Source organism: Juglans microcarpa x Juglans regia, chromosome 4D (genome assembly GCF_004785595.1).
Source record: "Juglans microcarpa x Juglans regia isolate MS1-56 chromosome 4D, Jm3101_v1.0, whole genome shotgun sequence".
Classification (NCBI taxonomy): domain Eukaryota; kingdom Viridiplantae; phylum Streptophyta; class Magnoliopsida; order Fagales; family Juglandaceae; genus Juglans; species Juglans microcarpa x Juglans regia.
The window spans coordinates 13,438,764-13,510,852 of record NC_054600.1 but is presented as its reverse complement, the minus strand read 5'-3'; the positions used below and the strand labels follow the sequence as shown (position 1 = coordinate 13,510,852).

The 72,089-nt window shown below is 39.2% G+C and overlaps 1 protein-coding gene, 1 long non-coding RNA gene and 1 other non-coding gene across 3 annotated transcripts; 1 reads left to right on the top strand and 2 right to left on the bottom strand.

Moving 5' to 3' along the window:
* Positions 1–11,904: 11,904 nt before the first annotated feature.
* On the bottom strand, positions 11,905–66,892 carry LOC121259060 (ALBINO3-like protein 2, chloroplastic). The gene is made up of 14 exons (XM_041160539.1): positions 66,437–66,892; positions 65,963–66,069; positions 53,023–53,150; positions 41,162–41,233; positions 40,090–40,191; positions 25,419–25,478; positions 25,135–25,200; positions 22,591–22,638; positions 15,047–15,199; positions 14,893–14,948; positions 14,662–14,779; positions 12,611–12,697; positions 12,322–12,431; positions 11,905–12,229 (listed from the first exon to the last, which is right to left on the bottom strand). Exons 1-14 carry the CDS (start codon positions 66,853–66,855, stop codon positions 12,073–12,075), a joined length of 1,683 nt encoding a protein of 560 aa, XP_041016473.1. The 5' UTR covers positions 66,856–66,892; the 3' UTR covers positions 11,905–12,072.
* On the top strand, positions 34,557–39,422 carry LOC121259063. Its single transcript, XR_005939507.1, has 3 exons — positions 34,557–34,790; positions 37,662–37,666; positions 39,411–39,422. It is a non-coding gene; the product is annotated as an uncharacterized LOC121259063 (long non-coding RNA).
* LOC121261726 lies at positions 55,632–55,722 on the bottom strand. Its single transcript, XR_005939954.1, has one exon. It is a non-coding gene; the product is annotated as a small nucleolar RNA U61 (small nucleolar RNA).
* Positions 66,893–72,089: the final 5,197 nt, after the last annotated feature.

Here is a 72,089-nt window from a genome sequence, read left to right as displayed (position 1 = left end):
AGTCCAAGTTGAGTTTTATGTATTTGAGTTGACAGAAATTAGTTGCCCAAAAATCTAATAGTTGTGATAACCTGCTTCCATATCTAGAGTCACTACAAGAAATAAGGCCTATTGCAGAGCATTAGTCTGCTCATACATAGTTTTTTATAACCTGATTCCATGCCCATCTATTGGGTCCAAAGTTAATACCATACATTAAGTTTAACATACTAGAAGGTGCATTGGTTTTACCTATATAGAGCAAACTCAGTTTCACTTACAACATGTGCATTGCAGAAATAGGGGGATCATCTAATTGATTTACCAAGTGATCAATGGCAACACCACAGATTTGACAATGGACATGACATCTACATATAAAAGCTATGAAGATTTTGTCTCAAGTTGAATATTTGGCTGCAGATGAACTTTCTGATACTTCTGGAATAAAAAAATGGACATGTAAATGTTCTTATACATATCAAGGAAATCATAGTTATGCTGTTTATGACTGGCCAGCCGATCAGGTCTTTCAGTTAATGATACGAGCAACTAGGATTTTTTTTTTCCTTTAATCTTCTTATTCTGCCGATAATTTTTTTTAAGTATTGAACACCTTTATTTGCAGGTTGATATGATTGACAAACCTGCTCTGCTGCCAGGAAAACAAGACTTCCAAGCCTTATGGCTAGCTGTCTCACAATCTGTTTTTTAAACTTCTAGCTAGGTGTGAGTGGTGCAGAGACTGATTTGTTTAACACTTGTTTTTGGAAGCTTTGAGTTCTTTGTGACCCATTGAGAGCTCTGGCAAACATTTTATTGCATTTATCGTGATCGTGTATGTTTAGTTGCCTTATCGTTTTAAGTGACATGATATTTAAATTTTGTAAATTCATGTTTTCCATTGTTGATTAAGTGCTTCACCTGGTTTGTGGAAATCTGTGGTGTGTGCATGTGTCTTATTTGTGTGTAGCTAAAAAAGTTTGATTAATGTGTACTATAAACACATTGAATGACATAATAATTAGTTCAATAAATGGAGATATTTGGCTCACTTAATCTGTTGTAAAGTATCTTGTTTGTTTCGATTACCTTATCCCACTTCTCATCGAATATTTTATGTTTATGGGCCATGCTTGTTTAATTTTATGTAGGAGGTTACGACAAGGAAGAAAAGGCAGCAAGAGCTTATGATTTAGCAGCACTGAAATACTGGGGTACAACTACCACTACAAATTTTCCTGTAAGTTTCCACTGATGATCCTTATCTTCAGGTCATTAACTTAAAAGAACTGAATGAGTTAAGTGACCGCCAAGTCATTTTATCTACTGGCTGTATTAGAATTAATCTCCCAATGTTTACAATAATATCAACATATATACAGTACTTCAACCTTAACATAATGGGGAAATGTCAAGACTACTATATATATATATATAAAAATTGAAATGCATGCACATTATATATATATATATACAATGTGTTCGTGTAGTAGTACTCCTATATACAGAGCATCGATCCCCGGTGAACGGGGGATGTTGTCCAATATATATAACCTGCAGTGAAACGAATGGTTCTCCAATGTATTTTATAACCATTATATTAAGGGTTTTGATTTCTGACATTTTGTCTAATTTCTTCCTTCTTTAACGACAAAAATTCAGATTAGCAACTACGAGAAAGACTTGGAAGAAATGAAGCACATGACCAGGCAAGAGTATGTTGTGTCTTTGCGAAGGTAATTAATTTTAATTCATGATGAATTCAGTTTCTCTACGCTTTATGCTATATATGATAAATTTTAATTTATGAATTGACCAATCAATGTGAGTTTTTCTTGGTGCAGGAAAAGTTGTGGGTTTTGACAGGGTGCATCTATTTATAGAGGAGTGACAAAGGTAATAAGAGTTTAATGTATTTATTAATAATAATAATAATAATAATATAATATGTTGAGAAATTATAGTTTGGGTATAGGTCATCAGAATTAATTTTGTAGATTTTTTATTTTATTTTGTAAAATATCTTTTCCGGCGATTCAAATTCGTCGGAAATATTTTTTTGTACACTAAAGTTTTTTCCGGCGATCATATATCGCAGGAAATGCTTTTGCAATTTCATTAAGCCATTGGAATAGATTTCAGCATTAGCGGCGATTTATTTTATTTTTCGCGACGACTATAATTCGCCGTAATTCGTGAAATTACTAGCGATATTGTGATTGCTGCAACTGAGTTTACAAAACCAATAACTCAATTGCAGCGATTTTTAAATCGCTGGTATTGATGTATACCGGTGCATTTTTATCGCCGCAATTGTTATTTCAAAACCAATTAGTCAATTGTGGTGATTTCAAAAAATCGCTGGGAAAGTATATTTCCGGCAATTTTCTCACTTTTAGCGACAGTATTAAATCGCTGGAATTAATCTTTCCCAATGATTAACAACTAAATCGTATCTTGCAATTGCGACGATAAAATGTACTATTTGCGGCGAATAAAAATCGCCTGTAAAGAAAATCTTTCCTAGCAATTTTTGGCTTCCGTTGGAGTAGATTAAAAGTGGGACTTTAATACCGGCGAACCTCCAGCGATTTATAAATCGCTGGAAAAGGTGATAGGTAGCGATTTTATTGGTTTTCCTAGCGAATATGAATCGCTGGAAAATGTGATTCCCCTTGTAGTGAGTTCTTTGCTTCTTTTGGGACACCTTCCTTATGATAATGGGCTGATTGCTAGGCGGCCCCAAGTTGCTCCACTTCGGAAGCGTTCCTCGGACCTTCCTCTGCTGGACAAGGGGAAGAAAGTTCGTCAGGAGAGCGTACAGACCGATGATAGGGGTCTTCCCAAGGTACATTACTCTTTAATACAGGGAGAGGCTACCTTGTAGGCCAACCCTCCCATTACTGTGGCGGTTTTGGCACCAGTTGTGGCGGGCAAGCTGGCGAGTAGTTTTCTCGTGGTGCCTCTACCAGTGGTGAATGTTGAGGTGTCCGGAGGTGAGGTTGATACGGACGCCTTCCTTGAAAATATTTTCGCGTCTACCACTCCTGATGAGGGAAAACATTCTTCTTCGTGGATCTCTCATTCTTCTTCATCTCGTTCGGCTTTCGAGAGTCACTCTCTTGAGACGGCTGATGAAGGGTTGGAGGTTACTTCTAGCAACCGTGCAGAGGCAGGAGATTATATAGGAAGTATGTCCCCTCCAAACATTGCCATCCTCGAGATTTCGAAGAGTCTTATCGTGGATTCTTTTGTCCAGGCCGCATTCCCTGAGGGGGAGTCCCCTCCTGCATATTCCAGCTGACGATGGTCTGAGGAGTCCAGTCTTCGACCCACTCGTCTAGGTGGAGTTCCTTGAAGGTGGCAGCTCTATAGGTGATGCAGCCGCCAAAGGCTTGGGTGAGGAACCACTCACCCGGGCTGAGTATGTAGTGGGGGACGACTTTCTTCCAGATGTTGCAATCGGTCCTCGTCCGGGGGTTTGAGCGGAGACCCACCTGCTCCCGTTGAAGTTTTTACGGGATTGCCTGAATCTGCAGGCCTTACAGAGGCCATTCCTTCTCTGTCCCGACTGGCCATGGAGGGGCCCGAGAGGAAGCCATTGGTTGGGTTGTTGAGTACTTATTAGGCTTTTTTCAAGAGATTCGACCACTTCTTTCCCGCTTTTTACTTTCTTCTCTTTTTCTTTTTCTTAGTCTTTTCTTTATGTCGCCAGGGCACTTCTCAGCTTGCGGCCTCCATTGAATGATCAGGAGGCCGCCGTTCAGGAGAATTTAGACCGTGCCAGCATTGAAGAGGAGGAGAAGGAACAGCTAAAGCGCTCTCCTCCTCTTCACCGCAACCTCGAGAGGACGAGACTCGATCTATCAGATGAGCGCAAAAGAGTGAAGAAGCTGGAGCGTCGCCAGTGGAAGCACAAGCAAAAGTGGGAAGAGGAGAAAACTCGATTGGAGCTGCTTAACCAAAGCCTTTAGGACAACTTATCCCATGCACAGGAGGAGAAGGATCGGTTGGAGCAGCTGAACCAAAGCCTTCAGGGCGCCACCTTCTCCTTACAAGGGCAGTTGAGGTGGATCTTAAAACTTCGCGATGAGGTGTGGGGACACGGGTTCGTCGAGGGCTGCTAATCAATGCAGGCATTCCTTCTGAAGAGTCCAGAGCTACATTCAAAATCTTTCACCAAGTACCTTCAGCAGCTTGTGCTTGCCAAAATTCCCACCAATGAGGCATCCTTTCAAACCAACCGCGACCTGGGAAGGAAAGAGATGCCAGATGCTTTCCCTGACCCAGTGGCACCTGCGCCGGCATTAGTAGAGCCGACCAACCCTGCTCCTGCTGTTGAGATCGATGCTCCTGGTGCTGAGGCTTAAAGATTTTATTTATTTCATTGTATTCTCTCTACTTTTGTTTTATTTTTTTTACACATGTACCCGCTTTTTGTCGCTCAGTGGCTTGTATATATATACATACTGACTAATGCACATACCTTGCTTGTCATGTCTCACCTTTGCCCTTTTGCCTTTCTTCTTTTTGTTTTCGGGTGGCTGGCCTGGGGGTCGATGGTGAAGGGGTTCGCAGGGCTCCTACCCACCCCCTGGCCAATCATGCTGCACTTGCTTATCCTTTATGGATAGTTGTTCTCAAAATACGACCATCGTTTTAATTGTTACTTGGGCGGCCGTGCTTTTGAAGTTTCTCGGCCCACCCTGCTGGCGTTCGGTTTAACCTTTCCGACTCTGCTAGCTGTATTAGCCTTTTGTTTGTCTTTAATGTTGGTCTTCTGGTGGCGCTCAGGCCCCTGCTTGCTGTGGCAATTTGAGCGCTAGAGGGTGGAACCGTCCATCCTTTGTTGTTGGGGTCCCAGACCCTTTGTTCTCGTTCTTGCCCTTTTGCTTATTGTGTCTCACTCGTTCTTGCCCTTTTGCTTACGGGGCTCGACTTCAAAGTCATTATCCGCAACTTGCTGCCCTACCTTCACCAAACTCGCTGCCTGCTTGGTTGTAGTGGTGAATGGCCTTCGTTCGGTAAGCAGTTCTCATTGTTGAAATCATCTCCGAGATGTTCTGATTCTTGAAGCTATCTTCGTCGTTGCTTCAAGAACTGCTTATCCTGTTTCAGATGGGTTCGAGAACAGTGAGGTCTTCTGGCTCCTTTGGATTATCCTTGGCCATTTTACATTCTAGGTTTAGGGTCAGGTACTGGAACTTGTTTTGTTAAATATATAAGCTTCACGGTGTAACTTGCTCCTTGTAGTCTTGCAACTTTATGATGTAACTTGTTCCTTGTAGCTTTGCGGTTTATGATGTAATTTACTCCGTGTAGCTTTGCGGCTTTATAATGTAATTTGCTCAATGTTATCCAGCATAATTAATAAAATAATTTTGTGTATCCGTCTATATGGCTTTCGCATATTCCGCGTTGCATTTCTTTCTTGTTTTTTGTTTTTTTGCATCGTTCCACGCTTATTGCCTTTCACTACGTGCCGTTGTTGCTATTGCTTGTATCTTTTGCCTTGGTATTTGGAGAGTCTATAACCTCGCTCTATTTCTTGCTTGTTGATGGTTGTGCGACCTTTCTGCGGGACTTGGCTTCCTTGCTGGAGATTCTTCTTACTTTGGGTAGTCATAAGACTAAAACCTGCACTCCATTGAAAAGAGGTCAGGCTATCTCAAATTAGCCCATCCCTTTTGGTTCTCCAAGGAGGTAAATTCTTCGGGCTGTCATTGGGGCAGTTTGCTTTCTCCCTGTGATAGGAGTCAGGATAAGTTCTTCAGGCCGCCTTAAAGACAGGACCCGCTCTCCTCTTCTGGAGGGATAAGGCTGCCTTTAGGCCGGCCTTTCCCTGTTGAGTCTAGCAGGAAGGTAAGTCGTTCTGGCAATCTGTTACTGGACCCGATCTTGCTTGTTGACATCACAGGGAAAGGTAACATTTTGGGCCAGGTTGGTCCTAGACCCACTCTTCACTCGTGGTGGAGGTTGGGGTAAGTTTTCAAGTTGCCACAAGGGTCAATCCCACTCTCCTCCACAGGGGGACAAGGTAACCTTTTAGGCCTATATTTCCCCTTGTATCCCGTGGGGAGGTAAGTTATTCGGGCAGTTTGTCACTATACCCGCTCCCGCTTGTTGACACTTACGAGGAATGTATAGTTTCTGATTTCGGGTAGCTGAGGACTAACATGCACTCCGTCGAGGGAGGGACAAGGCAATCTTAAGGCCTACATTTCCCTGTGGTATCCCGCGAGAAGGTAAGTTCGGACATCAATTGGCTAACCACTCTTCACCATGATAGGAGTCAGGGTAAGTTCTTCAGGCCGCCTTGAAGGTAGGACCCGTTCTCTTCTGCAGGAGGGAAAAAGGCCGCCTTTAGACTGACCTTTCCCTGTTGAGTCTCATAGAGAGGTAAGTTGTTTAGGTAGTCTGTTAATGGACCCACTCTCACTCGTTGATATCACAAGAAAGGTAAGTGTTGGGTCAGGCTGGTGCTGATCTCACTTTTTGTTGCGGCTAAGGTCGGAGTAATTTATTCAAGGGGCTGTGAGGCCGATCTCGCTCTCCTCTACGGGAGGGATAAGGCCACCCTTAGGCCGACCTTTCCCTATAGTGTCCTGCGGGGAGGTAATTTCGGGCAGTTTGCAATTGGACCCACACCCGCCTGTTGACGTCTGCAAGGAAGGTAAATTTTCATTTTCGGGCCGCCAAAGACTGACTCGCACTCCGCCGCAGGAGGGATAAAACAACCTTTAGACCTACCTTTTCCTATGGTGCCCTGTGGGGAGGTAATCTGTTGATGCTCTTGTTGCTATAGATTTTGTTAGCCGCACTTTTTATTGTTGGCGTCTTTTTAGTAATATGAAAGTGTGAAGTGTATGTTTTGCATTATTCTGAAAAGTCACATTTTTATCAAGTAAAAAAGGAAAGTACAAGCTAGATGAAGAGGTGTTACAGAATTAAGGGACATGGAATCCCACTCTAGGGAGGTCATCGTCCATCTTTCTTTTCAGAGCCATGCACCATTCCCTCCTCCCTCGAAACTAGCAGGGCGAGTTGTAGACGAAGGACTGCCGCAGTTTCTTCGGTGGTGTCTGACCTATTCTATACTGTTGGTGTCATCCGAGGTGGGCCCTTCATCTTTCTGCTTTAGCTCCTGTATGTAGCATTCCCTCGCCAATACCTGCTCGCCTTGGACTTCTCCCACTCTCTCAAGAGTTGGAAACTTCATTTTGAGGTGGTAGGTCGATGTGACGACCCTTGAGCTGTTGAGGGCGGGCCTTCCAATGATGGCGTTGAATGCCGACAGGGTTTTCACCACCAGGAATTCAACAATAACACGGGCTATGCAGGGGCCATTCCCTACAAGGACAGATAGCGTGATGGTTCCCACCTGCTGGACAATACTTTTCGAGAAACCTTTTAAGGGCATGGGGGCGGGCAGCAGCCGGGAGGCCTCAATACCCATCTTGGCGAATGCACCCCAGAACAGGATGTCTGCAGAACTCCCATTGTCGATGAGGATTCTGTGAGTGGTGAAGTTGGCGATGAGCATAGTGATCACTAAAGCGTCATCGTGGGGGTACAGGACCCCTTATTCATCAGCCTTCATGAACGAGATCATCGGAGTAGGGTCACCCCTTCATTGCTTGGTGGGATGATACTCAACCGAGTATACCTCGTGGTATCAGACCTACCTGGCGTGTGTGCTTTCTACTCGAAGAGGTAACACCTTCGTCTGCAAATCCTCCAGCTATGGCTCAAATTTCCCCAATGGGGGTTCCTGCCTTGGTGACCGTGGTGGTGAACGAGGGTGACCTGGTGGTGCTGGCTCTCTTATTGCCAATTGTTGTTGAGGGCTGTTCGCCCGTCTATTCCGGTCGCCTGGGTCCCGACTCCTTTCCCTCGATCTTCCCCTCCTTTCTCGCTTCTGCCTCTTGTCTGAGGAGTGGCGTCTCTTCTATTGTTCTGCATATTCCTTCCTCTCTCCCGAAGAGAAACAATCATCGGTATTGTGTGAGTTGGACCGATGGTATGTGCAGTAATGGCGCATTGTTCCCTGGTCATCGTCCTTTTTTATGGCAAACGTGGGCCGGTCGTACCGTGGTCCAGATCCCTTTGCCAAGACTTCCTCTCTCTGCTTCTCTTGGGAGCTCTTCTCCCTTTTTTCATAAGGCTTGGCCTTGGTTGGGGCCTTCTCCTTCCTTTCTGTGCGCTCCACTTCTTTCCTTCATGGCTCTGTCAATGCCCAGAGAGTGTCTTCCGTGTTGATGAAGTTGTCGACCTGGTCCATGAATTCGCAATGTCACGGGAGTCCATATAGCTAGCTCGGCCATAAACTGGAAGCGTGGCTAGACACCTCCCAAGAGTGTCACCAAAGTTATCTTCTGGTCTTGGTCGTCGGTGGTCATGTGCTCTTTGTTGAACCTGGCTAAGTAGGACTTTAGGTTTTCGTCCTTCATTTGTTTGATAGTGAGGAGGTACGCAGCCGGACGCCACCTCCTTCAACTGGACATGAATTGGGTCAGGAACAACCTAGCTAGCTCACCAAAGCTGTCCACCTATCTAGGTGCTAGTGACCCAAACCATACACGTGCTAACCCCTTCAGGGTCAGCAAAAACACCTTGCAAGCTATTTCGCTGGGGAAGCCATGCAGCATCATGTGAGCCTTAAAGGTTTCAAGGTGCTTGAGGGGGTCCCTTCCTCCATCATACATCTCCATAGCAGGGACTTTAAACTTCGGTGACAATGGAACCACCATTACTTCTTTAGTATAGAGCAAACCCGTGCTTGTGAGCAATTGGTCTACCATTGATGACATACCCACTTTCCTCGCTATTTCTTCGTATTTCCCTTTGAGACTGCAAAGCTCGTCCTGCATGTTTTTCTGCTCCTCGTCCTTGTTTAGTCTTGCATGCAATCCCACATTCTCGGTGTCACTGGATCCTACCCCGCCGTCTTGCTCCCTTTGAGGTTTTTTGAGTTCCTCGTTCTCTTTGCAGAGTGTCTCCACTTCACCAGTTAGTTTTGTCACCCATTTCTCTATAATTTTCAACCTTACTTTTATGGCGTCTCCCATATCTCTCCTGAGTTGTTCAGAACGGGTTGTCGTAGACATGAGAAGGACACGCAAGGTCTATTACGATCCCATAGACAACGCCACTATTAACGTCGTGTTTCGCACATCTTTGGGCCAAGTTCCGACAACTCAGGTCTTCAAAAATTGGCCATTCGCAAGGAAGAAAATATTGCGGCTGTGAGAGGTTGGCTTTGGGGTCTGGTAACCTTCGATGCCAAAGTTAGTAAATATTCTTGGAGTGTAGCAAATAAGTAAGAGTCAAGGGATCAGAGAGATATTCTCATACTTGGAATCTGCTATTTATACTACAAGCTTAAGGAGCAAACAATGTCTACTACCATGTCGTCTGTGTTCCCTGTACTGTTCATTGTGTTAGAGTTTTTAAGTGCAGCATGGCTCTGCGACGACGTCATTAATATGACGTGGCTCTGCGATTGCATCATTTAATGTGGCGTGTAGTCTGGGTGGTGAGCTAGTAATGCGACGTGGTTATCCGACTTCCTTCTCTCAGTCTATCTCCCCTCTTGTCCGTTCATGCCTTCTCTGTCAGTAGATCAACGGTTCCCCGTATATCATGCCTACTGTGTGGACAGGCACTCGAGGACTGGACACTACCCGAGGGGTCCTTAGATCGATGAGTCTCATCTTCTGCAACACCATCCCTCCTACAGGTCATGTACAAAGGAGCCTCCTAGTGGGCCGAGTTAATGGCTTTCTGCTCCAGGGTCGGGCTTAATTGGACCTCTTGGGCCTTGAGGGAAAAATCCCCTTACACAAACCATATCAAAGATCAAAATTGTGTGGTAATGGTCAAAGAAGATTAAGATTGAGTTTTTTTTTCCCAAAGTAATCCCTACAAGAAAATAAAAACGTGTAAAAATAAATGTTCATAGCAAATTTTAAAAACCTTGAATTAGTTAATCATGAGCACTTACAACTTTCATCCTCCTTGTAAATCTCCACAAAGTTCACTATATCACGAACCTCAAGGGGTTTGTCTTGTATCCAATTTTGAGCATGAATCAAAACCTCCTTTATTTTAAGAGAATGAATTCTTGAATAGATCCAACATGTGTCTCTTGATTTTAAAGTCAAATTTGAGGCTACTATGGAAATAGGGATGACTAAAATATTATGGGCTACCTCTCAAGAGAGAATACTTGACGTGGTTTATCTTTCACCAAGTTAAAATTTCAAAATTCTCCATAATGACACTTTGCCAATTCGTACCTATCCAACTCTGACCGACCATCTGAATTCCACTCTTCTTTGCTCGAGTATCGCCAAACCTTGTACTCCACTTGTGCTTTCTCTTTGAGGTGTCTTCAGTTGGAGGAGAAGCAATGGATAATGGAAACTTGGTATTACCTGCATTGAATGATCTATAGTCCACATACAACCGATTAAGGGTATCCTTAACCCTTTCTACCATTTGCATCACTCATACCTTTCCATTGGTTTGTCGTAACTCGTACACCATTCCCTCAAGTTTATACTATGGGTTAAGGGCAATAGTAATGTATATTTAAATGTTGATCTTACTCAAATCTCCCAAATATATCTCGTACTTAATTCTCATACTCAATGCCATTATATTTAATCCTAACACAACACAACATCACAAATTCAGCCATACAAAGTCACAAACCAAACAACACAAAGTCAATATCACACAAATCAATCAATTTAAGGAGATTAAATCGCTAAATGATATCTTAATCTAGTTTAGGAATTTGATAAATTATCCTAATCTAATTTAGGGATTCAATTTGAAAGCTTGATCTAATTTGGAGATTGGATTGAAGCCCTAATCTATTTAAGGATTCAATCCGAATTAGGGTTATGGATTCAAACCATAAATTTGATTAGGGTTTCAATCCGAAAGCCCAAATATGATTGAAGCCTTGAAACCCCAAACAATCTCAAATCCCAATCTCAAACCCAAAGCCCTAAAAATTAGAGTTCTTGCTTGCCTATGTGAGGGCTAACAGATGGCCTAAGGACCCACCCAATTTGCCTACCTAAACAATCTCACACGCAGGGATAGTGGTGCGCGAACGAACCACTAGAAGTAGCATCACACGGTGGTCGTGGTGGAAAAGAGTGGTTGATATGAGTATGCTTGAAGGTTGTTGACAAAATACAGGAGATCAAGCTTCCTACAACGATGAAAAAAGACAACAAAATACATAACAATCAAGCACATAACAAGCAAACAAAACAACAGAAATCACCTACAATCCAATGCCCAAGTGGAGTAGTGAATGTTCGGGGCGATGGGAGAGAATCTGTGGCAAACGTCATCGACAAATACACCGCTGGGTGACTGACTACGAGGGGGTGTTTAGAGAGGCAATAAAAAGGGGAATTGGTTGCATAATCGCATTATGGTTGTTTAGGAGCATAAGGTCCTGCATGTGGTTTTTGGAGGACTATAGCACAAGACCTACGTGCACTAGTGATAGCACTTATGGATCGTGCAGATCATCTAGAGGCATAGTCGATCTCCTTGGAAAGAGAACAGAGGGAGGAAGGTTTATGGCTAATGTATGGTGGCATATGATGGTCGATAGGCAACAGACGAGGGCATCAAAGATCATCCTACAAAGCTATATCAAACCTAAATAGGCAAGAACAGGAAAGGGTGGCCAGAAGTGCCAAAGCTCCTCTCTTTGCCTCGGAGGTGCTCTCTAGCAAAGACAGAGTGAGGATATGGATAGTTTAGTGGGGGAGCTTTTCTTCCCAAGGAGCAGACTTCCGTCTCTATGTCATATACCCACTCGAATAATGGTCCATGAGCCACAACTTAGCGTCTAAATTTTCAGTACGGCATTTGTGACCTTACTGTTTATACTTTATAGTCAATTGATTTTTGAGACCTTACTGTTTCAAAAGACATTATTACAGTGAATCGCAGTAGAAGCTTATGCTTATTCGCATATACAATTTAATCAGAATCAAACTAATAACAATAAACAAATGTTTTCGTTGCGCCATAAAAATTAAAAAAAAAAAATTGTGATCAATAATCTCCCCTCCTGCTGCTGACGAGATCACTAACAAAATTGTCCTCGTCATTTTCACACTGTTCCAAGTATTCATTGTACGCAGGATTATAAGCAGCAGCCAAGCGCAGATACTTTGCAGCTTCAGTTTTCCGACCTTCGTTATATAATGCACTGGAAAGCCAAGTACTTGCTTAAATTCAACATTTCATTGAGCAAGCAATTAAGAAATGGAAACTAATGCAATTAACTGCTCCAATCCATACCTTGCAAGCAATACCAAAGCATCAAAATAATGAGCTTTGCACGTTGGTTCCTCGGGCTCTTTCATACTTGCAACTCTCTCCAGGTGTACGATTCCTTCTGCTTTCTTCCCCTGTCAAATTATAGAAGAAAGTGGAAATTGGATAAAATAAAATAAAAAAGCATTAAAGCATTATGTCCTTAAGCATGCCCTAAACACAAAAACTAGAAGATGAAGAAAAAATATAAATCTTTTTGTATGGCATTTTATAAATGTATTTGTATGGCATTTTTCCTTAACGTCATATGTACCTGCCGCGTACAAGCAACACCAGCCCACTGAGATGAAAGAATTAAAAGATCAACATCCTCCACACTTGGATCACCAGCAAGGATGAGCTGACAAGGAATAAGACAACAGCTCTGATTATGGGATGAAAAAGGTAACTTCCCAGAAGCACAAGAGATCTATTTTAACAATTTTTTTCAGCAGATCATTTTTTTATATTCATCAAACCTACCAAAAGAAGCTAAAGCTACCCAACATTGGCAGTGCTTGGACAGGTGAGAACATGAATGAAGAAAAACCAACTATCAATTTGAGCACTAAAAGAAAGAAGGAAGCTATTCATGAGCGCAAAGGAAGCAACCAAAAAATTTCTTCGTCTGGAATGCTAAAGCTTTATCACAGGCTGTTGCACAATTTTGATCAATTCGGTTGCAAATGCTTTGTCTTCCTACATCAAGTTGTTATCCATCATTCCAAAACCTTAAAACAAAAGAAGTATCTCGTGGGAATTCAATGATAAGAAAATATTCCAATCAGTTCTTGAGGTTTGACAATCCATTTGCACACCAAGATCATTGAGCAGACTAGGGTTAAGGAAAACTCATGAAATGAATATAGCCCTAGTAGCCAAATAGGATTGGAGTAAAACCAAATTAAAATTACATATGGGCCCATTGTCTGAGGAATAAATATCTTAAAATATTTCCAACTGATAAAATCAGTCTTTCGACTCTTGGATACAGAAAGATTGGAGATCTCTTAGCTAGAGGATCCTACTATCAAATCCACGGTTCCACCAAATGCATATGGGAACATCCATGGATTACCATTGTTCAAACCAAGGCCAGAATGTTGAAATAGCACAGCATGAAGATCAAATGGTATCTGGCCCAATTCTCAAAACTCAATGCCATGGACTGAACCTTTAATACATGAAACTTACAATCATGCTAGTGCTCAAAACAAGCTACAAATTCTTCTTTCTCAACATGATAGCAATGCCATGTACGATACATTCTGATCAATCCAAGATAGCAAAGGTTTCTCAATTAAACCAACACATGTTAACTCCGCAAGCACCATGAGTTCCAATCCTCTTGATAAATTAGATTAGAAAAACCTTGGAAGCAGTTCACTTAGCAAGCACTATCGAGTTCTAATCCCCTTAATAAATCAGACTGGAAAAAAAACTGTAAACTCAAATTGAAAGACAGATTAAAATTGCCTCTCTGGAAAATTGCATGAAATGCTCTGCTGACAACCTCAAACCTATAACCAGTGCAGAAATTGAGCCTAGACCAGACCAAGGTGCACCATTCAGCCTAGACCAGAAATTCAGCTTAGACCAGACCAAGGTGCACCATTCAGCCTAGACCAGACCAAAGTGCACCATTCAGCCTTCGCAGTAGTCAATATAACTTAGATGGTCCACATTCGGGTGATTCACAACCAGTCCCTTAACATATTGCATGTGACGCAGCAATCTATAAAATGAGCAGAGAGTACTTCTTGGCTTGTGCTTGGGGCTCTATTTCCCTTGAATTTGATACCTCCATCCCAAGCGCAAATAGTTTCAATTTCAATGTTGTAGTTTGTGATTGTTTCCTGAATGACGGAAGCCAAATTCAATTCCTCTCGAGAAATCTTTCCTAATTCCACCATAAAAACAAACAACACTTGCCCAAAACTAGAAGCATACGCAGGTTTCCAAGTAGAGAAAGAATCAAAAGAACTGCTGCTTCCTAAGTTTAAAATCAAGGGTGACTCACTTGTGGACATCACCACAGCCATGCTCCACCCACAATCCATGGGTTAATGGCAAATAGGGCCGATCATACAAGGCATCCACCATCCTCTGCATACTTTGAATTCTGGCAAACATAAAAAATCATCGATCCTCAAATCAACGTGCACATGCTTCCGCACAATGGGCCACCTCCACACTTCTTGTAGAGAGAAGTCACGACATCAAGATCCCCACAACTATTCTTGAAATTCATAGTGAAAATGATCCATTTTTTATAACTTCACACATTAAGGTATCTTACCAAGAAAAAAAAGAATTAATTTAAACCTTGGAAATGGCACCCTCTAAGTATCCAGTAGCCTCTACAAGCTGTCCATTTTGCAATAGCGTCTGCCCCATAACAATCATAGCTCTCGTGTATTCAGGATCCTTGTCAAGTGCCATCCTATAATCAAAAGTTGTTAATGCAACTCAACAGCCAAGGACAAAGCTGTCACATAGCATTGAAACATAAAAAGTTGAATGGACAAAGCAGAAAGGCAACGAGGAGGAAATTACTGTAGCAAAGGAATCGCGCTTTCTTTTTGCCCTTTTGCTAAGAGCTTAACTGAGAGCTGTCAAAAATAGGAGCCATGAACATTGAAAATACATGTAGCATCTTAATGTTAATATAATGTACCAAGAGGCAAGAATCATGCTTTTAGCCACTCACAGCAAGCAGTTCTTTAGGGGATAAGCTCTGTACAGAAACTTTTCCCTGCTTTATTGGAGAATCTATGGGTGTTATTCCAGGATCAACAGTTGGAGCACCCTTGTCTGGTAACCCCAATTTTGCACGTACAGCCGGATGGCTGAGAGATAATTGCTGCAAAATTGAGAGTTTGTCAGATGACTTTGAAAACTCATTTACTAAAGCTTGTTTAAAGAATACTAATGAATTTCAAAACTTTCCGAGCACCAAGTATGGAAGGATAAAAATCTCAGAATACACACCCCTAAATACTTGCAAGTACTTTATTTTGTTGATAAGTAAGTTAAACTTTATGATAATAAAAAAGGGTGCTACCCAAGTACACATTAACATACTTGAAAGCTAGAAATAGAAAAACCATATTGAGCAACCATCCAATGATAGAAGGATCTAAAGAAGTGATCCTCGATTACTTCCGCCATCATCTCGCAATCCCCAAAAGTCCCATCATATTTTCCCCAACATTAAATAAGAAAAGATCATTTTCCATATAGTTCCCCTTTGAGGGCAAGCAAATGCTTATCCAATCCTTGTTGGAATCTTGTTCCTCCCTTTTTCTCTCTGCAGCAAGAAGCTCCCCTGCAGAAAACCTCAAGCTACTAATCACCAGCATAGAAATCCAGAGGAAGGGAGATGCTCCGGTTTCTCCCAGCTCTCCTTCCTCCGTTCCCAAATCCAAATCCAGCCATCTCTATTTTTTTTTTTTTAATAAGTAAGAAAGACTTTTATTCATCGAATGAAATAGGTGCAGCCCATGCATATAGGAAGTATACAAAATAAAACACCTAATTACATTCTATAAAGAAGGAAACAAAAACAGAAAAGCATGAGCTGAATCTCCATTAAGCATTATAGCTGAAAACCATTGAAATAAAGTAAACACAAAGCATTTCCAGATTTCCTCCATAGTGCGCTCCCTATTATTAAAACATCTCTGGTTCCTTTCCCACCAAATACACCATATCCTTGGTCTAACACTCGTGAACTCCCATCCTGGTCGAAAATTGATAGATTTTTGCTAACTCCAGAATGGGAGTTACATTTTCCGGAGGTAATTCAGAGAATATTACCTAGGGTATGCTCAAACCACTTCCCCATCCTTTTAGACTATGGAGGCATCCAAGGAGGCAGAAGGTATTTTAAATTTGAAAATATGTGGCTTAAGACTAAAGGTTTTGTAGACAGGATACGACAATGATTGTAACGCCCTGATTGAAGACCCAAACCACATGGCCTATACTCCAAAATGACTAGTCAATGATACAATTGGAGCCACATTGGAACCTTATAAAGAGCAAGAACTTTTCCTTCCCAAGCAATGTGGGACCTCATTCACCACCTACCCTTATCCTTATTATATGGGGTATCACAATCTACCCCTCTTAAATTCTCGACGTCCCCATCGAGCCTATCCGTTGTAGGTGGCACAACTCAAGTCCCACATTTCTGATTGAGATAGGCTCTGATACCATTTGTAACGCCTCAATTGAAGACCCAAACCACATGGTCTAAACTCCAAAAGAACTAGTGAATGACACAATTGGAGCCCCATTAGAACCTTATAAAGAGCAAGAACTTTTCCTTCCCGAGCAATGTGGGATCCCATTCACCACCTACCATTATCTTTATCATATGGGGTATCACAATGATGGTCTTCTTATAATTTTCAAGGCTCTCCAAGCTTCATAATGGCGAAAAAGCTGAAAGCGCTGAAACAAGATTTGAAACAACAGAATGAACAAGTCTTTGGCAATGTAGGTCTACAACGACACTCCTTTCTAGAAAAGCTACAGAGTTTGGAGGGTGAAGAGGAGGCTAGAACTCTTTCTGAATCCGAAACAACTCACAAGAGGCAAATAATTACAGAATTGGAAAGAGTCATATTAATGGAAGAGATATCTTGGAGACAGAAGTCAAGGGCACTATGGCTCAAAGAAGGAGACAAGTGCACAAAGTTCTTCCATAGGGTAGCTAATTCGCACCGGAGGAACAACACCATTGATATGTTGATGATAGGCAGAGCAGTATCTTCCAACCAGTCAATCATCAAGAACCACATTGCACAATATTATGAACATCTACTAGCTGAACAACCACCATGGAGACCGACAGTAGGTGGTTTGAATTTTTCTGTACTAGACCCACTGAGTGCAGGGTGGCTTGAGAGGCCCTTTGAAGAAGAAGTATGCAAAGTCGTTCGAGGTATGGGCCCTGATTGTTTCACAATGGGCTTTTTCCAAACCTGTTAGGAAGTGATAAAGGGCGACCTTATGCAAGTATTCCAAGAATTCCAAAAAGGCCGGATCAATGAATGTTCGAGACTATCTTCCCATAAGCCTCGTGAATGGGGTTTACAAGATTCTATCCAAGGTACTAGGCTACTAGCAAACCGATTGAATACGGTGATGGAAAAGTTAATCTCGAAGCCGCAAAATGCATTTGTCAAAGACGACTCAAATCTCGAGAACCGGGGTTACTTTGCAAACTAGATATGGAAAAAGCCTACAATCATGTAAATTGGAAGTTCATACTTTATCTACTTACAAGATGCGGTTTTGGTGAGAAATGGTTGAATTGGGTAGAATTTTGCATCTCAACAGTTCGCTTTTCTGTATTGGTGAATGGTTCACTAGTGGGTTTTTTTGACTCTTCACATGGCTTGAGACAGGGGGATCCACTCTCTCCCTTACTCTTTTTATTTGTCATGAAAGCTCTCAGTCAAATGATCGTGGGCCTCGTGGAAGGTGGTTTTCTTTATGGTTTTTCGGTGGGGAATGGTAATTATGGCTCTGTTAATATTTCTCATTTATTGTTTGCAGATGATACTCTCATATTTTACGAAGAAAAATCTCGGGCATATCCAATCTGTGAGGGCTTTACTTCTCTGCTTCAAAGTTGTCTTAGGTTTGAAAGTTAATCTCTCAAAGCCTGAACTGATACCAATGGGGACTGTTCCCGAAGCGCCAGCCTCCCTCTTGGGATATAAGGTATCTTCTCTATCCCTGAAGTATCTTAGCTTACCTTCGGGTGCTCCCTTTAAATCTGAGCAGATTTGGAATATAGTGATTGAGAAAGTGGAATGCAGACTGGCATCTTGGAAGAGGTTGTATTTGGCTAAAGGTGGTAGGCTCACCTTAATTAAAAGCACCCTTTCCAACTTACCCGCCTATTTTTTGTCCTTTCTCCCGCCACCAGCAAAGGTTGCCAACTGTATTGAGAAGCTACAATGCGACTTTTTGTGGAGCGGTTTGGGGGATGTGTTCAATTTCCATTTGGTTAACTAGTCAATGGTTTGTACTCCAATTTCTAAGGGTGGACTAGGGATTCACAACTTGATGAAGTTCAACCAACCTCTATTGGGTAAATGGATGTGGTGGTATCAACAAGAAAGCGGGGCCTTGTGGAATACTGTTATAGATGCATAGTTTGGGGAGGAATGGGGTGGTTGGTGTTCGAATGAGGTATGTGGCCCATATGGGGTGGGTCTATGGAAATACATAAGGAAAATTTGGGAGTTCTTCCAGAGACATACACATATTGTAGTGGGTGACAGCTCTCGTGTCAGATTTTGGTATGACAACTGGTGTGGTGAAAGAAGTCTTCAAGACACTTTCCCTACCGTATTTGGGCTTGAACGAGTGAAGGATGCAGCGATAGCGGACCACATGCTTTTTTCTAGTGGCTCCCCTGAATGGAATGTTGATTTTATTAGGACAGCTCAAGATTGGGAGTTAGAGGAGATCACAAAGTTCTATGCGGCATTGTATTCTATACGTATGACTGAGGGTACCATGGATCGGAGGATTTGGAGCCCTTCCACGAAAGGTAAATTCACTACCAGATCACTCCATAGAGTTTTAACAAGTCCAGGCATACATTCATTTCCATGGAAGAGCATTTGGCAGACGAAAGCTCCTTCCAAAGCAGCCTTTTTCATTTTGACAGCAGCATTGGGCAAAATTCTCACCATAGATAATTTAAGGAAATGCCGGTTAATGTTGTTGGACTGGTGTTACATGTGTAAGAAAGAGGGTGAATCAATAGACCATCTATTTCTACACTGCGAGGTGGCAAAGACCTTGTGGGACTATTTTTTTACAGGACTTGGCGTATTGTGGGTCATGCCTTTTAGATTGGTGGATTTTCTAGCTAGTTGGAGAGGTCTCCGAGAGAATTCACAAGTCGCAGCAATCTGGAAAATGGTTCCTATTTGCATGTGTTGGTGTATATGACGGGAACAAAATGATAGAAGCTTCAAAAACTACGAGAAGACAATGGAGGAGCTGAAAGTCTTTCTTTAAAACATTGTTTTCATGGGTGGGGGCCATTTGTTTGTAACAGACTAAGTGTCCATGACTTTTTACTATCGTTTGTAAAATCTAGTTAGGTATTTCTCATGTATACTCCCTGTATACTTGGGTTTTGCGTACTTTTATAAATAAAATACTTTGATTACCGATCAAAAAAAGTTATAAGTCACAGGAGCTTCACTACCTCAAGAACAAGTAAGTTCTCTAACTTGGAAGTTTTGTTAATATGATGTTTAGATATTTAATCCTTCAAAAACAATAAGCATGAGTTATAGACAATTTCAAAAATCGGATGATAAGGGGTCAATGTAGTCTTGGGTTTGGTATATTTTGTTTGGTAAACGTTATATGTTTTTAGATTATGCATATATGTTAGAACTAAGGTTCATTTTAGAGATAAATGTCATGTTTGAGCATCGTTTTGTGTTATAAAGTTTGAGGTTCCATAAAATGACAACTATTAGTGAGAGAAGGCCATAAAAGTTTTGGATTTGGATGATCTAAACAAAAACCAAATTTGAATTCCATAGATGAGTGATCTAAGAAATATAATTATGGAAAAATGAACCATTTTATGATTGAGTGTTTTGAGTCTTTTGACCATGCTTAGCTCCTTTAAAAAGTAAGTCTTTTTGACCATTCAAAGCCATTTACAGGTGTCGTTAACTCTAAAAAGGAAAAATAAAGATAAAACACAATAAAATGAAGAAAAGTTACAAAGATGGAGGTTTGGCCACATCATAGTAAGTTAGCGTTTTTTAATTTTATGCTGAATTGAAGTGAAATCTTTGAGAAAGAGATACTTAAAGTTTCGGCCTATAGATTTATAAGCTTGGAAATACATGAGTAAAATCGAATAGTAAGGGTCTTGGTCTTGGTGGTATGCTCCCCAAGCCTAAAGTTCAAATCCTCTTGGATGCAAACAAATTCTAGGGGTCATTGGGGACTGGGGGAGTTTCCTCTTGAATTATCCAAGGTGCACTTACAAGAAACTCCTTGCCAAGGGCCTGTGCACCCACAGGATTAGTCAGGACTTTGTTCTCAAACATCTGGTGCCAATCAAAAAAAAAATTTGAATGAAAGTAAAGCAGACTGAAACATATAAATTAGGGTTGGTGTAAAAAGGTTGTAAACAATGGTTGAGAGCATAATTATTAAAAATACATACACATATATGTCTTGGCCATTAAGGGTTAGGTGAGTTTTTTTTTTTTTATTATTATTATTATTGGCACCGGGTGTTAGGAGAGTTTTTTATAAATTTATAGTTGGTTAAGTGTACAAAAATAGGACTTAAGGTGTTAAGGAAAAAATTACCAAGAAATAAGTCGAAACTATACAAACTTGGGGTTTATACCATTCAGCCGCTAGGGGATTTTAGCACTTAAGAATATCTTTAAATAAAAATAGGCATAAAAATGAAAGAAAGAGGAGTATAAGAAAAGGTAGAAATCAGGGTCAAAATACAAAGTTTATAAAGTTTAGGGGTCCAAATGCAAATAATAAAAGTTAAGGGTTAAAACAGTAAATAATAAAGAAACACGAACAGATTCTGTAAATAATGAAACATTAGGGGTTTAACTGTCAAAAGCTTAAGTTTATACTCTATACTAATGCATAACCGAAAACTAGGTAAAAAACGAGGAAACCCCAACGACCACAAGAAAATTAATAATCATGGACTAACTTCTCATAGCCGATTTTATATAGCGTGTTTTATTGACATGATGATTTTCTTAATGTTTTATGAAGTGTTAAAAAAATATTTTGTAAAATATCATTGTCATGATTGGATGAATGTCATGGAATGAGTCATGATCCGACGACTGGGAATGAAAGAATCCCAGTGAAACTCCTCTGGCCATGTTTGGAGTGAGTAAAGTTGGGCATAGCAACCTAGGGCTAGATAGGGAAGAATTCTGGCAGAAATCCTTTGGCCACCTCTGGAGTGAGTAAAGTTGGACAGAAAGAATCCTAGCCAGACTCCTTTGGCCACTTCTGGAATGAGTAAAGCTGGACAAGACAAATCTACGGTTGGGAAGGAAGAATCCCAGTGGAATTCCTGCAGCCACCTCTAGAGTGAGTAAAGTTGGGCATGGCAAACCTACGGCCAAAAAGGGAAGAATCCTGACAAAAAGATAGATGAAGAAAACGGGTTCATGGAAAATGAATGACAATGTGAATGTCAATGATTATCTGTTTTATTACTGTTTTATATTGTTTATTTCTGTATATGTAGTTCCCTCGATATCTGCTTTGGCATATGAACCACCACCTTGTTTCATGAAAACCTGGGAAGTACAATAAAACCTATATGCAATTACTCATTCTTTTCCTAGAATATGCTTACGAGATTATATCCCACGTGGCCACCTGCAGTTTCACCCACTGGGATCACAGATAATTTTTGCAGAGGAAGTGGACCCCCTGGAAGGAGGAAAGGAGCAGACCACTATCCAACCAAATAACAAGACTACTACTACCCCTAAGGTTGAGTTTTATCAGTTTCAATTTCTATTAAGTTAAGAACAAGTTATTTATCTTCAGTTGTTAACTAAGTGGACTGATGTGGCCCAACGTTTTTGACAATTGCAATATTTTAACTTGTGGTTTGCAAAATTGTCTACGGGTTGCAATTTCTTTAACCAGTACGTCATTAATTATCAATCACAAATTCCGCTGCGATCAAACTGAACCTAGAAACATGCTAGGTTGATAATGAAACTTAATAGAACGTAAGGACATGAGACCCAAATTTGTATGTCTGACACCTCAATTACCCTATCTCTATAACGGGGAGCTGGAGGCATTACAATTAAGCATAAAGGAACCATCCTCCAAACTTGTAATTAAATCAAGCTCTCACTTGGTGTAGTTATATGATCCTTACATAGAGGACTGGCCAAAAAAAGAGTTGGTCAACGAAGAATCCATTAGCCAACCACAAATTTGGAGAAAAATTCAATGAATTGCCAATTTATTTTCTCTGCTCCAGTTCTCAGGAAATTAAAAAAAGAAAAAAAAAATAGGGCAATACAGAGTATATTCCAAATTTTACAATTCCAAATTTATTAAAACTGATTCTTGAGCCTTCAAAAATATTGCCGAGAATATTGGCACGTAAAAAAATAAAGAATTCTTGAATGCAAAGCAACACTCTCTTAGTGTAATCATGGAAAGGTGGCAGTCACTCACCTGAATGACACTTAATGAACTATTGGTAACCCAATAGACTAGACTCCCCTGCAAAAAGAACGTAGAGATATTAATTATTATCTGCTTCAAGAAAGATGAAAGGGGAGATGAGAACTGGACTTTACTGTCAAATAAAGGAATTGCCGCAAGAAAGTAGGTAACAGGGGATGTTTTAACCAATTGAGTGTAGGTGGCCTGAACAGAAGTGGCTTTAGTTCTAAGCATAATACACAAAAGGTCAATTGACACCATTTCTTGGCATATTTCTATGGAGCGATAAAGACTGCACAGTTTCCAGATAGCAATGATACAAACTGCCATGTGTAACACCATCATAAAGATGTTTAGATGTTACACCATCATAAAGATGTCTAGTAACATCATATGTCTTATCACATTCGCGAGATATATGCCATAGAGCATTTTAACGCTCCAAGATAGTAGCAAGACAGCTTTAAGCGATTATAATTTAATTACCAGTGCAAAGGCTCATACCTTTTAAATCAGGTCAACCAAGTTACCAACAAATTTTGGCAGGATTAATTTTAAAGGACAAGAGTACTGCATAAAGATGTCAACACATCGGTTTTAAGTTGGTCTAGATTTAGATTAAAGGTCGACATCCAAACCCTACCAGCTCCACCTTTGATACCATTTCACAGGAACGAAAAGCATATAAGATGTCACACCAGCTCACATATTAGGCAATGAATTTAACGATATTAAAAGGTCCAAAAAGACCAAGGTGGAACAATCTTGTTTCAGTTAATGCTGCCAGTCTCATGTAATGTGCCCCAACAGGGAGTGGAAGAATTTCATCTCTTTCTTCATCTTATATAAGTCCCCAACTTCTCAAGACATTGCATATTTACTTCAAGATGGTGTCATTATTGACTATCAATCCAGATACCATTCGATATAAGAAAATTTAACAATGTTGAATCAAACAAACTTATATTTGTTCCTTACTGTCAGACTAGGAAGCATGGATACATCATATACCATGATTTCCAAAGATGCAGCATGAAAACAGTGAGATGCATCATGTTATCGAATGAATACAACTCGGTTATGGAACACATATATTTCCAAGGTAAAAGTTGAATTTTCTTAAGGAAAAAGAAGGCACTAATTGTTAAATACAAGATCTAGAGCTTTAAAAGGCTAGAAACCATCAAATTATAAATCCTACGAATATCAAATATGGATCATGCACTCTCTTCTTCTCCTATATGTAACTTTTAAAACAGTCCCATATTCACTTATTTTATGCCTTTTGATGCTATTTGTACTTTATTATAAATATATAATTTAACTAATTTTTTTTATCATTTAATGTAAGCATCCCTCATGTATCCTAGATTTTTAAGCATTGACATATCACCCTATCCTTATGATTATCCATATCACATATCCATATCTGTGCTTCATAATTGTTTATCAGACGGGTTGGTATTCTATAGCTATTCAAATCCGGGCCTTGAACAGGGTAGATTCTCAATCGCCTAACTCTGAATTTACAGATGCACTCAATATAAATAGAGCCCATGACCTCGATGTCCACCTAATTCTTATAATGGAAGAAAGTGTCACTTATTAATTTCATGCAACACTCTAATGCAACTATGAGATTAGTACTTGATGAAATGGGATGGCATTTAAATGTCATTATGACCTCAACAAAGCTTTCCCTTACATGTATTACCTACACTTGAGATTTTACACCAGGTTTGGTGTACATACTATGAAAGAAACAAATAAGAGAACAAGAAAAAGGAAACATAATTGGAAAGTCATATTTTCTTCTTGTCTCAACATACAGAAAACGTCGGGCATAAGGAGAACAACATGACCTTAAGTTTAGTTCTTACAACTTTCGCCAAATATCACCTATTTTAGAGAAAAAAAATTGGCAGGCCTAAATATATAAAAAAGGTTGTTCTCCTGTCCTTATTTCTTTTTTCTTCTCATATACTAGCCAAACAATGGAAAAGAAAAAAGAGTAAACCTTTATCTACTTTTCTTTTCTCTAATGGTAAACCAACACACTGTTAATATAAAAGATGTGGGTGGGAACTACATTTATGGTATTTGCCAATCTTGCCTAGCCATTGCCTTCATGATTTTTCTTAAAAACCCTATTAATTACCTTGTCATTGATTCATCATTGAAACCACAGAAACCGATAGGTACTTTAAGGAAAGGTAATAAATCCTATAGATGTTGGATACAATTTTATTAGGGGCAATATTTTATCTACTTGCATTTTATTTCCCAGATTGACAACAGAATAGAGCTCTCCACATTCTGACACAGAAAACTTACGAAAGAAAGCTATACCTTATGGCTAACCAATGTTTGCTAATGTTTAAATAAAGCTTAACTTAAAACATAAAATTTGTGTCATAGGTGAGAAGTAAGTTTGTTGCAACTCAAATCTGACCTAATAACTAGGGAATTTCTTTGAATGCCTAGACAATACACATTTTATCTAACGCAGTACAATTAACTTTACAAAGTTTGAAAAAATAACATAGCTTTTACCTGAGGGATACAGTAACCAATAAAAAATATAGGCAGAGTTAAAAAGTCCAAGCAGAGTTTGTAGAACTGCAATAAAAAAAAGAAGCCCAATCAGTTATGGCACATTAAAAATATATACATCAAAATAGTTACATGACAATAAATGTATATATAACCTGTTAAAAGAAATAAACAAACAATGTCCATGAAGTTTTTAGTATCTATTCACTTTAGAAAAATCAATATACGAAACATTATAAAATAACAATGCCACTGGAATTTGTCCACAAATTGTATCCACTCACGTTTGCCATCAAGCCAAACAAGTCATTTCCTTTTCCAACTGAAGATGTCCCCAAAGAAACCTGGTAAAATTGATTGAAAAAAAGTTAGTAACTGTTCATTAATACTACCAATATTGACTTATCCAAAAATAATCTGCAAGAATATCATCCGACTCAAGTCATTCCAATCAGCCTTGTCAGATCTGCAAACTGTGAGGTCATAGTGCTTTATAGTGTTCTCAAGGTTCAACCAAAATATTCAAGAAGATGTCGCTAGAAATTTGGAACATTTTGAGAGGATTTGACAAGAGTATCAAACACACCTATCTAAGGAACACCCTTGTATGGTGTAAGCAAATTATGTCATCCACAAATTTATAAATTTGTTACATAAAACTTGTATTCTATTTAGCATCAGTGGCAGTTGTAATGATGTTATAACGAGGGCTATGAATAGGAGTACAACCGACTACCTATCAAGAAAAAATAGGAGTACAAGCAACTACTTGTGCATATAGCGATTGAAACTTTGATGAGCTTAGATGGGAAAGCTATGACCAGGCAAACTGTAACATCCAGCCTCACATTGGGAAAAGTAATAACTAGCATAGAGTGGATAAGTTACAAAGGTGTCATGGACGCTAAGTCTCACATTGGCTACTTACTAGGTGAAACTAGGTTTTATAAGTGATTCTAGGGAAGCTTCAAATCGACTAGTCTTTGTGGAGTTATAGTCCAGATGTGGCTTGCCCTTTCCCCAGGCCATTCATATGGTATCAACCCTGTGATATTTGGCACTGCATGGCATTACCGTAGCAAGGAAACCAAGAATTTAAGAGGGAAAGTTTGAAACACCTAAATCCCATATTGAGAAAAAAAAAATGGCACATAGAGTGGGTAAGTTATGAAGGTGTTCGTAGAAGAAAAATCTTACACTGACTACTTACTATGTGAAACTAGGCTTTATAAGCGATTCTAGGGAAACTCGGTGTTATTAAAAGCGTGCTTAAGAGCAAAGCGCCAAGGCCAAAGCTTCTCGCGTAACAAAAGCGAATTGCATTTACAAAAGTGAGCTTTAAGCTCTCTTGCGGATCTTTGTAATTATAAACATAAATAATATCATTTCAAGAGCCAAAATGATCTAATAAATATTCTCATGTACTTGGTTGATATTGAAGGTCATTTATCTGTCAGCGGGAATGTAGTTATCACTGTACAGATTTTAGTCATACCTTCCTTATTCAGACCATATTTTATATTCATTATTTAGACAATATTTTGTAGCTGTAAATAGCTTGATCACAGCCTTGATTCTGTAAATTCGTAGGACTTTTATAGCTTCCTTATTTAGTTAGAGTTGATTGCCGTAATGGCTGATTTCCAGCCTTGTAATTAGTGATATTGTTCTATATAATGAGAAGAACCCTCACAAAGAGGTCATTGAATCCAATTTGACATGGTTTCAGAGCCATCACTTACACATAGTTTCGGTTCCTTCTAGTGAGGAAAAAAAAAATCAGTTGGTAGGTGACAATTTTCCTACTGTCGACACCTTCTGTGAATTCTTTGAGGGCTGCGACAACTTTTTGTCTTGGTGGGTGATAGTTTTCTAATACTATTGGCACTGTCTGGGAGTTTTTGGTGATTATTGGGCTGCGATAGTTCTTGGAGATCAGACTAGGATCTCAGTACTCTTGTTTGTGGGCTGTCGGCGAGTTCTGTGCAGAGTTTTGGGGTTGTCGGCAATTTCTGAGAAGTCCTTTTTTGGCTGTTGGCACTCTTGTCTGGGTGTGGTTCTGTCGGCACTTTTTGTGCAATTTGGGCTTGGTGTGCAGGTGCAGGAGATTCTGCCGGCACAGTCTGTGGGGAGTGGGCAGGTATTTTGTTTTTTGGCTGGACTTGTATTTTTTTTCTTACGGGCATCATGTCTTCCGATTCATTTGCTATGAAATTCACGGGTAAGAACTACTCTGCCTGGGAATTTCAATTTCGTTTATTTGTTATGGCAAAAGAGTTATGGGGTCATATAGATGGGAGTGATCCCGCTCCTACTAAGATTCCTAAGTTGGCTCAGTGGAAGATCAAAGATGCTAGGGTGATGACATGGATTTTAGGATCTATTGATCCTCTTATTGTTCTTAATCTAAGGCCATATAAGACTGCTAAATCTATGTGGGAGTACTTATAATCAGGACAATATTGCCTGGCGTTTTCAATTGGAGTACGAGATCGCCAGTTACACTCGGGGCGATCTCTCCATTCAAGATTATTTTTCTGGGTTTAATAATCTTTGGGGAGAATTTACTGACATGATTTATGCCAAGGTACCGGAAGAATCTCTCTCTGTTGTGCAGGAAGTTCATGAACAAAGCAAGCGGGATCAATTTCTAATGAAGTTACGACCTGAATTTGAGGCCACTCGTTCCAATTTAATGAACCGTGATCCATCGCCTTCTTTGGATGTTTGTTTTGGAGAGTTACTTCGTGAGGAGCAGCATCTTGCCACCCAAGCAACTTACCAACACAACAAAATGATACCAAATGCCGTGGCTTATGCGGCTCACAGGAAAGGCAAGGGACGTGACATGCGGAAAGTTCAATGTTTCGGATGCAAGGACTACAAACATATTGCTGCCCACTGTGCAAGGAAATCTTGCAACTACTATAAGAAGCCGGGGCATATTATCAAAGAATGTCCTATACGTCCCCAGAATCGTTAGGCTAATGCTTATCAGGCCACCGTGAGTCCATCTACTTCCGCTATCTCTGCTATTGTTGGTGATTCATCTACTCTTACTCCTGAGATGGTTCAACAAATGATTATTTTAGCATTTTCAGCCTTAGGGCTGCAAGGTAAAGGTTCACTACCATCCTTATCTTGGGTTGTTAATTCTGGTGCGTCTAATCACATGACTAGTTCTTCTGACACTCTTAGCAATGTTCGGACTTATAATGGATCGTCGCATATTCAAATTGCTAATGGTAGTCAGTTACCTATTCATGTTGTTGGTGATGTTAATTCCACAGTTCGAGATGTTTTTGTATCTTCTAAGCTTTCTATTAGTCTTATATCAGTAGGTCACTTGGTTGATAACAACCGTTCGTTTCTCGTGATGATTGTCTTGTGCATGATCAGGTGTCAGAGAAGATACTCGCGAAGGGGCCTAAAGTTGGACAATCGTTTCCTCTGCATTTTTCCATTCCTGCTATTATTTCTTTAACTTGTACCACTGTAAACAATAAGGGTGAAGTATGGCACAAATGGTTGGGTCATCCTAACTCTGTTGTTTTATCTCATTTAATAAACTCTGGTTTGTTGGGCAAAAAAGATCAATTTTCATCTCATCTCATCTTTCCTTTGATTGCTCCACATGTAAATTAGGTAAAAGTAAGTCCTTTTCATTTCCCTCTCATGGTAGTCATGTTGAACGATGTTTTGATGTGATTCAGAGTAATGTGTGGGGAATTTCTCCTGTTATTTCACATGTGAATTATAAATACTTTGTTACTTTCATTGATGATTATACCAAGTATACCTAGATTTATTTTCTACGTTCTAAATCTGAGGTTTTCTCTGTCTTTCAACAATTCATCGCCTATGTTGAGACTCAATTCTCGTTAGGGATCAAAACTTTAAGGTTTCATTCAGGTGGTGAATAAATGTCTCGTGAGTTTCATGAGTTTCTCCAATAAAAAGGCATTGTTTCTCATAGCTCTTATCCTATACACTTCAGCAAAATTGTGTTGCTGAACGGAAAAATAGACATTTGTTGGATGTTGTTCGTACGTTATTGCTTCAATCCTCTGTTCCACCTAAATTCTGGGTCGAAGCCTTGTCTACGATAGTTTATTTAATTAATAGATTGCCTTCCAGTGTCTTGAATTTTGACACTCCTTACTTTCGTCTTTATCATCAGCATCCTTGTTATCTTGATATGCATACTTTTGGTTGTGTTTGTTTTGTTCATGTGCCATCCCATGAATGTCATAAATTATCTGCTCAATCTGTTAGGTGCACTTTTATGGTTTATAGTATTTCACACAAACGCTATGTTTGCTATGATCCATGCTCTAACAAATTTTGTATTTCTCGTCATGTTGAGTATTTACCTGAGATGCATGTTTTGCCGCATTTTGATGACTTGACTACTTCTCCTGACCGATTCAAACCTGGACTTGTGTATGAGCGACGACGACCAACTTTGCCCCTTCCTGAGCCTGATCCACCATCTGACTCTGCTCAGACTACCTCTTCTACGAGTGATCCAGACTTCCACACAGTTCCTCAACATTCGACCAGAGTATCTTGTCCGCTTGATCGGTATGGTTTTTCACATACCTCTCTCCATGTTACTTTGTCTTTCATTCCCATTCCATCAGATTATTCCGAGGCAGTTAAACATGAATGTTGGCGTGAGGCAATGGCTGAAGAACTTCGGGCTCTCCAGGACAATCACACATGGGATGTTGTTCCTTGTCTTGCTACTATTAAGGCCATCAGGTGCAAGTGGGTTTACTCGATTAAGCTACGTTCTAATGGGACTCTGGATCGGTATAAGGCACAGTTGGTTGCACTTGGCAATAGACAAGAGTATGGGGTGGACTATGAGGAGGCTTTTGCTCTGGTTGCCAAGATGACTACAGTGCGGACTATTCTGTCTATTGCTGCCTCCCAAAGTTGGCCCCTTTATCAAATGGATGTCAAAAATGTCTTTCTTCACGGTGATCTCAAAGAAAATGTCTACATGACCCTTCCACCTGGATTGTCATCTTCTTCTTCCTTGGATGTCTATATGTTGAAACACTCGTTATATGGGCTGAAACAAGCTCCCCGAGCATGATTTGATAAATTCAAATCCACCTTGCTTCAGCTTTCCTTTAAGCAGAGTCAATATGACTCCTCTTTGTTTCTCTGCAATACATCCACTGGGATTTTTTTTTTTTTTTTATAAGTAAAAATCCACTAGTAATGTTCTTCTTTTGGTTTATGTTGATGATATTGTTATTACGGGGATAGATTCCACTTTGATAACTCAACTACAGCAGCATCTTCAGGCCTCATTTCATATGAAGGATCTTGGTCCTCTTACGCTTCTTGGGGTTGGAAGTTCATACTGATTCCTCCGGCATTTTTCATAATCAACATAAATACACTCAAGATTTGATTACTTTGGCAGGCCTTCAGGATACTTCTTCTGTGGATACTCCTCTGGAAGTAAAGACGAAGTATTGTCCTGAGGAGGGAGATCTCCTTTCCAACCTGACAGTGTTTCGACAGTTAGTGGGTAGCCTGAACTATTTGACTATTACTCGACCTGATATTTCTTTTGTTGTTCATCAGGTTAGTCAGTTCATGCAAGCTCCACATCATCTACATTTAGCTGTTGTTCGTCGCATTATTAGATATATTCGAGGGTCCCCCGCTAGGACTCCTCTTCACCTTGTTGCTTATAGTGATGCTGATTGGGCCAGATGTCCTGATACACGACGATCTGTCACGGATTGGTGCATGTTTCTTGGTGACTCTTTGATCTCTTGGAAGAGTAAAAAACAAGATCGTGCCTCTAAATCTTCTACTGAATCCAAATACCATGCGATGTCGGCTGCTTGTTCGGAGATTCTCTGGCTTCGTGGCCTCCTAGCTGAGCTTGGTTGTGCTCAGTCGGATCCTACTCCTCTCCATGCTAACAAAACTAGTGCCATTCAGATTGTTGCTAATCCCGTCTTTCATAAGCGTACAAAACACATTGAGGTGGACTGTCATTCAATTTGGGAAGTCTTAGAATCTCGGATTATTTCTCTTCCTCATATTTCCACTGACCTCCAGATAGCTGATGTGTTTACCAAGGCCATGACATGACAAAGTCATAAGTTTCTTGTAGGCAAATTGATGCTTCTTGACCGACTAGCATCAATTTGAGGGGGGATGTTACTGTACAGATTTTAGTCATACCATCCTTATTATACCTTCCTTATTCAGACCTTATTTTATATTCCTTATTTAGACAATATTTTGTAGCTGTAAATAACTTGATCACAGCCTTGATTCTGTAAATTCGTAGGACTTTTATAGCTTCCTCATTTAGCTAGAGTTGATTTTTGTAATGACTGATTTTCAGCCTTGTAATTAGTGATATTGTTCTATATAATGAGAAGCCCTCACATTATGTACCATGACACCACATGTTTTCATTTGTGTTATATATGCTTTGACCTCGATATAATATTCCAAGTTGGCTTTCTAGATGGATTGGTGTTTGATTACTTAGAAATTCTCGAGGAACCCGGAGTGCGACTACTAAATCTCATTTAAAAATATGAAAAATTCTATTTGCAAACCCCACTTGGGAATTGTATGTGCAGACCCTTTATTAAATGAGAAAAAGCATCATTTTAATAGGGATATTTTTGTAATTTTAAAAATTTTAAAGATAAAATTGACTAGGCTTACATTGCAGTCCCCATTTGGGGACTTTACATAGCATTGCTCTGAAATTGTTTTTTTTTTTTTTTTAAAGGAAGCACCAAGTACAAAGATTCCTTATAATAAATAGAGTAGTTTTGAATTAAAATATTGAAATCGTAAATGAGTGTGCGGAAGCATTTATTAAAATCTTTCAAAGTCCGAATCATAAAGAAATCATAACTTAAAATCTTTGTACATGATTTACGCCACTATCACGCCTCCCTAGACTAAGTCTCGTCCTGCAGCTCTACCTTCATAAATATTCTGATCTGGAGTGGTTTAAAAATATAAAACAAACTAAAATGAGTCGATGACTCAGTAAGAAACCCATCATAACGTAAACATATTTAACATAAGATTTTTCATAAAATATTTCATGCTGAGAACTTAAAATCATGATTGTTCATACGTATGCTATGACGTGCATAACTTATCTTGGCTTATCTAATTTATCTTACTTATCATACTGGCCTACACACTTAACCATGCGTATAAGATTGTGCACCAACCCCACATCCCGCGGCCGCAAGGGGAGCCACTAATAGTATTCTAGCATACTATGGTGAACAACGCTTGGCTCCGTGACTTGCACATCCACCCATAAATGGCATTGCTACCATGCATCTAAATGGTCATCTTATCAAACTGTTCTGATCTTACACTTGATCTTATGAAAGCTTATGTATCTTATGCAATGTGAAATGCATGAGATGCATAATACATACATAACTATAATATGCAGAATAAAACATGATGAATGACGTACTTGTAAATATCATGACATGCATGGTACATAAACACTGGCTTTCAAAGAATTAGCTTTAATAATAATATATATAACTAGCTAACGTACGTTAATCTTAATTTATGATCAAGCTACTTACCTTGTAGTGTTACTCCATAAAATTTCCAAAACAAAATCGATCACGGTGCTGGATTCAGTATCTTGGGCTCGGCCGCTCCACTTATGGAAGGTTATGGTTTTTTTCAAATAACACACGGAATTGAAGATATTTATAGAGAGATTTGAGAGGGTGTGCCGACGAGTTCAAGTTCGAGTTCAAGTTCGACTCGGTTGCGACTATTCAAGAAGAGAGTTTGAATTTAAAAACATGATCTAGTAGTTCATTCAATGTAAGATTGGCAATAATTGAGACTGCGTATGGGACTTTAATCAGTGATGATTTAAAATTGAAATAAATTTCTAATGACCGATCTTTGAATTGTAAAAGGAGTCTAACTCGTTCAATAAATAATAAGTGGGATTTAACCTAGTTATTGAGCCTAATTAAAACTCTTAATCAACCTCAATAATTTATCGCTCATAGGCTTATCCAATATGGCTCATTAAATATAATTTAGGCCCAATAAAAATTATCAATATTCCGACCTTAAAATTATTGGGCCGGGTCGTTACACTACAATTCTTGAGCTTTTTTGGTCATGGCCATTTTGGTACATTGTGATTTAACCATGTACTTCAATTTGATTATGGCTATCAATATTTCTTTCGACGTGTGGCTATCAAGTATCATGAATGTGCATATCAAGGAAAACACAAGAGAACTATATAAACTGTTATGTTTATGTAAAGCTTGGCCAACACATGGGTGGCCAAAATGGCCATTTCTTTCTCTCTCTTTTTTCCTTTTTTTTAGTTTGATATTTTAAAATGTAATATGTTTTTATTATATAAATTCTATTTATACAAAAAATTTATTCATTATTATCTTTCTATACAAGTTAATTTAATTATTCAAGACAAAATAAAAGTTGATACGTGGCAATCTATGAGGTTCCTGTGTGTTTTCGATTAACATTGATGTACAATAAAATTAACAAAGGATCATTTTTCTAATTAACTCATCACGGGGTTATTTCTCAAAAAAAATTTACAAGATCTTTCTGTTTTTTCTTAATCGGTAATCAAGGTTTTTTTTTTTTATATAAGTAAATAAATATCGGTAATCAAGGTATTTATTCAAAAGAGTAGGCAAAGCCCAAGTATACAGGGAGAATACATGAGAAATACCTAGCTAGAGTTTACAGCTGATCGTAAAAAGTCATGGACATTTAGTCCGTTACATACAATAGCCCCCACCCATGAGAACAATGTTTTAAAGAAAAAAACTTTCAGCTCCTCCATTGTCTTCTCACGGTTTTCAAAGCTTCTATCATTTCATTCCCACCATATACACCAACACATGCAAATAAGGACCATTTTCCAGATTGCTGGGACTTGTGAATTACCACGGAGACCTCTCCACCTAGCTAGAAAATCCACCAAACTCAAAGGCATGACCCATGATAAACTGAGTCCTGAGAAGAAGTAATCCCACATGTTCCTTGCCACCTCACAATGTAGAAACAGATTATCTGCCGATTCTCCATCTTTTTTGCACATACAACATCAATCCAACACCATTATCCGATGTTTCCTCAAGTTATTTGTGGTGAGAATTTTGCCCAATGCTGTTGTCTAGACAAAAAAAAAAAAAAGCTTTTGAATGAGCTTTTGTCTGCCAAATGCTCTTCCATGGAAATGTGAGCATGCCTAGGCTCGTTAAAACTTAGTAAAAAGATCTGACAGTGAACTTGCCTTTCTTAGATGGACTCCAAATCGTCCTATCCACGGTGCCCTCAGTCATACATATAGAATACAGTGCCGCATAAAACTCTGTAATCATCTCCAACTCCCAGTCTTGGGCTGCTCTAATGAAATCAACATTTCATTGAGGGGAGCCACCAGAAAACACCAAGAGGTCCGTTATCGCTGCATCCTTCTCTCGTGCGAGCTCAAATATGGCAGGAAAAGTATCTTTGAGGCTTCATTCACCACACCAGTTGTCATACCAAAATCTGGCACGAGAGCCATCACCCACTACTAAATGTGTATGTCTCCTAAACATCTCCCAACCCTTCCTATTGTATTTCCACAGACCCACCCCATATGGGCCACGTACCTCATTCAAACATCAACCACCCCATGTCTCCCCAACATGCACATCAATAACAAACTTCCACAGGGCCCCCTTTCATGTTGATACCGCCACAACCATTTACCCAATAGAGCTTGGTTGAACTTCATCAAGTTACGAATTCCCAGTCCACCCCTTGAAGTTTGGAGTACAAACCATTGATTAACCAAATGGAATTTGAACTCGTCCCCCAAACCACTCCACAAAAAGTCGCGTGACGGTTTGCCACCTTTGCTAGTAACGGGAGCCAGGACAGAAAATAAGTTGGTAAGTTGGATACAGTACTTTTAAGTGAGGTTTGGATCTTGAGTTGGGATGAGATGAGTTGAGATGAAAGATAAAAATTGAATAAAACATTGTTAGAATATCATTTTTTAATATCATTATTGTTTTGAAATTTGAAAAAATTGAATTATTTATTATATTTTGTGTGAAAATTTGAAAAAGTTGTAATGATTAGATGAGATGAGTTGAAATCATCTTTGTATCCAAACCCAGCCTTAATCAAGGTGAGCCTACCACCTTTAGACAAATACAACCTCTTTCAAGATGCTAATATGCGTTCCAACTTCTCAATCACTACATTCCAAATCTGCTCTAATTTAAAAGAAACGCTCAAGGGTAAGCCAAAATACTTCAGGGGAAAAGTAGATACCTTACATCCCAAGAGAGAGGCTAAAGTCGCCACATCGGGAACAGTCCCCACCGGTACCAATTCAAACTTTGATAGGTTAACTCTCAAACCTGAGACAGCTTCGAAATAGAGAAGTAGAGACCTCAAAAATTGTATATGCCAGGCATTAGGTCCACAGAAAATGAGAGTATCATCCGCAAACAAGTGAGAAATAACGATAGAGCCATAATTACTATTCCCCACCGAGAAGCCATAGAGAAAACCACCCTCCACAAGGCCTACAATCATTTTACTAAGAGCTTCCATGGCAAATACAAAGAGTAGTGGCAAGAGCGGATCCCCCTGTCTCAAGCCACGGGATGAGTTGAAAAAACCCACTGGTGAACCATTCACCAAGACAGAAAAGCGAACAGTTGAGATGCAGAATTCTACCCAATTCAACCATCTCTCAACCACAACTTTCAAGTAGATAAAGCAAGAACTTCCCATTTACATGATCATAGGCTTTTTCCATATCTAGTTTGCATCATAACCCCGGTTCTCGAGATTTGAGTCGTCCATCCAACACTTCATTAGCAATTAAAACGGAATCCATAATCTGTCTACCTTTAACAAATGCGTTTTGCGGCTTCAAGATTAGCTTGTCCATCACCGTACTCAATCGGTTCACAAGTACCTTGGAGAGAATCTTGTAGACCCTATTCACAAGGCTAATGGGCCGGTAATCTCGAACATCCACTGACACCACTTTTTTGGGAATTGAGTGCTAAAAAGGTAACATTTAGGCTTTTTTCGAATTTAGCATTATTATGGAAATCTTGAAATACCTGCATAAGGTCACCCTTTATCACTTCCCAACAAGTTTGGAAAATGCCCATTGTAAATCCATCAGGACCTAGGGCCTTGTCGCTAGCCATACCTCGGGCAACTTTACTTCATCTTCAAAGGGCCTCTCAAGCCACCCTGCATTGATGATCTAATGCTGAAAAGTCAGTCCATCTACTGTCGATCTCCAAGGATGTTATTCAGCTAGGAGATGTTCATAATACTATGCGATGTGGTTCTTGATGATTGACTGATTTGAAGAAACTGCTCGATCTATCATCAACGTATCAATAGCATTGTTCCTCTGATGCGAATTTGTCAACTTATGGAAAAACTTTGTGCACTTATCTCCCTCCTTGAGCCAAAGTGTCCTTGATTTCTGTCTCTAAGAGATCTCTTCCATCAACATTACTCTTTCAAGTTCGGCGACTACCTGACTCTTGCGAGTTTTCTCAGGTTCAGAGAGAGTTCTAGCCTCCTCCTTGCCCTCTAGACCTTGTAGCTCCTCTAGAAGGGAACGACGTTTTAGAAGCACATTGCCAAATACATGTTTATTTCATTGCTTCAAATCATGTTTCAACGCTTTTAGCTTTCTTGCCATTATGAAACTTGGAGAGCCTTGGAAATCATAGGAAGACCACCATTGTTGAATTCTATCTACAAAACCATCAAATTTAAGCCACATATTTTCGAATTTAAAATACATTTTTCCTCGTTGGATGCCCCCGCAGTCTAGGAGGATGGGAAATGATCTGAGCATACCCTAGGTAGCCTTCGCTAAGTGACATCCGGAAAATGTAACTCTCAATCTGGAGTTAGCAAAAATCTATCAATTCTCGACCAGGATGGGAGTTCACGAGTGCTAGACTAAGTGTACGTGCATCCCGTTAATGGAATATCCATGAGCGCCTGTTCTGTGATGAAATCAGAAAAACCCCTCATAGCTGGTGTGATGTGGGTCATACCTGATCTCTCACTCAAGAAACGAGAGACATTGAAGTCCCCTCCTATACAACTTGGTAACTCCCACCAACTAAGGCCTCGTTTGTTTTCACAACTCATCTCATTTCATATCATCTAATTATTACAACTTTCCCAAATTCTCACACAAAATAAAATGAACTATTCAACTTTTTCAAATCCCAAAACAAAAATAATATTAAAAAAATATATTCTAACAATATTTTATTCAGCTTTTAACTTTAATCTCAACTTATCTCATATCATCTACGAAAACAAATGAGGCCTAAGAAGTACCGCCAATTCTTCCCATAATGCCCTTCTTTCCACATCAATATTAGGCCCGTATACTCCTGCAATAGCCCATTGGAACCCATCTTCCAAATTCTCAAAGGAGCAAGCCACAGTGTATTCGCCCACACATTCCTCTAAACTTTCCACCACCCTTTTATCAAGCATAATAAGAACACCACCGGATGCTCCTTTAGAAGGCAAGTGCAACCACCCAACATGATGTCCTCCCCACGAGTACGTATTATGTTAAACGTGTACCTTATAGCACAGTGGAGTTTGACTAAGATTACCTAAATTCTATATAATTAGTTGATTACTTGATTTTCATATTGCATAATACTCTAATAAATTGAGTTAATTGGCCAAATATATTATCATTTGCCTTTTAACCCTTTTGTTAATCCATTTTGTGGATTTTATGTCATTATACCTTTTTGTCAGTCTATTTAAAAATAAATTGAGTTAATTGGCCAAATATATTATCATCTTGCCTTTTAACCCTTCTTGCCTCTGATAGATGCACACAGAGGTTTTAGAACTGAACAAGAAGCTATTTTGTAGCGCTGTATGATTGTTGTTGATAATAAGCCACTGATTGAGCTTCTTGTGAAGTGGAGAGGAGCACCTGAAGAAGATTCCTCTTGGGTTCCTATAGATCAATTGAGGAGCCAATACGCTGACCTTGTGGGCATGGTTTTTTGATGGGGAAGGGAATGTTATGAGCTGCGGGGCAGTGGAGGTCAATGGAGTGAACCAAGGGGGCAGTGGAGGTGCATTGCATGATTGAAGGAAGGAGTAGAAGAGGTATAAGGAAGAAGCAGGCGCCGGGCACGTTATTACTTAATGTGGTGAATTACATAATTACCCTTTTCAATTTTTTTTTTATCGGTAATTACACTTTCCAATTGTAACGATAATAACGGTAGCTTTGTGGGAGATGTATAAAAAAACATAGATTGAGAGTTGTATCAATTCGTTGAAGTAAAAACATGATTCATACTTGGAGGTGCTGATTCATCGAAAATCAGAAACTTTCTTCATCTTTCTTTCTCTTTAACATTGTTGTTCTTTTCAACTGGGATGAAGTAGCAGAATTGGCAGGTTCGTAACAGTAGAAATCAGCCCCACTTATGACTCCTAAATGGATCCAAAGAATAGGAAACATATTTACCCTATAATTCCTAGCCATTAGGGTTCTTAGAAGCCCCTTTTCAAAACAAACTATGAGGTAAAATTCGTACAGCTTTATCATTAGGTTTTTCAGGTCTCATTAAAAGGACTGTATGGCCTGAAAACTGGAAAAACAGAGGCTGCTGCGAGTCTAAAAAGTTTTATAGCAATCCCATGTGATGTTCTTCAAAAAACAATCCATAACCCTAGATAACTGCTGCAAATACCAAGGAAGACCTCAGCTTTGTTTTCTTGGGGTCCTTGCTTGATCTTTTTAAAGAAAACCCTAGGAAAGTTGCTGCAATTTCAAGAGATTGAAACAACCCAGTCTCACCTTATCAAGTCCAACCCTTTTACAGCAACTTCAAGTGGGTGATTATTGACACGTTTGATATTGATAGAAGTTAAGAGGTAAGTAGCATGATCATACCCTTACATATATTGTAACAATGTTTTTAAAGTATTATGTATGTATGGTCCTTTATTGAAAGCCCCTTTTATGTACCAAGTTACAATATGATGAAAGTGAGTTTCAATGTCATCTTATTATGTGTTTTACATGCATCATGATATGTTTTCATTTATGATTACGATGAGCTATATTGTTATTATGTGTTTTAAGCCATTCCTGTTGTGCCACAGGCAATGGAACCGGTGCGTGCATAACCCTATACACAGGCGTTAAGGTGTGCTAGCCATTAAAGAAAGGGAAAGACAAGTTCAATGAGTTATGCATAGTACATGTTACGTGTTTATGTTAGTATGAGTATTAACCATGCATGTTTTTCAAGAAAATCCTATATTTATTATGTTTGCTGTATGATGTACTACTTATTGAGTATTCAACTCATTTTGGCTCTTTATTTGTTTGTTGTGTTATTAAAATGTCTAGGTAAAGAAGATAGTGTTGACGAGCAATCGGCCAGCATAGATCATGTTTCAAGGGATTTTCAGACTTAGTTATTAAGCGTTTTTACACAAAAAGAACAGTTTTAAAATTTCTTGCTATGAGAATTTTTAATTAAGTATTTTATGAGAGACAGTTTTTATGTATATTTTCCGGTTTATTGTTTCAACAAGTGAGACATTTTTTATTAAGTTGGGTCTCTTTACCAGGCACATTTATGAAAGCACATAACACTCCTAACCTGCGGGGAGGGGTTGTTACAGTTCAAAACTACTCTGTGGTCCTATCAAGAGAAGACAAAGAACTCAAGTCTCAAGTTCACACTGATCCCCATAAGCGGCCCAATTAAATTCCATTTGTTTCATAGGATTGAGTGTTTGTTATCATAACTTTTCCTTCCTTCAAAAAAACCTTGATCAAGTTATGATCATCGGTGCAAAGAGACGAGAGTCATATACCTGAATATTAATATAGTGCAAGCCAGCAATTAACAGAGGAAAGATGGGGCCTGAAACACCATGAGGGAATTCAGTCAAGTTCTGAAACCATAAAGCACCACCCTGTAATGGATGTAAGATAATTTTAACGTGCATCTGAGATTGGAAAAATCTACATATATAAAATTTCCAACAATAGTTCAAAATTGCAACATATTGTGAAACAATCTCTAAACATCTCAAGACATGTTTGGTTCAAGGAATGAGCATTCCAATTCCTAAAGGAATGATTTAATGGAATTAAAGTGATTCCAAAATATCCAGACTTCATGATTTTTTTACAAAAATGCCATTATTCTTGTTTTTTAAGTTTAAATTAAAAATTAAAAAGAAGAAAGTTTAAAATTAAAAAAATAAATAGATGATGGCTGACCACCCACAAAATTTTAAAAAATAATAATATTTTTTTTTTTTTAATTTTATATCAATGCCCCTGGAATTCCTATTCCTCTCATATTTTGGAGGAATTGCTATTCCTCATGTTGGAGAATGGCCATTCCTCACGTTGGAGAATGGTTATTCCCATATTGCTTCTCCAGAAAAGGTAACCAAACAAAAGAATAGCCATTCCATGGAAATAGCTATTTCTTTCCAGCCCTCTATTCCGCCAACCAAACACATCCTAATTTCCAGAATACAAAGATGGCAAAGATTAGCATTACTTCTACCAAGAAATGAAAGTTACCATACTTTCTAGAAGTGTAAATTGTAATTATAAGGATAAATTCTGTATAGAGTTCCAGCAGTAGTTGCATTTAAAGTTCAATTTAACTTTATATAGGACCCCACCCCCCTTTTATCATCATAGGAATAAGTGATGCTTCCACATTTAAAGAAGCACGACATGCCCCAGAGCATATAACTATGAAATGTAAAAATTGAAGAAAGTTAGTAGCTTATTCTGCCTTTCATAAGAGGAATTCATAATTCATTCATGAAAATAAGGAATTGTATATTTGTATATCTCTGATTATCACACCACTATTATGAAAAACAACTTTGAATACATCTATCTCCTACTTAAGTGCCTTACACAATCAAAACCAGGATGATGATCCAGTGACATTCTCCGAATAGTAGTCATCCACAAGAGAAAGCATGGTATCTGCAGAAGATTTGAAAGAAAGAAAACATAAATTATTAGAAAATGTCTGCAACTACATATTCTGTCTGTAAGGTTTTCAAACCTACACAAAACTTCTTTTAATTTTAGGTCTTCTCTTTCATTCAATTAGATCTACCCATTTCGGTAGCCCTTAATAACTGATGATGTAAAAGTAGTTAATGAACAAAATATAGATGATAAAATCAAATCTCAGGCGAACCCACCAGCATTCCTACAAGCTACCATCATTGAGTAAATTTTCATTCATATTTTAAATTTTTTTCCAAGCAAAAGAAGGGCAGGAGACCAGTGGTTGGTGCACTCTCTACCGTATCTTTATTTGTTGATGAAGTTTACAGATGCCAATAAAATTACTTCACATGACATTAACTCCAGCACGTTTTTACACATAACTGATCATTCAGCTAGCTCATATACAAGCATACAATGCCAATACAGAAAATTAGCAACAGTAATGGTAATGCAGTCAATTTGACTTGGGATATTAGAACATTGGACTTTTTCCATACAAATTGGGCTCTTGAAGTCAACAAATTGTTGGGAATGAAAGATATAGAAGTCTTCCAGCTTTGATGAATAGAACCAGTTCCAACCAGTATATTCAACACCTTGATCTAGTTGAGATCCCTTATAAACTGATCCTGCTCAAACAGCCACAATATACAAATTTTTATCATAGAAGTCTAGTGTCTACTCAAACATGATTCTGCCATTTCTATGGTCCAATGAATACTAGCTACAAATCAAGAGTAAATCTCCCCTTGTGTTAACCACCCCACTGATGGTGTGCATTGGAGTCAAATTCAATCCCAAGTCTCTCTCTGGTAAGAACCAAAGGGACTTTACAAGAAAGGCTAGCTGGTATCCACATGGTTATTTATGTTATCCCTTAGCTCAACCCAACCAAGACTCTATCTAACATCCAACAACAAGATAAGCAGCACAATTCATGTGGGCCTTTTTGGTCTCTTCAATCTATTCAGATTTAGTAAATAAACACACACTTGGTTTAGCTAATACAATTGTGGACTTGAGGGGAAAAAAAAAAAGTGCTTGTTCTAGTCTCAATATAGGGACTAACTTCCAAGGGCACCCTGATAGATAATCTTGACCTTTGGTGTAATGGTTTCCAGCCTACTGCTGACTCCATCCAGAGTGCCTTGCCATGACATAAGGCACTCGCGTACTAGATAGATTGTGCCTCACTTCAACGTAATGGTTTCAGGGATTTCAGTGGTGGTGGTGGTGGCGGTGTTATCTTTTCTTTCTTTCAAGTTCTTTTTTCCCCTTTTTTGGGTCTATCTCCATTCTAGTTTATTGACTAGGACAGCTTTGACAGAAACTAAAGAGCTGCCACAATGGATTTAGATTATATGAAACTATCCCATTGAAAAAGAACAAATATTCATTACGTAAATATTTCTTCTTCCTATTATATGTTCCCTTTGCATACGTTCTGCAAACTTGTGATATGCTTACCCTTACATTAATAAAGAAACTAAAATTCAGAGTCAGATAAAAATGAGACGAATGCTATAAGAAATGTTCATCCATGTAGCCAAAAGTGAAAAGTTCCCAAGGCATTAGGACCTTAGATCACATCACACTAGGCATTACAATCCGCACCAATATATGAAAGCAGTCAATGAATACATTGAACACTTATGGTGCATCAATATAAAACGAATTCAACCAATATGAGCATCATTATATCATCATAACAACGGAGATGAAAAGCAACCTGATATCTCATTTAAGAGAGAAATGAGAATTTTAGTGAGAGGTGAACGAAAAATGAAAAAACATAGAAAAAAGGCTTGCTAATTGAGAGAGATAGAGAACAAGAAAAACCGCATGGCATGATACCTGCTATTCTCATATGCCTTGTATTTATAAATTTAATCTTGGTAGCGTTAATGTTAGCAAGGTAAAAGCTGAATTCATTGGAAATATAAATGAGAAGATTCCCTAAATTCTGGCTTGTGTCAATAGATCTATCTAACAATTGAGCCATTAGCTGTATTGGGTTCTTGCGCCTTTTTCCTTTTTCCTATGCCAGAATCCTCGACTAGATACAAACTGAAGTGTTATCTAGCACCTTGCCTAGCCTAAGCATCTAGGTGAGCATCAAGCTTGCCATTGACTACATAACCCCTTTATTCTCAACATCTGATCTACCAACTTTTTGCACTACTAATAGGATGTGGTGTAAAATTGAGTTTTACACCCTCCAATCTCAAATCACCACGTAAGGATTCTACTGCTTTTATAAAAAGCTGCACCACAAGGATTATTTTCGCATTCTACTTAATCATAACCCTAAAATCTAAACCCCAACCCCTAAGATCTAACCCTAAACTCTAAAATATTTTTAAGACAGCCTCCCGCCTCCACTCCAGCCCCGCACAAGATGGCTACACCCCAAAAATGGGGTGGCCGGCCACCCATCAGCTCCTCTTAAGGGTGGGGACCACCCCTGTGTTTGTTTTAATATAATTTCTTTTTTTTTTTTTTTTTGGTATAATTTTATAGACTTTTGATACCATTTGGGTGAATCTATATTTGTTGTGACGCCCCCAACTTTCGCTTGAGATATAACGGAGACTTGGAGCGACAGGAAATGCAACAAAATGTTACATAACCCCGTTCATGACAGTTAATATGCAATGCATCCTAATATGCAACTAGCAGTATGCAATAATCGCAGCAGAAATAAGGGTGATAAAAATAATTAATGCCAGAATGAACTAAACATCCCACATATATATTTAACCATAAATAAGTACTTCCTCACTTAACAGGTTCTCCTAAGTTCAATATAACGTGGGAGATAGAATCCCATAAAACTAAAACTACATAATCAGACTAACTCTCACGAAGCTTTAAAATCCGTTCCGTTCCGGCCGGAATGGCCGGAATTTTCCGTGCCGAAATAGTAACCGGTACAGGATAGGGTACTGCTCCGTATCGGCTCAAATTTCGGGCCGGTTTCAGTCCATTCCGGCCGAATTTCGGTATTTCGGCCGGAATGGTAATTTCAGACCGAAATTGAGGTAAATGGAATTCTTGAGAATAAATTAAAAATGGAGGGACAGAAACGCACTTCACCCTCTTGGTCTACTTCTCCAGTATTCTCCCCCATTCCTTGCAAAATAAAATCCGAAACCCTACCTCATTACTTTTCTCTCCGTCTGTCTATCTCCACTCCAGTCGCCAGTGCTTGCCACACTCCGGCAATCGGAACCTGCGAAAATCAACGGCATCGCAGATTCGCAGCTTGAAGCTTTGTCCGCTCCAGTCACATTTTCATTTCGATTTAACTTCAAATAGAAAAAAAAAAAACGAAGGAATTGAAAAATAGAACATTGAAATTCTCCTATGTATATTTTCTTAAATCAGAGAACACATGTTTGTGATTTTTTGGGGGGACTGGGCAGTGCTATAAATTTATCAGAAGATCATGACCGTTCCAAGTTCAAATGATGCGTGAAGTATATCCTACGGTCAATGCAATTTTTTTCCCCTTATAAGGGTTGGTGTTTTGAGTTTACTTATTTTTCCTAATATGTAACATAACATCCACTTTACTTATTTTTCCCAATTTGTATATATATATATATAATTTATCCATTTAATGTCTATCCCGAAACAGTACACTGAAACGTACCGGTACCCAAATATTCTGTTCGAGTGCCTCAACCGGAACGGATTTCTAAACTTTAATATAGAGTCATCGCTACGAAAGTTAAAATCAATTCTAGCCTCCTTTCCAAATCGGGCTCACCCTCGACCATCTGAAGCCAGCGATTCATCTTGCTCATCATATGTTGGGCCTGATACAACTACCATTCCGGGGGGAATGTTAAGGGGTCCACAAGGGTAAGATTTACTTAAAATTTCAGTAAGTTAAACAGCCAACTTGCATGGAGATAAGATATGCATAGTAATGATAAACATGAAATGCATGCATGATATGCATAAAATCCGTATTTGTCTCCCATCCAAATTCCTCAACATTTTTCAGAAAAACTTTTATGCATATTTTCTTTCAGAGAACATTTTTCACTTCATCTGTTAAAAAAAAACATAACATTTCATCCTTACTAAAGTCATCATTAACAATAACATAATATATATATATCATCACAGCTCCCCATTATGCACAGTGAGTACCTACAGGTGACCGTAGTACAACTCATGTTGAAACTACATTCTCTGCAGACTCATTCTCAATGCATTAGTAACATAACATTTCATCATAACATAACATCATCATACTTATATACTCAGGCCGTCCAAATTAACCATAGCAAGAGTATACATTCATAGCGGTACCCACTAGCATTACGCACAATATTCATACGACAACACCCTGGCATCCTTTAAAGAGGACTCATTCGATGTTCGTTGACTGTTCTTCGTCAATCCAGGGATTACCACTATTTTTACTCACTACAGAGTGGACAGAGGAGTTCTACTAGAATAATTCATCATCCTAGCCTCTGGGGTCGTGACAAAAATTTATTTTCATGCAATACTTTGAAAAATGTATTTCATGACATGTGCATAGGTAGTAAGCTTCATGTGAAAATGATCTTTATATGCAATATGCTAAATTGGTGAGAATTTCACATGTCATGTAAGTAAGTAATCAAATGTTCAATGATGTATCATATGATTTTTCATGCTTAAAATGACATTTACAATATGAATGTGACGCTTATACAAGAATTATAAATAATCTACGAGTAAGTTAGAACCTAACTTACAAACTTTTCGGATGCTTAGAAAACTGGTGCAGCTATAATTGAAAGTTAATCTAAGTTAGGAATTGCATATCTAAGGAAGATATTCATAATCAAAAGGTTCAACCAATATTTACGAAATTGCCCCTACAATTTTCCAAAATTGCCACTAAGGCCATAAACTTTCACTATTTGCAATTTGAACCCAAAATTCACTGAATTTCACAAACTTCATATTTTCTATGTTCTACATCCATATATGACCTTAGAATTCCAAAAATCCAACAACTACTATGTGAAAACTATCTAACCCGTGGCATGCAATTTGGTGACCATTTTTGTGATTTCAAACCTATAGCTTCTTTGCATGCGGCCATAAACTTTCACTATTTGCAATTTGAACCCAAAATTCACTGAATTTCACAAACTTCATGCATGCATGTGTGATCAAATTCTATCATATATAAATCCATAAATATGATCTTGGAACATGTTTACAACTTAGAATAATGTCACACGAGATAATCCCAACACTTAGGCATTGCATATCACCAAATCATCCAAAAACTTCAAACCGTGTGTATGCATGATGTTTCTAACTTCTCTTTGTCAAAGCAAGTTTTAAAGCCCAAATGAATCATGCATTTTAATGCCTAACATGATGATAATTGGTTTCTAAAGATTCATAAGGCCATCCTAGAGGAAATAGAACATGACATACCAAGATCATTCTCATACAAGTGCAAACCGAATGCTTAGATGATCAACACAAGATATTGGATTATAAACCTATCATGACATGTTTTTTACCTCAAATTTAAACCTTCAATAAATCTTTCAAGATATTAATAAAACATATAAGATCATATCAAGACATGTCATGGCTAAAATTTCATCCCAAAACAATTTATTCAATCAAAACTCCAAATCTGAACCGAAATGCATCTCTTCAAGTTAAGCCTCATATAACTCAATCAAAACTTCATGCGCATGCCATAAATCAAAGACTAACATAATAATCTAACACCCAACAAGAGATAAGGCAAGATCACTTACCAAAAGTCGTGGCCCTTGAGCTCTCAAAACTCAACTCACTCCAAGAACCTCACTCAAGCTACTCGGTTTCAACTCTTCCTCACAATTTGAATGCTTTGCTCTCAAGAACGCCAAATGAAAGGTAGAGAGAGTTGTGTGAGCAAATGAGGAGTGAAGGGGAGTATTTATAGGACTCAATGGAGGGTGAGAGGTAAGGAGGGGCATTGGTCTCGGCTGAAGGAAAGTGTTGTGAGCGGTGGAGGTGTTGAATGGATTTTCAGTTGTGTCATGCCATGGTTCAGATGAATAGTGCCCTAAACCATGGAAAAGAGTTAGAAGAAGACCATAGGTGCAGTGGGCTGCATTGGTGTAGAAAATAAAACAAGACAAAAAAAATCAAATGAGAAATACACAATGGAGGCCAACGGTTTTGAATCAAAACTGTCCAAATTTTGATTTCCTTCTTGTCTCTTCTCCTTGGTCTGAATTGGGGGCATTAAGACCATCATTTTAAGGCTTTTTCAAGTCAGGAAGAGAGGCATGAGTGGCTGCCAAGTGATCATGCTTAAATTGAAAAAGAAAAAGATGAAAAGGGGTGATGGCTCAACCGAGTGGTTCATGTGTGCCCCTCTTTGCGCCAATCGGTTGGGCTGCCTTAGGGAGGTAATTGGACAAGCAAGCACTTGAGTGCTTTAAAGCACTTCCAAGGGACAAAATGACAAGGGTGGTGGCGTGGGGAGGTAAGTAAAACAGATGCAGAAAATTTTTGAAGAGCCAAGGGTACTCGGTTGGAATTCAACTCCACTTCTTAGGTGAATAATTAGGTTTTTGGCTTGATCTTTGGGACTGTTTTTAGCTCCTTTTTTAGGTCTGATTTTTGAGGATGTAATGATGGTTGATAGGTGCAGAAAACCCTTTGAAATATTGTGGAAGAGGCGTGGGTTTGGGGCTGGTTTGATGAAGGGTACATGTTTGCTTCAAGTGAGCCGATTGGTGGTAATGTTGGCCTTGACATGCCTTTGGTTCATGCGACATGGGTTGGGTTAAATCTAACCTTCAAGAGTTGTCTAAGAGTGATGCAAAACAAGTGCAAAAGACAAGAATTTCAGATTTAAAAATTATGAAGAAAGGGTTTCAAGAAAACTATGCAATTTCATGATGCTTGAGTTACTATTCATGGGTGAGATGAATATTGATCTTAAGTCAAGTTAAAAACTTAACCAAAGTTGAATTAGGAACCCTAGGGGCGTGTGGATGATTTGTGGAAGAAGGGAAACCAATGGTATGGTGTATGTGGATCCCATTTGGAAGAATGAAATGAAATAAAAGGCTTGGGCCTCGTGTGGGCTTGGAAGTGAACCGCTTTATGGGCCTCATGTCTAGATTTATTGGGCTTTTCCTTGGCCTCAAAAGTCCACTAGGTTGGGTCCCAACTTTTGGTCTTTCTTCAATTGGGCCAAATCCTTGAATCTTACTAAGTTGGGCCTAATAACCTTATGCTTACTAAGTTGGGTCTAATAAGTTAGGCCCATAGTTTTGTGTCCAATAAGTGAGGCCTAAATCTTAGTGTCTCTCCTAGCCTTTATACCCAAAAAGCTTGGGCCTTATTCAAACCACTCATGGGCCTTCACAAATCCATCTAGCATTTAACCCAAATTACTAAGCCCACCAATATGCCATGTGTCCTTCTCCTATTGGCATCTTGGCTTCATATCCTCAAAATAAATACTATTGCACTAAAAAATCTTCTAACAATTGTACTAAACCCAAAGTATACAGCCATTTTGCCAACTCAAGTATCCAAAAATATTCTTATTCTCAAATAGCCCAACTCCTAATTAACTAGGATTATGGCGACTAAAGTCAAGGCCTAAGGGGTTTTTTTAAGTGGGGTGTTACATTTGTAATGACCCAGTCTAATATTTCAAATATCAGAATATGAATAATTTTATTGGGCCATCAATTGGACAAAAGCCATTTAATATTTATGGACCAAGTGGGCCCTATTTAATTGGTAATAAGCTCAAGAATTATTTTAAAAGCCCAAAAATATTTATTGGATGAGTTTGGCTTATTTTAGACTCAAGACCAAGCCTGTTAGAATTTACTGAATATTAGGCCTAGGAAAATATGGGCAAGCTTGAGATTATTTGGATCATTTAAATTGGCCCAACCCAATTGTGAAGCCCTTACATTGCCTAGGAAAACCCTAGGACCCATGAGCAATGACCCAACCCATGTGTATGTGTAAAAATCAAGACCCAAGACCCATGAAAAGGCCCAAGCCCGATTACCCAACACCTCAGACTTGATTGGTTATATACATAGCAGACCCATATAGTATAACCATACGTTACGTGACAGCCTACTCCCTAGGTTTTGTGCCACATCATCCATTTGCCCATGCCTCCATCACTCAACTTCTCCGTGTAACAGCAACCATTAACAAGGCAAACCACACAATAGCCTTCGTGAGCAGCCGAGATTAAAGCCAACAGAAACATCACGACATCAGAGCAACATGGACATACGCGAGTAACGATCTGATCAAGGCATCTTCTTGTGCACCACCCAGCTCCACTCCTTTCCGTTGTCCCTACCAGTAGCACCATAAACCTCATTAGGGCAACCCGAGAGCAACCTAGCATATACCACCCAAGGATCATTACGTTCCTACCCTCTTTTACATTCACAGAAACAGATCAAGCCCTTTAGACACCGAAACCACTGTGAGACAACCAAGCACTCCATGACATTGCAAGTCTGCAAGGCCAGACCACCATGAAAGCCACACGTCCAACAAAGAACCCAACACACCCAACACCTTCCCATGACCTCCATTGTAAGCCACGAAACACCTATGTTTCTCCACCCCAAAAGAGAGTTGCATTAGAGCCACACCTTGCAACAGTTGATGCCATGACGCCACCACCACCAGCAACAAAAGACGTCAGAGAGAAAGTCTCAACCGTCAAACACCATTGTGCCCCATCATGGCCAACCACCCAGACGCTGCCCTAGCACTGCCACACCGCAAGGCCAACAGTCTCCCTTTCTCTCTCTATGCCTCTTCCCTTTCCCCACCGTCACTCCTTGTCGAAAAATACAACCACAACCCACGTCGTACGACTACCCACATAAGACCACTCCTTTCCTCTCCAATGGTTAAAACATGTCTAGAATTAAGCCCCTTAGAAAATAAATAACATAAATTTCCATGCACAGTGAGTGGTCCAAAGCGTGTATTGCCATATTCTTGTAATAAAACTAAGGCCCGGTTTGGATACAAAAGTCTCCCAACTCATCTCATCTAATCATTACAACTTTCTCAAATTCTCACACATAATATAATAAACAATTCAACTTTTTCAAATCTCAAAACAATCATAATATTAAAAAAATAATATTTTATCAATATTTTATTCAACTTTCAACTTTCATCTCATCTCAACTCACTATCCAAACCTACCCTAAGCAAAATTAGATGTTTAGAGGTGGAAATTACTTTAGAGTTTTAAGTGGTTATCAATTACTTAGGAAGTAACAATATTTTAGGGTTAAGAGAATTTTAGAATTTTTATGAAACGTAGGTTATCTAAGTATTTCAAGTTTTAAATACAAGGTATGTGTTTACTTAGACGTTTAATTACATATTGACGTAAATTACATGCCTATTTTATAGGTAATCAGCTTCACTCCGAAAATATTGGATTAGCACTACGAGATAAGGAGCATAATCATATCCTTCCACGTATGTACAGTAAATGACATGTCATTTTATAAAAAGTATTATGTATGTATGCCCTTTATTGGAAGTCTCATTTTACGTACCAAGTTATGATATGATGAAAGTGAGTTTCAATGTCATGTTGAGATATGTTTTATAGCATCATGATATGTTTTCATTTATGATTATGAATTGTTACAACAATGGTTCTTAAAACCCATTAGCCGTCACAACCAAAAACACCCAAACTCAAAATAGGGATTTGTAATTTCTTAAAGGACTATGTGTACTAATCAAAGTTTTCAAGTCTCTCATCTGTGGCAACGAAGAGGAATGGAGCTTAGGAAGCCTATGCATTTGAAATTTTGATTGAGATTATTATGGATCAATTTGTGCCTTTTTTGGGTGGAATCGAAGGCTTTTGAGTTTTCACTAGAAACATGGAGGTCCTCAATAAAAATTGTGGAGAAGAGCATAAGGGTTTGGAGGTCTATAGTTATGGGTCGTAGTGGTATAGGGTGGCTGGTGGCTACAATGGAAGCAATGTTACAGGCAAAGAGAAATTCAAAATTTATAAAACACTTGCACGAAGGAAGCAGTGCCTTCGTGGCACAATGATGCTCCAACATACACGGTAGATATCTAACTGTTACCGAATACGGTGGAGGAGTCCAGCGGGATGTTCTAGTCATTCCGAAAGGGTATGAAGGTCTGGGTTGGGAGAAATTTGCTAGTTCATCATCGGATTGGGTTTTGCAAAAGGTTAACAAGATACAACAATGTGTGGGGATTACATATGGAGGATTTGATGACTAATTCACAACACTTCTCACTGCAATTGAAGCGGGTCACTTACTTGAAACAAAATCAAGATCTAAGAAGAGCAGGAAGTTAAAGCATCTTAGTTGGACAATCAACTACAACGCTAAGGGAGGGCAGGATCAATTATATTATGAAGCCTTCCAACGTTCTGATAGGATCATTCGGATTACGTAGAATGGTCCTATTTAGCTTCTAAGGGAGTTTCAGGTAGAGTATTAGTTAAGTGGGAAACAATGGTTTGGGGTATTTATGACATACTTTGCTTTGGGGAGGTGCTTTTTGTCCCAATCGGGCTTGGTGTAGATTGGATAGGTTTCTAATTTCTCCCTCTAGGGCGTTGTTCCCTATTATGAGCTTATTGTTCATTAGGGGCTACTATTATGGACTAGGTATTTTCACTTATATACATCCAATGTACTTGGTTATGTCTATTGATATTAATAAATTTTTACTTATAAAAAAAATTTATGATTACAATAAGCTATGTCATTATGTGTTCTAGACACATCCTGGTAAGAAAGATAAAAGACAAGTTATGAGAGCAGCCTTAAGAATGGCCATAAGAGATGCATGGTACCAATACAGTTATGGGTGGATGTGCAAGCCACATACCTAAGCGTTGTCCACCATAGTATGTTATGATACGATTAGCAATTCCCCTTATGGTCATAGAATGTGGAATTAGTGCACAACCCGAATTAGTGCACAACCCTACACACAAGGGTTAAGGTGTGCTGGCCATTAAAGAAAGAAAGATACAAGTTTAATGAGTTATGCTTAGTACATGTTACATATTTATGTTAGTATAAGTATTAAATACACATGCATTTCAAGAAAATTCTATGTTTATTATGTTTACTGTATGATGTACTACTTATTGAGTATTCGACTCATTTTTGTATGTTTTTCTTGTTTTAACCACCCCAACTGAGGATCTTTATAATGATGGAGCTGCAGAATATGACTTGGCCCAGGGATAGGCTTAGATCATATACAAAGTTTTTAAATTATGATCTTTATAATACAAAAAATTGAGAAACTTTAATACGTGCTTCCGCGTACTCTCTTTTAAATTTTAATGAGATATGTTTTATTTTAAATTTAGAATCTTTTATACCTGGTGCTTCCATAAGAAAAGAGAATTTTTAAAGTCAACGTTAGTAGCACTCTGGTCCCTCTATTTCCTAAAAAAATGATGTTGTTCTTAACTCTAAGGGAATGGGGTGTTACAATTTGTCATCAGTTAAAAGTTCATGTGTCAGCTTTTAATGAAGGGTGTAACCATCTACACAACTAATATACACTACATCCTATTTGAAGATAAATTCTCATAAAAAAAACCAAAGATATTGCATCATAAAAGATGTGGCGTGTGGTGTGAAAAAAATGGCATTCCAAAATGTACAAGATTATTCCTACAATCAAGATCGAAGTATCACCTGGAAGCAGGAGTATGCAAGGAACCACAAAAATGAAGGGCATCCACTTGCTCTTTTTTCCTTACGAAAGAGTGAAAATTGATCAATATAACTCCTTCCGGAGAGAGGTGGTGGCAATGGAGGAGGCACTTTGAGAATTTCAAGAGTCAAAAAAAAAATATTTGTAAGTAAAATGATAAAAAACACTGAAAAGGATGGCAATTCCATCATAAGACCACCATAGAAATGATATATAACAAACCCTCTTCATAATCTTGGGTCAATATTTTTGGCCAAGTAATCATGTCTTAATGAGTTCATGCCTTAGTATTTCGTTAGTGTGGATAATTGTGCAACAGGCCAAAAAATGTCGCAAGAGATGACATGAGTTGATGCAGTCAAGGTAAAAAAACAAAAACAAAAATTAAAAATTGCCAAAGTCAGAAAAAATAAGTAAAAATCCAACCAATAAAAAAAGGCAATAGACAAGTCAAGATAATTAAAATTAAGGTCATTCATGGAGGTATCTAATCGCCCGAGTAACTTCTACTTGGCACACCCATTAAAAATAATGGAACATAAAAATATAGGCAAGGCCAAGAATTCTGTTAAGACCCATTAAGTAGCCAACCCATGGTTCAGCCCAAAAGGATTTCTTAAAAACCCACAATTAGGCCCACGGAACGAACCCATTTATTGTACCCGATCCCCATCTTGTAGCCACACTAACATGCATGTAACTTACCCCTACTCAAAGTACAAGTCTTCTTCTCCATACACAACACACACTTGGGTTCCTGCAACCAAAGCCTCTCTTTACATCTCTATTTTGCGATCCCCCAACACCCCCCCCCCCCCCCCCCCCCCCCGCCCCGGCGCCCAAGCAGAAACTCAACCCTCCTTATCCCCCTGTTTTTTGGCAAGCCATAGTAAGTAATATGATGGCGCCCTTTATTATCACGCATGTTTTTAAGTTATGTTAGTCAAATCCATTATAGGCAAAGCCTATTCATTGATAGCCTCATTTTACGTATCCTATAATTATGAAAGTATGTGAAAGGATTTGACTACACAAATAATATTACAATTATTCTTGAAAGACTGAATGATTGACTGATGACTGATGGCGAATAAATAATAAATGATGATGGATTATGGTACCAAAGGTTAAGGAGCGGAAGGCAATGCCAACAATGGCTTATTAGCGGTGCACCGAATGACAACCATCTCTTTTAACGGTTTAGCTGGATCTCACTCGAGGCTTACGGGCGGAATCATGATCATTGAGATTGCAAACCCTAACACAAGGGAGTAGTTGTGTGTGATGATGGATAACAGTTATGACAGATATGATGTGATGGATCAAATGTGAACCATGTTAACGTTTATGTTTTATGCATGGTGGTTTAAAGAGAAAAACCGTTGAGTATATTTTTACTGTGTGATGTATTGCTAGAATATCCAACTCATTTTTGTTTTAAATGATCCAGGCAATGACTTATGTGAGAATAAAGCTGAAAGATAGGACTTGGCTTAAAGAAACGAGGCAAAGGCCTAGATTGTCATGATGATTTTAGTTTTATGGTTTAATTTATTTACAAGTTATTTTGTGAAGCACAAGACTTTTGAGTTACTTTAATAAGAGTTTCCGTGGACTCTCTTTTAGTTTTTAGTATTTAATAAAGTTTGATTTTGTTTTATTTTAAAACTATGGGATCTTTTACCCTCAACTACTAAGCTATTTTAAAATGGTAGTAGCATTCCTGACCTGAAAAGGGGCAAGGCGTTTGGACTGCTTATATACATATATAGTATTATACCATATTAAATGATGAAAGATAAAGAAAGAAAATGCTTAATGAAAGAAACGAAGTAGACAAATAGTGAATGAATGGCTAAGGTAAATTATTAAAAGGGGCCAAGACAATGAAGCGATAGTAGAGGTTAAAGGACAAATTGCAATGCTGGAATGCATAACTGGCGATGCACCTAGTGATGTCCATTCTTGGGGAGCACTAGGTTCTTTACCTGTTAGTCCCAAGAAGAGCACTAGGTTCTTTATCAACATTCTAATGCTTTTGAGCGTTATATAGAATTAACAAATTACGGTGGTAGTGGACATCGAGGTCTTCTAGTGATCCCGGAAGGAATGAAAGGAAGAGGGTGGAAAAGTCTCTCTCTGGAGATAAAGCATGCTCTAACCATGCATACTATCCCGACAGAAAAGGATCAAGCTTTGTCTTTACGCCTGGACAGGCAGTAGCCAAGGGGAAGGAGAAAGGGAAGCAAGTCGTGGCGTAGGGAAACTAGTGGTGGTGCCGCATGCTATGGTCCACTCATCGTTGCAACAACTAAGTGATAAGGGCAAAAAGGAAGTGCAGCAGGGGAGAGTACTATTGTTGCAGAGAAGCATGGTTTGAGGTGATCTGATGTACCAGAAGCTAACCCCAGACTTTTCACAAAAGAGTATGATGGTGGCTTGTCCAACGTCGACTCAGCAAAAAGAGAGGAGCAGGGGGTCCTGATTCGACTGAAAGAGGACATGGGGTTTTTGAAGAAGGCAATAGAAGATCTCATATATATATATATATATATATATATTTTGATAAGTACTATAACTATGAAAGGGAAAGCTCAAAACTTTTTAGGGGGTTGTGTTGCCTTCAACGACGGAATCGTTAGAGACCGTCTCCGATAACAGCTAGATCTTCATCACAACTTCACCTTTCAAAGAAAAAGAAAATTAGAGAGAGAGATTTATAAGGGAAGTATGTTGGGCGAGGCGGAATCAGATCTCATATATAAAGTGGATATGGGTCTGGGTCTGGGTCTGAGTCTAGGGCTGGGGCTGGGCCCAGGCCACGGCTGACGCACTAAAGGTTTGGAGAGTAAAGATGCAGGGCTGGTTAGTAATGGGCCGAAACCCATCAGGCCTGATAAAGGCAAATCTAAAATTGGAGTGGGTCGAGTGCGTTCAACCTGTTTACCCAAGATGAAATGAATACTCAAACGGGTCGGGCACTCTTCCTTCAAACAGGGCTCCTCATCAGCAACTATATGACACCGGCACAACTCCAACCAAGGATGACACAGAACCGTGCGCCTGCAACATCTGGGCCTATATCAGATAATATTACACTGTTACCAACAATGGAAACTAAGAAGGTTGTTCAAAAGCGGACATCGACACAGGACATCAACTATCGGGGGATTAGTGTATTGTGGGGTGGCACAGAAACTTCCACGAAGTTCTTTGGGTCAACTTTCGTTACTGTTGTTGCGAAGGTAACACTCACGACATCGGAAACTGAGTCTCTAATGCGATCTATCGATGAGAGGGTGGAAATTTCACCGGGAGGGTTAGAGCACTACGGGGTGGCACAAATCCTTGTGCCAGAAACACCTGGATTGACAACCGATCTCCCTGCAGTGAAGTCGACTATACCAACACCGGAAAATGACAGTTTAGCCAAGAAACACTTGTCTGTTGACTTTGAGAGTGCAAAAATAGTGGGGGAAACTCTACATACGGTGGGGGAGGTCGAAATGGAAGCAGCTCTGGTCTTATTTGAGTCCAATAAAGGAGGGACGAAGTAACAGTTGCCGAAATGATGGCTGAAGGGAGGGAGGATGAAGGAGGGTGAAGAAGACAACAGACGAAGTGGAAGAAGCTATTCCTTTAAACTTGTTTCACCCTAAAGTGTCAGATTGGGTAATTCAAAAAGCTATGGAGATTAAGCATTGTGTAGGTATCACATGTGAGGGTTTCAAAGATGAATTCATGGCATTACTCATAGCTATAGAGACCGCATATGCACACTCCAGATTTGATCCGTCTCTCAATTCAACTAAAAAAGAAAAAGAAAGAGAACTAAATAGGCTAACTTGGGCAATGAATGATTATGTAGGGGAGAAGAGCTCTAACCGGGGAGTTTTAAGCGAAGAGCAAAGATGGTCACTTTATGAAACCAAAAAGTATATCATGGAATGTAAGGGGGGCTGAATGAGAGTAACAAGCGGCTCCAAATCATAAACTCACTTCATCAATGGAAGGGTGATATTATCCGTTTATAGGAGACCAAGCTGGAACTTATTACAAGAGAACTAGTTCAAAGCTTATGGAGATGTCAACATATTGGCTGTCATACTTGCCTTCTAAAGGGGCATCCAGTGGTGTTTTAGTTAGGTATTATAAAAGGATGGTGGAGAGGTTGGAGGAATGTGTGGAGAATTTAGGCCTAGTTTGGATAGTGAGATGAGATAAGATGATCTGTGAATAATAGAGAAATGGTTTGTGAATAGTAGCGAAATGGTTTGAGTTGAGATATTTTATGAGATTTTGAGAAATGAGAGAAAAAGTTGAATAAAAATATTATGAAGTTAAAATATTCTTAGAATACAATTTTTTAATATTATTTATTTTGGGATTTGAAAAGGTTGAGTTGTTTTTTGTTTGGAAGTTTGGGAAAGGTGTAATGATTAAATGAAAAAATTAAAAATTTGAAATTGAAAGTGTTTGTGTTTGTGTTTATAGTGTTTGGATATTGAGATGAGATGGAATGAGATGTGAGGCTTTCAACATCCAAACCAGGCCATATTGTGCTTTGCTCATTTAAGAATTTAGAAGACGGATTCCGGTGGGCATTTGCATGAGTCCATAGCCCTAATATTGACTCAGAAAAGAGGTTATTATGGGAAGAGTTGGCGGAGACTTCATTTTCGACATGACCTTATGGATATTCCATTAATTGGAGGTACGTTCACATGGTCCAACAGCCGAAAACACCCTTCCTGGTCGAGGATTGATAGGTTTCTGATAACCTCATATTAGAAGTTACATTTTTTTTAGAGAAATTCCTATGGTGGGGAGACCTCGTGTACGACTTGACATGGAGGAGGCCACATAAGGCGAAGAAACGACTTGTTTTATTAAAATTGAGGGACCCAGCCAAGTAGAAGGAAATGAAAACTGAGGAACCAAGCGTTGAGCAATGAAATAGTGCTTAGAGGAGATGAGCTTGAGGAGATGTTTGTGGAGCCCTAACTATCAAACCATAGCAGAGGAGATGCTATGTTGAGGATGGTCTAAGTTGTCGTGCCCTTCCATTGTTGAGCTTCCATTGAAGCGCTGGAGACTGATTCTCCTGATTTTCCACCTTTTTTGCAGCTTCCTTTCTCTATTTAAGTTGGGTTTTTTCCAACATTTCGTTCTTGTACTTGATCTTCAAATCCATCATCCTCTCCATCTCAAAAAGATTGCCACTTTTCTATTACCCAACTCTCTCACACTCTAGCTCTCTGAATCTATGATCAGATCGAGCAATTGCTTCTTCACTGACTACGGTTAGGGTCGGGATGATTTTTACGTATACATCTCCTTCTTGTTCCCTCTATCTTTCATCCACCTTCTTGCTTCTCATTTCTCACTCGATTTTCATTTTTCCTAAAATTCCTAAGATGGGTCTTTGTTAACTAGATCTGGGAACTTCTTTGTTCTTTCTTTTTCAGATTAGTATTATTTTTCTAACTAGAGGATCAGAGTTGAACTTAACGTCGGTTTACACGTTGGCTCTTGTTTTGTCAGTGAATTTGTAAAATTCTATGTCAATATTGGTGAATTCCGGTATTTGAAGCGAGCACTTAAGGATTATCTTGGCGTTTCCTATTGTCTTTATTTTTTAAAACTTTTTACAATATTTTCCGCTTCAAATTTATCCAGTTGTTTTGGATTGAGTGAGTTTTCTAGTGTTCTGGGGGTTTGAAAATTATCAATGACTAATGCCAATCATTTGAGCTCTGCAACTCCAGCAGCCTTCAATAATTCAGGTAAAGAAAAATGGCCAATGGTGGTGGAGGAGCTGAACAGGTCAACGCCGGTTGACAGAGCTGCAATGGGAACTCGAATGGTAGAGAGAAATGAGATATGGCACGGGCTAGGCAAAAATCTGAGAGAATGGGGTTTTGGGTCATTGACTTAAGCTAATATGGACGGACACGCAAAGGAGTACACAGGGACTATGTTTAGAGTACTGTACGTAGCAAAATTTTTATTTATTGGTAGATTGGGAGTTACATTTCGGATGTAATTCAAAAAAGATTACCTAGATTTTGCTCTGATCATTTCCCTATCATCCTAGATTGTGAAGGTATCCAAGGGGGCAGAACATATTTTAAATTTGAGAATATATAGCTTAAATCTGACGGTTTTGTAGGCAGGATCTGACAATGGTGGTCTTCTTACTATTTCCAAGTCTCCCCAAGTTTCATAATGGCAAGAAAGTTATAACCACTGAAAAATTATATGAATTGACGAAATGAAGAAGTTTTTGGAAACATAGTACAACAGAGGTGCTCTCTCTTGTAGGAGCTATAGTGTCTGGAGGGCAAGGAGGAGGTAAGAACTCTCTTTGACTCCAATAGAACTCACAAAACTCAGGTAGTCACGAAACACGAAAGAACAACATTGATGGACATCTTTTGGAGACAAAAATCAAGGGCACGATCTCTTGAGGGAGACAAATTGTGTAGGCGGATGGGACTTTACTTGCAACAGGATCTTATGATGGGCAAGCAAGAATATGGAGTGGAGATGGGATTTCCGAAACAAGTAGTAATCAAATCAAAAGCTTTGAGTTAACAAGGGATGGAAGATATTTGCACATTACCAAGAGGAGTTTGAGAGTCGTGAAAGTAATGAACTGGGGATGTCCATGGTGCTATGGTTTACCAAAGCATTGGAGGACTATTTGAAGGATGAAAGAAGAGAGTTGTATGCTACTCATTGAGAGGGAGATAGAGGCTTCGTTGTGCAGAGATGCTCTAATTCCCGAGGCCGTTACATGCACTAGTCGAGTATAGAGGCAGTGGTAGACGAAACTTAATTTTCATTCCAGAGGAGAGGTATGGCAAGGGATGGAGGAAGTTGACGGATGTACTAAGGGCTAGAAGAGAGGGTGGACACATGGGCCGCAACAGAGGAGGGGCATTCAAGCGTCAGCGGTGGCAATGGTGGCGGTGAACCAACCGCACGCGTTCATACAAGAATGTCCTCCAACAGCCAAGGGCACCGATTACCTCACATGAACAAAACAAGCAAGGAAGACGATCTGACATGTCAACTAGTCTGAGCAGAGCCATGGGTCCAGGGAGGGCTGGTTGTGTCATTCGTACAGTAGGTGTTCAGAGGCAAGGTGGTGGAGGCAAGTGTGTTGTTGGCTTGACAGAGGAAAGCATGAATCGTACTCTTTTGGACATGAAAAAGAAGTTGGACGCATTGCAGGAGAGAATGGAGAGCCTTATACGGTGCGATGAGGAGAATCAGGTGGTGTGCTTGGGCTTGGGCCACATAGATTGTGGACTAGGTAAAGAAAAGCCTAAGGGTGGTCTGGGCACAGACAGGCCAGTCAGCATGGATCAAAGTGGTGTGGGCCACTTTAGTGGGATTCAGTCCGTGAGCCAAAACAGAGGGAAGGCTAAGCTAGATTTGGGCCAATTCAATAGGCCTCAGCCTATGGGCCAACTAAAAAACATGAGACAGGCTTGCCCCAATATATGCGTATGGAAGAGACATGAAGCCTGTGATGCAGGGCCATCGACCGGCGAGAACCAGCCAACGTCACCGGAGGTGGTCCCGGTGGTCTTGCGGCAGGCAAAGGAACCATCGGTGGTTTGGGAATTAGAAATAGGAGGGTGTTCAATCAGGCTTTACTTGGAAAATGGTTCTGGCCTTATAATACGGAGCAGGAAGCTTTATGGAAGTCGGTGATTGATTTCAAGTATGGAGGCTTGTGGGGGGATGGTGCTCTAGGAAGGTAAGTGGGGTCTATGGTGTGGCAATATGGAAGCACATTAGACGAGTGTGGGGCGTGTTTGCTCGTCATACTAGAATGTGATGGAGACGGCTCGAACTAAGTTCTGGCATGACTTATGGTGTGGAGATAGAGCCCTCAAGGATTCATTCCCTACAATGTTCGGGCTTGCAAGTGAGAAAGAAGCTTCAGTGGGGGACCTCATGGAGATGGCTGGTGACTTAGTCCAATGGAATGTGAGCTTCACTAAGGCGGCCCAAGATTGGGAAGTCACCAGCTTTGCAAATTTTTTCCGACTCTTATACTCCATGTGACCGAGTACTCAAGGAGCTAAGACTTTGTGGTGGGTACCTACCAAAAAATGTATATTTTCAGTTCGTTCTTTCTATAAGGCCCTCATTCAACAGCAAAATAATCACTTTCCATGGAGAAAGGATTTGGAGAAATAAGGCGCCTCCTAGAGCAGCAATTTTTGCTTGGACAGCATCTCTGAGAAAGATTATGGCGATGGATAACTTACGGAAACGTAGGGTGATAGTAGTGGACTGTTGCTATGTGTGAAAATAAAATAGTGAGACTATGGACCATCTTCTACTACGTTGCAAGGTTGCTAGAGCGTTATAGGATGGTGTATTTAGACGGGTTGAGCTAGCCTGGGTTATGCTTGCAACAGTGGTCGAACTTCTAGCATGTTGGACGAACCTGGGCGGTATTCTACAAATCTCAAATGTGTGGAAGATGATTCTTATATGTATTCTTTGGTGCATTTAGCAAGAACGAAATGAGCAGACATTCGAAGACGGGGAACGTTCATTGGAGGAGATTAGATTACCTTTTTATTAGAATTTTGTTTTTCTGGGCCAAAGCTATATAGATTTCAATGGCCTCGATTTTCATGATTTTCTTATTTCTATTTCTTATTCCTAAATAGGTGTTACCTCTTATATACCCCATTGTGTACTTATGCCTATTCGTATTAATATTAATATAATCGTTTACTTACCAAAAAAAAAAAAAATGAAGGAGACAAGTGCGCGAAATTCTTCCATCAAGTGGCCAATTCACATAGGAGGACAATGCTATTGAGATGTTAATGGTAGACAGAGCAGTTTCCTTGGATCAGGTAGCCATAAAGAACGACATCGTATAATACCACGAGCATCACCTCTCAGAACAGTACACATGGAGACCTTACTTTTGAGTGATTTTGAAAGGTTGGTAGCATTCTGACCTTACTAGGGATGGGGTGTTACAGTGGAGCTATGGAAGCAAATAAGAAGAGAATGGGCTACTTCTCTAGATATACTTGATTTGTGGTAGGGGACGGGTTCTAAGTCGAATTCTAGTGTGGTAAATGGTGTGGCAAGATACCCCTAAAGGAAGCTTATCCAGGAATCTATGGAATTACACAGATGCAAGAAGCCCCAATTGCGAACTACTTGATGTATATAGTGGAGTTCCTCAATAGAATGTCACCTTCATTACACCGCATGAGATTAAAAAGTTGACGCATTCAAGGAGTTCTACAACCTTGTGTACTCTAGTAGAGTGGGGGTGGTGCAAAAAAAAATTTGGCATCCTTCTAAGACCCACCCCAACCCCCAATTTACCATTCGGTCATTTTATAGGTCTCTCACCACACGAAACACAATACATTCCCATTGTAGAACATTTGGAAGACTAAGGCCCACTTAAAAGCTGATTTCTTTGTATAGACAGCCTCATCAGGGAAATGTTGAATCATTATTATGGATTGGTGTTGTAGGTCCTCACTCTAGACATTATAAGGAAATGTTGAATCATTATTATGGATTGGTGTTATATGTGCAAGAAGAGTGGGGAGTCTGTTCACCATTTATTAATTTATTGTGAGGTCACTATGACCCCTTGATATGCAGAAAAGCGTGCTTAAATCGCGCTTTTCAAAATGTGTTTCGCTTTTAGTAAGGAAAGCGCTTAACCCTTGACGCTTTGTGCTTAAGAGTGGTTTTTACAACAATGATGGTGTGATTTCTTTGCTAGAATGGGGTTAGCTTGGGAGATGCTAAGAAGGGTGGTTGAATTTCTAGCAAATTGGAGAGGCCTACATGAGAATTCACAAATCGCAACAATTTGGAAGATGATTTTGATTTGGTGGTGCCTTTGGAGGAGAGGAATGGAATAAGTTTTGAAGATCGCAATCGGTCAATGGATGAGCTTAAAATTTTTTTATAATACTTTATTCCATTGGTAGATTGTAATAGATTCTAATGGCCTGAATATTTATGACTGTTGCACCCAAGTCCTAGTCGTTAAGTTTGGATTGAACTTCAACTAGGGCCTATAGGCCTATAACTCCCCTTCTCGTAGTCTAGGGATGTCATGTGTTTCCGTAAATGAAGCCAGACGAGATTTAAATAATTAATAAAACAACTTTGTATTCCATAAAAGAATTGTGTCTTAAATAAAAACATACGACATGCTGATTAGAAACCCTAATTAGAACCTAAGAATAGTGTGATGTTTCTTTGGAAGCCCATTTTAATGTACCAAGTGTGATGTTAAATAGGTAGAACAGGTTCACTAGTTACGTAAAGCATACCATTCATCATACCATGTGATCATATTGTATTTTTTATTATTATACTCTAGTCATGTTAATTAATTGAATCATGCATCTCATACGGCATATGTTATGAAACTCCTTATATGATAAGCGTAAGATAAGTCTAAGGCCTCGTTTGGTTATACAGATGAGATGAGATGAAAGTTGAAAGTTGAATAAAATATTGTTAGAATATTATTTTTTAATATTAGTTTTGTTTTGAGATTTGAAAAAGTTGAATTGTTTATTGTATTTTGTTTGGAAGTTTGAGAAAGTTGTAATGATTAAATGAGATGAGTTGAGATAGTTTGTGAAAACAAACCACCCAAGATTTGATAAGATTAAGATATAAAATGGCCACAGAGATGCATGATACCAATGCAAATTATAGGTGAATGTGCAAGCCACAGACTTAAACGTGGTCCACCATAGATATGATTTTTTTATTGGCACTTAGTGTTCAGGAACAGCATCTCAACTAATCCCGGGGGTGCACAAGTTCTCAGCAAGAATTTTCCCTCAAGTGCACCACGAGTAATTCAAGGGAAAAATCCCTCAGTCTGATGGCCCCTAGAGATTAATTGCACCACAGATATTTATGCTATGTTTAGCGGTTCCCCTTATGGCCAAAGGCAATAGGACCAGTGCACAACCTTGCACACGGGGTTAATGTGTGTTGGCCAATTAAGATAAGAAAATGAAAATCAAGTTTTATAAGTCATGCATGCCATGAGTAGAAGTATGAATGTTTCAAATTTTATATCAATATTATGCTTATTTTTAGAAAAAAACTTATGTTTATTATATTTATAGTATGTTGTGCTTCTTATTAAGTCTTCGACTCATTTTATTTTCCTTTTATGTTGTTAACCACCCAGGTGAAGAAGACGGCCAGGATGAGCAGGCGACCCAAGCTTAGACAAAGCAGCCTAGTATCACTTAGATCTAGGCGCCCTTAGTTTGATTTCTATATGATTTAGCATGTGTTCTATTTTATTTTATTTTCCGCATTAAAACTCTGAGTATGTCTGTATTTTAAGACTTTTTTCATTTAAGACCTCTTTTATGAAATAAAGAGATGTTTTATTAATTGATGCAAGTCTCTTGCTTGGCTTTCAATTACAAAAGTACGTGCAACCCAAGCCTACTGCAAGGAGTGTTACAAGGTGGCAAGGCTCAAGTCCCACGCTTCTGGTTTGGATGAGCTCTGATACCATTTGTAATGACCTAAGGGAGGCCTAAACCATTGTAACGCCCTAAGAGAAAGCTTGAGCCAAATCTGGGCCTATACTCCAAAGGACTAGCAATGGTACAATTGGAGCCCCATTAGAACCATTATAAAGGGCAAAAAAATTTCCTTCGCAAGCAATTTGGGATTCCATACACCACCTACACTCATCAGTTAGTATGGGGTATCACAATCTCCCCAATTAATTTCTTAGAATCCTCATCGTGCCATTCCATACTAAGTGGCACGGATCAAGCCCCACATTTTTTATTAGGAAAGAGAAAACCCGAGCCTAAATAGTCCAAAGCACTAGTCAATGGTCAATTGAAGCCCCATTAGAACATTGTGAGATGCCATACACCACCCACACACATCAGTCAGTATCGGGTCCTCACTATCATACATGGTTGTTGCTCTCATATATGTCCTATGAACTTGGACTATGCCTATTTCCCTCATCAATAAAATTCTTATTTACCAATAATAGTACAAAGTATATATTTTTTATGCAAAAGCTAGCTTCTCGACACTTGCTCCTTCCATACAAATTGTGTTTGTTTCATAATAGTAACTCAACAAAGTACTCTTTCCTCTTGTATGTGTCTCATGTACTAGGGTTGAGCCAAAATGAAGCTTCCCTAATGAATTCCTTTTTCACATACAAAAATGAAATAAAATAAAATTAGTCTACTTGATGAGTTCTTAAATGGGGCTTGCTATTAAAAAATTATAGATGGTTTGATTCTTGAGGATTCTTTTATTTTGCTAATGAACAAATAGGCACCATTCAATCACATAAGGAGCATACACATATGCACCTGACTATAGAAAGTAAAGAGATCGAGAAAATTCTAGAAGCTAGGGCTAGAGAAAGATAAATGGACAACCATCTGATAGTAGAGTGTACTAAAGAAGAAAACTTTGAGTTCCTGTCTTTGAAGGTCAAATCGTTTCTCTCTTGCCATTTACACTACATTAGCTAAAGTTCTCTAATTTCAAGAAATCTCCACATACCAAAATCAGACCTCTCTTTCAGCCTCAAAAGCTGGTATTGCATGAGGCAAAATGCCAGATCCATAACCACAAGTATCATGCATAAAAACTAGGGGACAGCAACAAATTGAGCTCCAAACACAACAAATAACTGTCCCATTGTAGAACAAACTAGGGGATATATCCAGACAATTGAAGCAGCTAAATTCAAATCAAGTTGAACAATAATAAGAAGCATAAAAACGACTATAAACAGCCTCATTTTTGCAAAGGTTGAGCAGGAGGTAAGCACGAAGGTATTGAAAACAGGAAAGCCAAATACATGGTATACTAAGATTGCGAACTCACACTTCGGGAATAACTCTGCAATCTTTTTCAACTTGTTAAGTTGAAAAATCAGTACTGGGAACAGTGCAACTCTGAGAGCCAAAGTGGAGGAAGCAATAACTATCCACCTGGAATTTCATCAAAAAACCAGTACAAGATTATTAAGTATTAGGATTAATCGCTCATCGTTAATATTGTTGCTTCATGTTTCCTTCTGTGAAACTTTTCAACAAACTAACCTTTCTTTTTTCTTTTTCTTTTTCTTTTTCTTTTTCGTTTTTTGGCTGATTTGCGTAAATTTCAAAAACAGCGGTTACTTTGGTAATAGAACTTCTTTGTCGTAAGTAAAACTTAATAGACAAAGATATTGATAATCAGAGAACAAAGTGAATCGTTTTAAAAAAGAAAACAAGAAAAGAAATCCAATTAAGAGTTTTCCTTTGGTTTCCCATATTTTCGCAGAACCAAACAGAGGGGGAAGAAATGAATGTTTACCAAGGGAATCCAGTGAGATCGTGGTAGCCATCGAGCATCGAAATCACCGAATGAACCGGAAGAATGGAATCGTCGACAGTAGCATTAAGCTCTGCCTCCGTTACTTTACCAAGTCCTGCATTTATAAGCTCCAATTCGGTCGCTGCCTCAGCACCCGGGTCACCGCCGAGTCGCCCGAGCTCGGAGTCATCTGGTAAATGAGAGGAGAAAGGTCGGAAGTGGAAGATGTGGAAAGAAGCGATTGGGTTCAGGGGCGGGAGGAAACGAGGATTGCGAGGGTGAGAAGGGTGGGGAGCTGGGGAGATGGGAACAGGGATAGGGCTGGGAAGTAGGTTAGAGAGACGCGCGCTCGAGAGAATGGGAACAAGGGAAGGGGCGGGAGAGCGACGAAGGCGGTGGAAGAGCTTTGAAGTAGCCATGAAATACAGAAAGCGTTTCTATTTGCATTTGAAGGTCGTCAAAAGGAGGGCTCCGTGAAATTTTTCCATTTTTCTTTGGCTAAAACAAAAAGTCTAAACTAGTAATTAACACTTGTTTCTGTCGTGGATTTGTTTTAAGGAAAAATCTACTCATAGGCCGGTCTACGATCACATGACACACGAAATCCACTAGATAAACCGGGTCCACTTTTCTTCCTCCGGTCCATCTCAACTCTCCGTCCCTGAAAACAGATTTCCCTCTCTCGACCAGAAATCAAATGATTCTCTCTCAAACTTCTCCCTCCATGAACACAGAAATCAACCATTTCCTCTCGCAAGCCTCTCCATCCTAGATTCACAACCTCTCTTCAGAAATAAATTCAGATTCTTGACTACCACTACCACGATGGAAACTCGACCCTTGAGCTAGGTGTAGGACGGAGCTCAACCTCTAAAGCCACGACGGACTGAGTTCAACCCTCAGAAAAGAGACAGATTTCGACTGAGAGAGAGAGAGAGCTTCCTGCCGGTGTTCTTCACAAAGGCGATTTGGGTAATTTTTCTCCTACACCTAGGACATTATCTGGGCCAAGAGCCATAGTTGATGTTGTTTCCATTGTTTGTACTCTTACACCTACTGTAAGGAACCTTTTAGATCATCACTGTCAATCACTCAGAATCACACAAGGAAGAGTAATTAATGAACACAAGAACTCAAATAGAATGATCAAAATTCCATGATGAATCTTGCAGAGAATCTTCGAGAGATTCTCAACCTCCAGAAAATGATCTCACTTAAATCTTCAATGCCAATTACATGAACCGTCCTGCTTTTATAGAAGCAGTCGTGAAGCAGAAACAATGTAATGTTCTAATACCCAAAACGTAAATTACAAAAAGCTAAAAGCAAAACAAGAATGCAACAAAGATGAAACACGTCGTTTTATTTATTCCTTACAACAGACCAAAACGCATCGTTTCACTAATGAACTTCATTTCGTTATTTCAGTTACTCTCAAGCTGTTAATTCTGTTATTCCCCTTCTACACAGTCTGTACTTCAATTCTTCCCTTTCCTCTTCAAGGCCTCGCCCACTGCACCCGTGACAATTCCTACCTCTTCAAGGCCTTGCCCACAAGGCACCCGTGACACATTACAGAACTGTGCCCACCAAATGAGGATATGAAGCTTTGAGGTCCCATAGCAATTCCCATGAACTATCCTCAATGGCAGCCCCTACCCATTTGACAAGCATTTCAGTAGAGGCATGGTTCCCGACTTTCCTCACCCTTCTCTCCAAAATTGCTTCTGGTTCAGGCTGTACACTACCTTCTTTGTCAACTGGAGGCAAAGTAGCAATGGAAAAATCTGATCACCGAGTTTCTTCTTTAAACAGGAGACATGGAAGACAGGATGAATTTTTTAGGAGGAGGGCATATTCAACTTATAAGCTACCAACCCAATCCTTTCAAGCATCTTAAATGGGCCATAATATCTCGAAGCCAACTTCATATTGTGTCTCATGGCTACAGACTTTTGTCTATAAGGCTACAACTTGAGAAAGACCCAATCACCTGCTGCAAACACCCTATCAGATCTTTTCCTATTAGCAAACAACTTCATTCTTTCCTGAGCCTGCTTCAAATTCTGTTTTAACAATGACAATATCTCATCTCTCGACTTCAAGTGCTGATCCACTGCTGCATTAGCAGTAGTGCCTGGAACATATGTCAACAACTTGGGAGCAGGAAACCCATATAAAGTCTGGAATGGTGAAAAACCAGTAGAGGAATGGACAGTGGTGTTATAACACCATTCTGCCATTGGCAGCCACGTGCACCAACTTTTAGGCTTAGATCCCACATAGGATCTCAAGTAACCCTCCACGCACTTATTTAATACCTCAGCTTGACCATCAGATTGAGGATGGTAAGCTGAGCTATAAGCCAAAGTAGTCCCTTGCATCTTGAACAACTCTTTCCAGAAAACTGGTAAAAACCACATCTCTGTCAGACAATTGTTTTAGGTAAACCATATGGAGTTTGAATACACCATTAAAGAAAACCTCAGCCACCTTACTGGTTGTATAAGGGTGAGCCATTGGGAAGAAATGGCCAAGTTTAGTTAACCTATCCACGACAGTTAGAATTACTGACATACCACCTGAACTTGGAAGGCCCTCGATAAAATCCATGGCAATGTCAAGCCAAGGACTTTGAGGAATAGGTAGGGGTTGGAGTAACCCTGCTGGCAGCATAGTCTCATACTTATTCGTCTGGCAGATTTGGCACTCCCTCACTAACTTCCTTATGTCCTTCCTCATTCCTTGCCAGTAAAAATCCAATCTAGCCTTCTGTAGAGTTTTGTGATACCCAAGATGGCCTGCTTCAGGATTATAATGAATATGCTGTAACACCTTTTGATGAAATGGTGAAGAAGGAACTAACAACAATTTCTCTTTCCTGAAAATGAGTCCTTGCTGAAGAGAAAATTCCTTAGAGACTTGCTCCCCTTGATGTAAATAAGCCAAAAGATTAGCAATATATCAACAGAGAATGCATAACTTTGCTTAAGCTCTTCTAACCATATAGGAGTAGGAAATGAAATAAGAACTAATGTGGCTAACTCTTCCTCCTCTTTCCTGGAAAGTGCATCAGCAACTTTGTTGTCTCTACCTCTCTTGTACTCAACAGTAAAATCATACCCCATGAGCTTTGAGATCCACTTGTGTTGAGCCTCAGTAGCCACATTTTGCTCTAATAAATGTTTCAGTACTTGTTGATCAATTTTGATCTTGAATGTCTGACCCAACAGATATGGCCCCCACTTGCCCACTGCACAAACCAGTACTAAGAACTCATTTTCATAAGTTGATAAGGATAATGCCTTGCCCTTCAAAGCCTTGCTAAAAAAAGCAATTGGCTGGCTATCCTGCATTAACACAGCTCCTAGCCCACCCCGAGGCATCACACTCAATTGTAAATGCTTTAGAAAATTCTAGCAACTTCAAGACAGGAGGCTTTGCAACAGCAACCTTCAAATGATTAAAGGCTTCTTCAGCTTCTACAGACCAAACAAAGGAATTCTTTTTCAATAACGATGTAAATGGATCCATAACCTTTGATGAACTTTCTGTAGTAACCAGTAAGGTCTAAAAACGCTCTTAGTGCCTTCACTGTTTTTGGTATAGGTCAATCAAGCATAGAAGAAATTTTTATTGGATCTGCCATTACCCCCTTCCCAGAAATAATATGACCCAGATAATCAACTTCAGTAACTACAAACTTACATTTTGATCTTTTTGCAAACAAGGACTGATGCTGTAGAACAAATAATATTGTTTTCAAGTGTGCAAGGTGTTCCACCATGTTGTGGCTGTAAATCAATATATCATCGAAAAAAACTAACACAAATTTTCAAAGATAAGGCTTGAATACATGGTTCATCAAACTCTGAAAGGTGGCAGGTGCATTGGTAAGCCCAAATGACATTACCAAGAACTCATAGTGGCCCTCATGAGTTCTAAATGTAGTTTTTGGTATGTCATTTTCTTTTACCCTTATTTGATGGTAGCCTGATCTGAGATCAAGCTTGGAAAAAAATTTGGCACCATGAAGTTCATCAAGCAGCTCATCAATGACTGGAATTGGGAACTTGTCTTTGACAGTTGCTTGATTGAGTGCTCGATAATCCATACACATTCTCCAAGCCCCATAAGCTTTTTTAACAAGCAGAACAGGAGATGAAAATGGACTTTGACTAGGTCTTATAACCCCATTCTTCAACAAGTCTTGCACAATCTTCTCTATCTCAGATTTCTGGTAGTGGGGATATCGATAAGGCCTTACTGAAATTGCTGCAGTGCCTTCCTTCAATAGAATCTGGTGATCAAAGGCTCTAACTGGTGGCAACCCCACTGGTTCCTCAAATACTTACCCAAATTGTTGCAACACTTCCTCTACTTCAGCTTGCAACTCAACCTTTTCCAGCCTTGGTTCCACTGCCACCAATTGCAATAACCACCCTTGCTTTCTAACAAAAGAAGACTTCAACAGATTAACTCCAGCTTCTCATTCTGTCACATCAGAATTAATATCATGTAATGACAACTTCCTGCCCTTAACTTCAAACTGCATAGACATATTCGTGAAATCCCATTGAATGGGACCTAATGTCTTCAGCCATTGAACTCCTAACACAATGTCACAGCCACCAAGAGTGAGGACATGAAATGGAATTCTGAATTTAGTACCTTGAATACTAATCATTTCTTCACTTGTGCCCTGACTGGATATTTTAGTTCCATTTGCCACTCTAACTTGCAAACCACTATCCTCTATCACCTTCAACTTCGCAGATTCTACTACCAAAGGATCCAGAAAATTATGAGTGGAACCTGAGTCTACAAGAATTTCAACAGACATGGAACCAATCTTCCCCAGTAACTTCATAGCATTACTATTAATGCAACCTGAGATAGCATGTAATGAGACCTCAAGCTCTTCATTGCCCTTCTTCCCTTCTTCATCAAATGTAGGCAACAATTCTCCTTCACTACTGCACCCCCTTCATGCTCAACACTAGTTTCCCCATGCAAACAATACACTTTTGAGGCCTTGCAATTATGGTTAGGACTCCATTTGTCATCACAATGATAACAAATGCTTTTTTTCCTTTTTTCATCCATTTGAGCAAAAGTAATTTTCCTTACAGGAATCATACTCTTCTGTCCTTTAATAGATAGATCACCCCCATGGTCAATAGGCCACTTATCACTATAATGCCCAATCTGTCTCCAAGGTTTCCTCGAGGACAACACATACTCCTCCTGCATTTTGGCTAAACCAAAAGCAGCTCCAAGATTTAGTAGATTAAACATCTTTACAGGCAGTCGTATCTCATCTTTCAATCCACTAACAAAGCAGCTTAACTTATGTTTTTCAGACAAGCCTTTCAATCTATTTGACAATACTTCAAATTGAAATTTATACAAATTAACAGAAGTTGTTTGTTTAAGTCTGGTTAATGCTTCCATTGGATCATCATAAGTAGATGATCCAAATCGAACTTGCATTACTACCACTAAAGATTCTCAAGAATTGAACTGCCCCGAGTCCAAAGCATCTTGGTACCACACCAATGCTTCTCCTTCCATATGGTATGAAGCCACCATTAATTTTTTATGGAAAGGTACTTGATAAAAATCAAAGTACTGGTTGGCCTTAAAGACTCAA

Bases quoted from the DNA above. Each gene is read 5' to 3' on its own strand.
- LOC121259060 (XM_041160539.1), bottom strand. From the start codon at position 66,855: ATGGCTACTTCAAAGCTCTTCCACCGCCTTCGTCGCTCTCCCGCCCCT. The intron at 53,151-65,962 runs GTGAGTTCGCAA...AAATTCTCAAAG, and splicing joins TGCAGAGTTATTCCCGAAGT to TGCCTCCTCCATTGCCACCA. The intron at 15,200-22,590 runs GTGAGTGACTGC...TCAATTTTGCAG, and splicing joins GTTCATTAAGTGTCATTCAG to CAATTATCTCTCAGCCATCC.